We start from the raw sequence: 72,089 nt of genomic DNA, 5'->3' as shown, positions 1-72,089 counted from the left end.
CTAGAAGTGAATCTACTGTCGCGATCGGATATGATTGATATAGGAACACCATGACGAGAGACAATTTCTTTGATATACAGTTGTGACAATCTCTCCATCTTGTCGGTCTCCTTGATCGGTAAAAAATGAGTAGATTTAGTAAGACGATCTACTATGACCCATATAGTATCATTGCCACTAGAAGTCTTGGGTAATTTAGTAATATAGTCCATAGCGATACATTCCCACTTCCACTTCGGAATATCGGGTTGTGTCAACAGACCAGAAGGCTTTTGATGTTCAGCCTTGACTTTCAAACAAGTGAGACACTTACTAACATAAGTAGCAATGTCGGCTTTCATATTAGGCCACAAGTAGAATTCCTTCACATCATGGTACATCTTACTGGAACCCGTATGAATAGAATACCTAGTCTTATGCGCTTCATCCAAGACTAGTTCACGGAGATTACCGAAGCGAGGAATCCAAATTCTGTTGCCAAAGTACCGTGTACCATTAGCTTTCACTTGGAGTTGGTTCTCGAAACCGATAGGTCCTTCACCTTCGATAAAGTGTTGGTTTAATAGCTTCCAGTTGAGCTTCGCATATTCGTGATATAAGATTTTATTTGATTTTCAGGTTTAAGGAACGAACACGTTTAACATCGTCTTTTCAACTAAGGGCATCGGCAACTGAAATGTCCCGTTCTTATTGATTAAAAACGTTCCATATTAATTGATTTCGTTGCGAGGTTTTGACCTCTATATGAGACGTTTTTCAAAGACTGCATTCATTTTAAAACAAACCATAACCTTTATTTCATCAATAAAGGTTTAAAAAGCTTTACGTAGATTATCAAATAATGATAATCTAAAATATCCTGTTTACACACGACCATTACATAATGGTTTACAATACAAATATGTTACAACAAAATAAGTTTCTTGAATGCAGTTTTTACACAATATCATACAAGCATGGACTCCAAATCTCGTCCTTATTTAAGTATGCGACAGCGGAAGCTCTTAATAATCACCTGAGAATAAACATGCTTAAAACGTCAACAAAAATGTTGGTGAGTTATAGGTTTAGCCTATATATATCAAATCATAATAATAGACCACAAGATTTCATATTTCAATACACATCCCATACATAGAGATAAAAATCATTCATATGGTGAACACCTGGTAACCGACATTAACAAGATGCATATATATAAGAATATCCCCATCATTCCGGGACACCCTTCGGATATGATATAAATTTCGAAGTACTAAAGCATCCGGTACTTTGGATGGGGTTTGTTAGACCCAATAGATCTATCTTTAGGATTCGCGTCAATTAGGGTGTCTGTTCCCTAATTCTTAGATTACCAGACTTAATAAAAAGGGGCATATTCGATTTCAATAATTCAACCATAGAATGTAGTTTCACGTACTTGTGTCTATTTTGTAAATCATTTATAAAACCTGCATGTATTCTCATCCCAAAAATATTAGATTTTAAAAGTGGGACTATAACTCACTTTCACAGATTTTTACTTCGTCGGGAAGTAAGACTTGGCCACTGGTTGATTCACGAACCTATAACAATATATACATATATATCAAAGTATGTTTAAAATATATTTACAACACTTTTAATATATTTTGATGTTTTAAGTTTATTAAGTCAGCTGTCCTCGTTAGTAACCTACAACTAGTTGTCCACAGTTAGATGTAAAGAAATAAATCGATAAATATTATCTTGAATCAATCCACGACCCAGTGTATACGTATCTCAGTATTGATCACAACTCAAACTATATATATTTTGGAATCAACCTCAACCCTGTATAGCTAACTCCAACATTCACATATAGAGTGTCTATGGTTGTTCCGAAATATATATAGATGTGTCGACATGATAGGTCGAAACATTGTATACGTGTCTATGGTATCTCAAGATTACATAATATACAATACAAGTTGATTAAGTTATGGTTGGAATAGATTTGTTACCAATTTTCACGTAGCTAAAATGAGAAAAATTATCCAATCTTGTTTTACCCATAACTTCTTCATTTTAAATCCGTTTTGAGTGAATCAAATTGCTATGGTTTCATATTGAACTCTATTTTATGAATATAAACAGAAAAGTATAGGTTTATAGTCGGAAAAATAAGTTACAAGTCGTTTTTGTAAAGGTAGTCATTTCAGTCGAAAGAACGACGTCTAGATGACCATTTTAGAAAACATACTTCCACTTTGAGTTTAACCATAATTTTTGGATATAGTTTCATGTTCATAATAAAAATCATTTTCTCAGAATAACAACTTTTAAATCAAAGTTTATCATAGTTTTTAATTAACTAACCCAAAACAGCCCGCGGTGTTACTACGACGGCGTAAATCCGGTTTTACGGTGTTTTTCGTGTTTCCAGGTTTTAAATCATTAAGTTAGCATATCATATAGATATTGAACATGTGTTTAGTTAATTTTAAAAGTCAAGTTAGAAGGATTAACTTTTATTTGCGAACAAGTTTAGAATTAACTAAACTATGTTCTAGTGATTACGAGTTTAAACCTTCGAATAAGATAGTTTTATATATATGAATCGAATGATGTTATGAACATCATTACTACCTCAAGTTTAGTAGGTAAACCTACTGGAAGTGACAAGAAATGATCTAGCTTCAAAGGATCTTGGATGGCTTGAAAGTTCTTGAAGTAGGATCATGACACAAAAACAAGTTCAAGTAAGATTTTTACTCGAATTAAGATAGTTTATAGTTATAGAAATTGAATCAAAGTTTGAATATGAATATTACCTTGAATAAGAAAGATAACCTACTGTATATAACAAAGGTTTCTTGATCTTAGATGATTACTTGGAATGGATTAGAAAGCTTGGAAGTAAATTAGTAAACTTGAAGGGATTTTTGAAGTGTTCTTGAAGTGTTCTTCCTATGATGATTATAGCTTGATTCTTGAAGTGATTTTTGATGAAGATGATGATTAACTACTGGAAAAATACGTTCATAATAGTGTGGGTGTGTTGAGAGAGAATTAGAAAGAGAATTGGAAGTGAAATGGAGTGAATGATGAGTGGTAATTGGTGAGTGGTGAGTGGGGTTAAAAGGAGTTCTAGTTAGTTGACTAGCTCATGGTAGAAGTTAAAATTGATTAGTCATACATGACATAATCAAGAGTGGAATCCCATGCTAGTTCTTATTGGTATATACTCATAGTAAGTACGTTTTGAAGCTGTGTATAATACGGGTAAGAATACGACTAGAATTCTTGATGAAAGAAAAGAATGGAAAAGTAACTGTAACCATTTTCGTTAAGTATGAGTGTTTTGATATATGTCTTGAAGTCTTCCAAAAGTATTTTAATACATCTAAATACACTACATGTATATACATTTTAACTGAGTCGTTAAGTCATCGTTAGTCGTTACATGTAAGTGTTGTTTTGAAACCTTTAAGTTAACGATCTCAATTAATGTTGTTAACCCATTGTTTATTATATCTAATGAGATGTTAAATTATTATATTATCATGATATTATGATATATTAATATATCTTAATATGATATATATACATTTAAATGTCGTTACAACGATAATCGTTACATATATGTCTCGTTTCGAAATCCTTAAGTTAGTAGTCTTGTTTATATGTATATAACTCATTATTAATATACTTATGGAGATACTTACTTATCATAATATCATGTTAACCATATGTATATCCATATATATATCGTCATATCGTTTTTACAAGTTTTAACGTTCGTGAATCGCCGGTCAACTTGGGTGGTCAATTGTCTATATGAAACATATTTCAATTAATCAAGTCTTAACAAGTTTGATTGCTTAACATGTTGGAAACATTTAATCATGTAAATATCAATCTCAATTAATATATATAAACATGGAAAAGTTCGGGTCACTACAGTACCTACCCGTTAAATAAATTTCGTCCCGAAATTTTAAGCTGTTGAAGGTGTTGACGAATCTTCTGGAAATAGATGCGGGTATTTCTTCTTCATCTGATCTTCACGCTCCCAGGTGAACTCGGGTCCTCTACCAGCATTCCATCGAACCTTAACAATTGGTATCTTGTTTTGCTTAAGTCTTTTATCCTCACGATCCATTATTTCGATGGGTTCTTCGATGAATTGGAGTTTTTCGTTGATTTGGATTTCATCTAACGGAATAGTGAGATCTTCTTTAGCAAAAAATTTCTTCAAATTCGATACGTGGAAAGTGTTATGTACAGCCGCGAGTTGTTGAGGTAACTCAAGTCGGTAAGCTACTGGTCCGACACGATCAATAATCTTGAATGGTCCAATATACCTTGGATTTAATTTCCCTCGTTTACCAAATCGAACAACGCCTTTCCAAGGTGCAACTTTAAGCATGACCATCTCTCCAATTTCAAATTCTATATCTTTTCTTTTAATGTCAGCGTAGCTCTTTTGTCGACTTTGGGCGGTTTTCAACCGTTGTTGAATTTGGATGATCTTCTCGGTAGTTTCTTGTATAATCTCCGGACCCGTAATCTGTCTATCCCCCACTTCACTCCAACAAATCGGAGACCTGCACTTTCTACCATAAAGTGCTTCAAACGGCGCCATCTCAATGCTTGAATGGTAGCTGTTGTTGTAGGAAAATTCTGCTAATGGTAGATGTCGATCCCAACTGTTTCCGAAATCAATAACACATGCTCGTAGCATGTCTTCAAGCGTTTGTATCGTCCTTTCGCTCTGCCCATCTGTTTGTGGATGATAGGCAGTACTCATGTCTAGACGAGTTCCTAATGCTTGCTGTAAAGTCTGCCAGAATCTTGAAATAAATCTGCCATCCCTATCAGAGATAATAGAGATTGGTATTCCATGTCTGGAGACGACTTCCTTCAGATACAGTCGTGCTAACTTCTCCATCTTGTCATCTTCTCTTATTGGCAGGAAGTGTGCTGATTTGGTGAGACGATCAACTATTACCCAAATAGTATCAAAACCACTTGCAGTCCTTGGCAATTTAGTGATGAAATCCATGGTAATGTTTTCCCATTTCCATTCTGGGATTTCGGGTTGTTGAAGTAGACCTGATGGTTTCTGATGCTCAGCTTTGACCTTAGAACACGTCAAACATTCTCCTACGTATTTAGCAACATCGGCTTTCATACCCGGCCACCAAAAATGTTTCTTGAGATCCTTGTACATCTTCCCCGTTCCAGGATGTATTGAGTATCTGGTTTTATGAGCTTCTCTAAGTACCATTTCTCTCATATCTCCAAATTTTGGTACCCAAATCCTTTCAGCCCTATACCGGGTTCCGTCTTCCTGAATATTAAGATGCTGTTCTGATCCTTTGGGTATTTCATCCTTTAAATTTCCTTCTTTTAAAACTCCTTGTTGCGCCTCCTTTATTTGAGTAGTAAGGTTATTATGAATCATTATATTCATAGATTTTACTCGAATGGGTTCTCTGTCCTTCCTGCTCAAGGCATCGGCTACCACATTTGCCTTCCCCGGATGGTAACGAATCTCAAAGTCGTAATCATTCAACAATTCAATCCACCTACGCTGCCTCATATTCAGTTGTTTCTGATTAAATATGTGTTGAAGACTTTTGTGGTCGGTATATATAATACGTTTAACCCCATATAAGTAGTGCCTCCAAGTCTTTAATGCAAAAACAACCGCGCCTAATTCCAAATCATGCGTCGTATAATTTTGCTCGTGAATCTTCAATTGTCTAGACGCATAAGCAATCACCTTCGTTCGTTGCATTAATACACAACCGAGACCTTGCTTTGATGCGTCACAATAAATCACAAAATCATCATTCCCTTCAGGCAATGACAATATAGGTGCCGTAGTTAGCTTTTTCTTCAATAACTGAAACGCTTTCTCTTGTTCATCCTTCCATTCAAATTTCTTCCCTTTATGCGTTAATGCAGTCAAGGGTTTTGCTATTCTGGAAAAGTCTTGGATGAACCTTCTGTAGTAACCAGCTAGTCCTAAAAATTGGCGTATGTGTTTCGGAGTTTTCGGGGTTTCCCACTTTTCAACAGTTTCTATCTTTGCCGGATCCACTTTAATACCTTCTTTGTTCACTATGTGACCGAGGAATTGAAATTCTTCCAACTAAAATGCACACTTTGAAAACTTAGCATACAATTCTTCCTTCCTCAATACTTCTAACACCTTTCTCAAATGTTCACCGTGTTCTTGGTCATTCTTTGAGTAAATAAGTATGTCATCAATGAAAACAATGACAAACTTGTCAAGGTATGGTCCACACACTCGGTTCATAAGGTCCATGAACACAGCTGGTGCATTAGTTAAACCAAACGGCATGACCATAAACTCGTAATGACCGTAACATGTTCTGAAAGCAGTCTTTGGAATATCATCTTCTTTCACCCGCATTTGATAATACCCGGAACGTAAGTCAATCTTTGAATAAACAGACGAGCCTTGTACTTGATCAAATAAGTCATCGATTCTCGGTAGTGGGTAGCGGTTCTTGATGGTAAGTTTGTTCAACTCTCGGTAGTCGATACACAACCTGAATGTACCATCTTTCTTCTTGACAAACAAAACAGGAGCTCCCCACGGTGATGTGCTTGGTCGAATGAAACCACGCTCTAAAAGTTCTTGTAATTGGCTTTGCAGTTCTTTCATCTCGCTGGGTGCGAGTCTGTAAGGAGCACGAGCTATTGGTGCAGCTCCTGGTACAAGATATATTTGAAATTCAACAGATCGATGTGGGGGTAATCCCGATAATTCTTTCGGAAATACATCGGGAAATTCTTTTGCAATGGGAACATCATTGATGCTCTTTTCTTCAGTTTGTACTTTCTCGACGTGTGCTAGAACAGCATAGCAACCTTTTCTTATTAGTTTTTGTGCCTTCAAATTACTAATAAGATGTAGCTTCGTGTTGCCCTTTTCTCCGTACACCATTAAGGGTTTTCCTTTTTCTCGTATAATGCGAATTGCATTTTTGTAACAGACGATCTCTGCTTTCACTTCTTTCAACCAGTTCATACCGATTATCACATCAAAACTCCCTAACTCTACTGGTATCAAATCAATCTTAAATGTTTCGCTAACCAGTTTAATTTCTCGATTCCGACATATATTATCTGCTGAAATTAATTTACCATTTGCTAATTCGAGTAAAAATTTACTATCCAAAGGCGTCAATGGACAACTTAATTTAGCACAAAAATCTCTACTCATATAGCTTCTATCCGCACCCGAATCAAATAAAACGTAAGCAGATTTATTGTCAATAAGAAACGTACCCGTAACAAGCTCCGGGTCTTCCTGTGCCTCTGCCGCATTAATATTGAAAACTCTTCCGCGACCTTGTCCATTCGTGTTCTCCTGGTTCGGGCAATTTCTAATAATGTGGCCCGGTTTTCCACATTTATAACAAACTACATTGGCATAACTTGCTCCGACACTACTTGCTCCGCCATTACTCGTTCCGACACCATTTGTTCCTTTCGTTCTATTAACCCCTGGTCCGTAGACCTCACACTTCGCCGCGCTATGACCATTTCTTTTACACTTGTTGCAAAATTTGGTGCAGAACCCCGAGTGATACTTTTCACACCTTTGGCATAGCTGCTTCTGATTGTTGTTGTTGTTGCGGTTATTATTGTTGTTGGGATGATTGTTGTAGTTGCTGTTGTTGTTGTTGTTGTTGTTGTTGGGCCGTTTGTTGTAGTTGCGATTGATGTTGCGATTGTTGGGATAATTGTTGCGATTATTGTTGTAATTGCTGTTGTTGTTGTATTGGTGATTCTTATCACCGTTTTCCTCCCACTTTCTTTTGACTTGCTTCACATTGGCCTCTTCAGCAGTCTGTTCTTTAATTCTTTCTTCAATCTGGTTCACTAGTTTGTGAGCCATTCTACATGCCTGTTGTATGGAGGCGGGCTCGTGTGAACTTATATCTTCTTGGATTCTTTCCGGTAATCCTTTCACAAACGCGTCGATCTTCTCTTCCTCATCTTCGAATGCTCCCGGACACAATAGGCACAATTCTGTGAATCGTCTTTCGTACGTGGTAATATCAAATCCTTGGGTTCGTAACCCTCTAAGTTATGTCTTGAGCTTATTGACCTCGGTTCTGGGACGGTACTTCTCGTTCATCAAGTGCTTCAATGCTGACCACGGTAGTGCGTACGCATCATCTTGTCCCACTTGCTCTAGATAGGTATTCCACCATGTTAACGCAGAACCTGTGAAGGTATGCGTAGCGTACTTCACTTTGTCCTCTTCAGTACACTTACTTATGGCAAACACCGATTCGACCTTCTCGGTCCACCGTTTCAATCCGATCGGTCCTTCGGTTCCATCAAATTCCAAAGGTTTGCAGGCAGTGAATTCTTTGTAGGTGCATCCTACACGAGTTCCTGTACTGCTAGATCCAAGGTTATTGTTGGTATGTAGCGCAGCCTGTACTGCGGCTATGTTTGAAGCTAGAAAAGTACGGAATTCCTCTTCATTCATATTCACGGTGTGTCGAGTAGTCGGTGCCATTTCCTTCAAAATAGTCAAATGGAACAAGTTAATCATACAGAATATCAAGAGTAGTTAATAGTATTTCGTAGCATAATATGAACTCATTTATAAAAGCTTTTCTTCATATTAGCGTTTTATAAGTTTAAATTCGGGTAGTACCTACCCGTTAAGTTCATACTTAGTAGCTAATATACAATTCAACTACTACAATTCTATATGAAAAACTGATTATAATAATATTTCGCGTTCAAACTTTTATACAATATTTTACAAACTTACAATACCGCTTATTTTACATAAAGCATGAAATATAGCACACAATAACTTTGATACAAGATAGTTGTGAAGATAATTCTAGCTAGTACACAAGTCGTTCAGCAAAGGCAATAAAGACACGTAATTCATACGTCCAGAAACAAGTCATGCATTCTGGTTTTACTAGGACTACTTCCCATCCTTGGTCTTGTGGAACATAACCGTTATGGCCGTTGATAAGACAGCGTGTTGTAACGTCGTCAAAGGGACGAGGGTTACTTAATGTCCAACAGTCTCGTAATAACCTAAAAACCTCATTTCTTACCCCAATTACCGACTCCGTCACTTGTGGGAACGTTTTGTTTAATTGTTGTAGGCCGATGTTCTTGTTCTCACTTTGATGAGAAGCGAACATTACTAATCCGTAAGCATAACATGCTTCTTTATGTTGCATGTTAGCCGCTTTTTCTAAATCACGAAGTCCAATATTCGGATATATTGAGTCAAAATAATTTCTTAACCCATTGCGTAAAATAGCATTTGGGTTCCCCGCAATATATGCGTCAAAGTAAACACATCGTAACTTATGGATTTCCCAATGTGATATCCCCCATCTTTCGAACGAAAGCCTTTTATAAACCAAGGCATTCTTGGAACATTCTTCGAATGTCTTACAAACTGATCTCGCCTTAAATAGTTGTGCCGAAGAATTCTGACCGACTTTAGACAAGATTTCATCAATCATGTCTCCGGGTAGGTCTCTTAAAATAATGGGTTGTCTATCCATTTTGTGTTTTTATACTGTAAAATAGACAAGAGTTAGATTCATAAAAAAAAAACTTATTAGTACAAGTAATTTTTACATATATCATAAAGCATAAGCACACTATATTACATATATTACACCACACGAATACAACTATCTTATTCCGACTCGCTTGTTTCTTCTTCTTCGGTTTTGGTTCGTTTTGCCAAGTTTCTAGGGATATATGATGTTCCCCTAATACGAGCCGTAATTTTCCACATTGGTTTAGAAAAACCTGGTGGTTTAGAGGTTCCCGGGTCATTGTTACAACTTAAGGACTTCGGGGGTTGACGATACATATAAAGTTCATCGGGGTTGGAATTAGATTTCTCTATTTTTATGCCCTTTCCCTTATTATTTTCTTTTGCCTTTTTAAATTCAGTTGGGGTAATTTCTATAACATCATCGGAATTCTCGTCGGAATCCGATTCATCGGAGAATTGGTAATCCTCCCAATATTTTGCTTCCTTGTCGGAAACCCATCTTTCCCCCACCGGTTCTATTTCTTCTTCCGGTTCCGATTCTTCTTCCGGTTCCGATTCTTCTTCCGGTTCCGACTCTTCTTCCGGTTCCTCTTCGGGAACTTGTGAATCAGTCCACGAATCATTCCAATTTACATTTGACTCTTCATTATTATTAGGTGAGTCAATGGGACTTGTTCTAGAGGTAGACATCTATCACATAATATCAAACACGTTAAGAGATTATTATATCACATAATATTCATATGTTAAAAATATATAGTTTCCAACAAAAATGTTAAGCAATCATTTTTAAAGAAAACACGGTCGAAGTCCAGACTCACTAATGCATCCTAACAAACTCGATAAGACACACTAATGCAAATTTTCTGGTTCTCTAAGACCAACGCTCGGATACCAACTGAAATGTCCCGTTCTTATTGATTAAAAACGTTCCATATTAATTGATTTCGTTGCGAGGTTTTGACCTCTATATGAGACGTTTTTCAAAGACCGCATTCATTTTAAAACAAACCATAACCTTTATTTCATCAATAAAGGTTTAAAAAGCTTTACGTAGATTATCAAATAATGATAATCTAAAATATCCTGTTTACACACGACCATTACATAATGGTTTACAATACAAATATGTTACAACAAAATAAGTTTCTTGAATGCAGTTTTTACACAATATCATACAAGCATGGACTCCAAATCTCGTCCTTATTTAAGTATGCGACAGCGGAAGCTCTTAATAATCACCTGAGAATAAACATGCTTAAAACGTCAACAAAAATGTTGGTGAGTTATAGGTTTAGCCTATATATATCAAATCATAATAATAGACCACAAGATTTCATATTTCAATACACATCCCATACATAGAGATAAAAATCATTCATATGGTGAACACCTGGTAACCGACATTAACAAGATGCATATATATAAGAATATCCCCATCATTCCGGGACACCCTTCGGATATGATATAAATTTCGAAGTACTAAAGCATCCGGTACTTTGGATGGGGTTTGTTAGACCCAATAGATCTATCTTTAGGATTCGCGTCAATTAGGGTGTCTGTTCCCTAATTCTTAGATTACCAGACTTAATAAAAAGGGGCATATTCAATTTCGATAATTCAACCATAGAATGTAGTTTCACGTACTTGTGTCTATTTTGTAAATCATTTATAAAACCTGCATGTATTCTCATCCCAAAAATATTAGATTTTAAAAGTGGGACTATAACTCACTTTCACAGATTTTTACTTCGTCGGGAAGTAAGACTTGGCCACTGGTTGATTCACGAACCTATAATAATATATACATATATATCAAAGTATGTTTAAAATATATTTACAACACTTTTAATATATTTTGATGTTTTAAGTTTATTAAGTCAGCTGTCCTCGTTAGTAACCTACAACTAGTTGTCCACAGTTAGATGTACAGAAATAAATCGATAAATATTATCTTGAATCAATCCACGACCCAGTTTATACGTATCTCAGTATTGATCACAACTCAAACTATATATATTTTGGAATCAACCTCAACCCTGTATAGCTAACTCCAACATTCACATATAGAGTGTCTATGGTTGTTCCGAAATATATATAGATGTGTCGACATGATAGGTCGAAACATTGTATACGTGTCTATGGTATCTCAAGATTACATAATATACAATACAAGTTGATTAAGTTATGGTTGGAATAGATTTGTTACCAATTTTCACGTAGCTAAAATGAGAAAAATTATTCAATCTTGTTTTACCCATAACTTCTTCATTTTAAATCCGTTTTGAGTGAATCAAATTGCTATGGTTTCATATTGAACTCTATTTTATGAATCTAAACAGAAAAGTATAGGTTTATTGTCGGAAAAATAAGTTACAAGTCGTTTTTGTAAAGGTAGTCATTTCAGTCGAAAGAACGACGTCTAGATGACCATTTTAGAAAACATACTTCCACTTTGAGTTTAACCATAATTTTTGGATATAGTTTCATGTTCATAATAAAAATCATTTTCTCAGAATAACAACTTTTAAATCAAAGTTTATCATAGTTTTTAATTAACTAACCCAAAACAGCCCGCGGTGTTACTACGACGGCGTAAATCCGGTTTTACGGTGTTTTTCTTGTTTCCAGGTTTTAAATCATTAAGTTAGCATATCATATTGATATAGAACATGTGTTTAGTTAATTTTAAAAGTCAAGTTAGAAGGATTAACTTTTATTTGCGAACAAGTTTAGAATTAACTAAACTATGTTCTAGTGATTACGAGTTTAAACCTTCGAATAAGATAGTTTTATATATATGAATCGAATGATGTTATGAACATCATTACTACCTCAAGTTTAGTAGGTAAACCTACTGGAAGTGACAAGAAATGATCTAGCTTCAAAGGATCTTGGATGGCTTGAAAGTTCTTGAAGTAGGATCATGACACAAAAACAAGTTCAAGTAAGATTTTTACTCGAATTAAGATAGTTTATAGTTATAGAAATTGAATCAAAGTTTGAATATGAATATTACCTTGAATAAGAAAGATAACCTACTGTATATAACAAAGGTTTCTTGATCTTAGATGATTACTTGGAATGGATTAGAAAGCTTGGAAGTAAATTAGTAAACTTGAAGGGATTTTTGAAGTGTTCTTGAAGTGTTCTTCCTATGATGATTATAGCTTGATTCTTGAAGTGATTTTTGATGAAGATGATGATTAACTACTGGAAAAATACATTCATAATAGTGTGGGTGTGTTGAGAGAGAATTAGAAAGAGAATTGGAAGTGAAATGGAGTGAATGATGAGTGGTAATTGGTGAGTGGTGAGTGGGGTTAAAAGGAGTTCTAGTTAGTTGACTAGCTCATGGTAGAAGTTAAAATTGATTAGTCATACATGACATAATCAAGAGTGGAATCCCATTCTAGTTCCTATTGGTATATACTCATAGTAAGTACGTTTTGAAGCTGTGTATAATACGGGTAAGAATACGACTAGAATTCTTGATGAAAGAAAAGAATGGAAAAGTAACTGTAACCATTTTCGTTAAGCATGAGTGTTTTGATATATGTCTTGAAGTCTTCCAAAAGTATTTTAATACATCTAAATACACTACATGTATATACATTTTAACTGAGTCGTTAAGTCATCGTTAGTCGTTACATGTAAGTGTTGTTTTGAAACCTTTAAGTTAACGATCTCAATTAATGTTGTTAACCCATTGTTTATTATATTTAATGAGATGTTAAATTATTATATTATCATGATATTATGATATATTAATATATCTTAATATGATATATATACATTTAAATATCGTTACAACGATAATCGTTACATATATGTCTCGTTTCGAAATCCTTAAGTTAGTAGTCTTGTTTATATGTATATAACTCATTATTAATATACTTATGGAGATACTTACTTATCATAATCTCATGTTTACCATATGTATATCCATATATATATCATCATATCATTTTTACAAGTTTTAACGTTCATGAATCGCCGGTCAACTTGGGTGGTCAATTGTCTATATGAAACATATTTCAATTAATCAAGTCTTAACAAGTTTGATTGCTTAACATGTTGGAAACATTTAATCATGTAAATATCAATCTCAATTAATATATATAAACATGGAAAAGTTCGGGTCACTACAGCAACTACGTTTGCCTTGCCAGGATGATATTCCATCTTACAGTCATAATCGTTCAATAACTCGAGCCATCGGCTTTGCCTCATATTCAGCTGTTTTTGATCAAAGATGTGTCGAAGACTTTTATGGTCAGTGTACACCGTAAACTGGGTACCATATAGATAATGTCTCCATATCTTTAATGCAAATACCACGGCACCTAACTCAAGGTCATGTGTGGTATAGTTCTCCTCGTGTTTCTTCAAATGTCTAGATGCGTAGACAATAACCTTTTCACGTTGCATTAAAACATGACCAAATCCTTGCTTTGAGGCATCGCAGTAAACAACAAAATCGTCAGTACCTTCAGGTAAAGATAGAATCGGGGCTGTGGTCAACTTCTCTTTCAGAATCTTGAAAGCAGATTCCTGTTCTTCGGACCACTCAAACTTCTTCCCTTTTTGAGTTAGCTTCGTAAGAGGTTTGGCAAGAAGGGAAAAATCTTTTATGAATCTCCGATAGTAACCAGAAAGTCCCAAAAATTGACGAATATGCTTCGCAGTTTTTGGTATCTACTAATATCAAGATGATCTTTTTTCTTCTTGCATTTGGGTTTTTGAACAGATAGCTTGAGAGTTTTCTTTAAATCACTTTCTATTCCATACGTCATGATATTGGAATTTTTCTATGAATTACCGTAATATAATCACGTTGGCCACCGTCATTATATTTCACTAATTCATATTTTCATTCCAAGGTCACTCCATAAGGTCAGGATATGATAAATGATGATTTCTAATATAGTGTATTAAGGATAGTAGTAATCTTAGCTGGATCGACAACATGTCAGTTTTAAGCCAAAACTTTCACTTGGAAAAGTTTGCGTAGAGTTGTTCTTCTTCTTAAGAATGAATTTGCAAATGTTGCTCATGTTCTTTCTCACCCTTGGAGCAGATCAAAACGTCATCCATGAAAATAGTTACGAACTTGTCGAGTCATGGTTGGCTAGTTTTAAGTTGCAGTCTTTATAGACTTGGTCAACTTTCATACCTTTGAAAGTTATGGAAGTTGTGAAAGTTATGAAATGGACGTGGTCAAACGAGAAAGTTATGAGACATCGTGGTAAGAGTTGGTGCAGTTGGACGAACCATGATTCTCCACTACATAAGGGTGTATAGAAGTTTGATAAATCTGATAGGTCATAAGTTTGAAGACTTATTAAGCGGGATAAAGATGAATATGATATGAACGAAACACTTTATATTATTAAGAACGAGGCATTAAACAAGCCTTTATTACACGATTCAGAAATAGAAATAGTTTAAGGCATAGCCTTTACATAGATAAGAAATTAGGAAATATTAAGATTGAAGTAGTCTTCATATCTCTTCTTCTCGTCCTCAACCTTCTTCATAAACTTCTCAACTTTTTCATTCTTCGCCTTTTGTTTCTCATGCAGGAATTCGAGATTATCATAAAGATTAGAAACACCATTGTTGATTACATGGTACTTGTGGTCCCTCATAGAAAGTTGATTATTCACGCGGTTTTCCTCCATCTTCAATCTAAAGTCAACATCTTCTCTTAGGAAGGAGAGAGATTGCTTCCCCCATCGGGCATTTCTTGTAAGGGTGCAAACCAAAGTCCACATCGGTCATGGGATAAAACAAATGTATGTATATAATCTCTTTATTTAGCTCGGCATTTTCCTCCATGAGCTTCTTGATCGCTAGGTCTTTTTCCTTCATTTGAGCATCGATCCTTTCAATATGGCGAATAAGGTCATCGGTAGTTTTTCACAGATTCATGAGCTTGTACTTGGCATCAACTCCATCGTAGGAAGGAGATCGGGATCTTTTCTTTGACGGCCCAGTTTCTTCAAGACATTTCCTCTTGTCTTTATTCCTCGGGGTTGGATAGTATTCAGGAGACCCATATAACTTTAGAGTAGTATTTGGGCTATAATTTGGTGAGGGAGGACCACCAAAGCCATAAGGTGGACTTTGGACTGGTCTTTCTGTGGAAGACCTTTCAGTATCTTTTTCGGTTAGCTTGAAAAGATTCATTTTGGTCGTTTGATGATAATTAGATATCCTAACATTAGGAAGGAGATTTTGATCAGTTTTAGGATAGGATTGTAAGGCATATGTTTTAAGATTACAAGGCAAATCCTAAGTGCTTTAAAGTCTAAGGCAGGAAAAGTTATAGTTTCCTAGATTGCTAAAGCACCCTAGCTAACAAGTAAGGCACACATAAAAATGCAATCCTGGTTCTCTATAACAGCCTGGTTATGCTCTGATACCAATCTGTAACATCCTCCCAATAGGGTCTGGAAGGAACGTCACTATTATCAAAACATACCAACATATTATAATAAACGAGAACAATACTAAATGATGAATTTAACTTTAATGAGTACGCAACGGAAAATGAAATGTCGTTACAATGACAGGAATAACAATATCGTAAATGTTCACATGCAGAAGTAATAAATGCGATATCTCTTGATCCTATGTCCAAGTAGCATCACATAAGCAGTAAGTATAAGAGCTTGAATCAAACAGCACCTGAGACAAAACATGCTAAAGTCTCAACCAAAAAGGTTGAGTGAAGTTCATAGGTTTAACAAAAAGTTTGTCGTTGTTTTAGACCACAAGATTTAGTTTGTAATGTTGATCTCCCGCAGGATCAAAAAGTTATGCCAATGCGTGATATTTAGACTAAACGTTCAAGTTTGCCCCATGACAAGTTGTGTCTGTCCTTGTTGGTTTAATTTCATTATTAAGTAATACAATGACTTGGTCAAATGTATCGGGGACGTTACTCCCGATAGGCCTACCCCCAATAATTAAGCATGCCGCAGCAATTAAAAATATCACTGTAGGGACTTAGTCGGACATAGCCTGGTATAGCATAGTTTAATAGTTTGGTACTTGTGTCTAAAGTGTAAAAAGTAAAAACAGCATGTTTCTCACCCTAAGTAAAAGTAAGTAAGTTTGCTAGCAATTAAAGAGGGGCTATGAATTCACATTAGTAAGTAGAGAGAGAGTTATTCCTCGGAATAAAGAGTTGAACGAGTGAGCAGGAAAGACAACATATTCACATTTAAGAGTAGTTAAGTGTTTTGCCCATGTTTAAGTTTAAGTATGTGTTTAAGTATAGTTTGTTTTACTAAGTTTCTATTCCTAGTAAGTTACTATTTTTATAAAGTTTCCATTTTTAGAAAGTTTCTTATTTTACTAAGTAACTATGACTAGAGAGTTTCTACTTTTATCAGTGTTTTCCATTTTAGGATAATTGTCATATTAGATAAGCTTCTAATCACCCATTTCCCTTCGAATGGCTAATTTAGATCTAGGGACTTGAGCCATAGGACCCTTTAAATCGAAAATCCAAACCCTCTGCCTAGAATCTCATAGAAACCATTCGTCAAGAAAGTTCGAAGATCTATACATCTCTAATACATATCCCAAAATATTTTTATGTTACAATATAAGTAGTAGGTTATAGGTGCTAGTAATAGTAATAGTGTATACATGTTATTTATTTTATTTTTAATTACATATAATTTATAACATTATTTACATATTTCGGTAAAAATAATAACCGAAGTAAAAAGTAAAAAGTAAAAAAATAAAAAGTAAGAAAAAAATACTTACTAGTAGTAATTCTTTAAAGAGAGAATGAGAGAAATTTTGGTGTGAGTTTGAATGAGAAATGAGGGGTATTTATATTTGAAAAAATTAGGTAAAAAGAAAAAAATAATTAAAAGAAAAAGAAATATTTAATTCTTAATGGGATTTTAAAATTAAGAAGTATTAAATGTTAGGTCATGGGATAATGCACAAAATAAAATAATAAAAGTAGTTTTTTCATTACAATTTTTAATTAAAAAGTAATTTATTTATTTATTTTTTATTTATTTTAAGGATTTTTTTATGTAAATAAACAAATTTATTTAATGTTTTTCCAAGAATATTTGTCAATAATATTTTATTTTATTTTATTTTATTTAATTAATAAATACAAATTTTGCATAAAAATAATAAATAATTCGGTATTTTGTATTTTTAATAATAATTATGATTTTAATTATTAAACTATAGCTTTAGTAAGTTTGTAAATATTATTACATTTATATATAATTGGATTTATTATATAGTTAAATATATAATACATTAACTAAATAATAAAAGTGATACAAAGTTTATATACTTAGTTAAATTATGTCAAATTATATAAATTAATAATATATTATTTATTTAAGCGTACATTGTTGACTAAAAATTACTATTCGGTCAATATTTAATTGTATATAATAACCCTTAATACATATAGTCAGACATATAACCCTAGGGTTAATTCAGAAATTTAGAAGTCGAAAAGTGAGGGTTGTTACACCCGTGTACATGTCTCAAACTCGATCACAACTTAAATTATATATATATATTATAGAATCAACCTCAACCTCAACCCTGTATAGCTAACTCGATCATTACTTTATATAGATTGTCTATGGTTATTCCAAATAATGTATATAGATGCGTCGATATGATATGTCAAAACCTTGTATACGTGTCCCCATATTTAAAGTGCGTAAAATAAATAACAGAAATTAAATGACGATAAATAAAATTGTGAGAATATAAATTGCGATAATTAAATTGCGATAAATAAAATGTAATCAGTTAGCTAGGAACAGTTAGCGTGGATTCTTAACAAAATTTCTCATAGTTAATTTGTTTGTTTCTAACAAATTTTATTTTGTCCAATGTTTTCTTCATTATGCCACTTGTTGAATTCTGGTAAATCAAAATCCAAATATGAAATTGGATGAAAATGGTTATTCTGCGGTGAATGGATACGTATATCGGTGGTTGTAAGTAGGATAGTGAATGATTGTTGAATCAGATTCGCAGAATGTACCGTGTAACTGATTAATGTGAAATTTAAATATTCCTCGGGTATTACCTACCCGTTAAAATATTTTTACCATTAACAGTTTGTACAAAAGAATTTTTAATTACAATCTTTATGAAAACATATATACATGCATATTTTCTTCAGATGTAATCATGGATTTATGAGTTAATATGATATTAATCTCATTTGCTTTTTGGTTTGAGCTAAAATAAATAATCTCTAAGACTTTAGAGATTACATAATCGTCGCCTAATAGTTCTCCAATGAAGTTATGAATCAATACTTCATCGTTGATTCTTATTAGTGCTCCTTGGTATCTATGGTAAGTACGATGTTGATGCTCGAGGTACAGATTGTGATGTCGAGGTGTGGGATGTGGATGTTGCTATTGGTGGTGGTGATGGTACTGTTGGTGTTGTTGCTGGTGGTACGGTTGCTGCCGGTGCTGTTGTTGGTGCTTGTAACCTTTGCACCATATTCTCCAAAAATACTACCCGGGCGTGAAGCTCGTTGACTTCTTCTATTACACTTGGGTGATTGTCAGTTCGAACGAGTGGATAAATCAGATCTAGATTTTAGTATAGTATATAATCGTGACGAGATACTCTGGAAATGAGACTAAAAATGGTGTTTCGGATAGGTTCGCCGGTAAGTGCTTCAGGTTCCTCGTTGAGAGGGCAATAAGGTGGGTGGAAAGGATCACCTTCTTCTTGTCTCCAGTGATTAAGTAGACTACGAACCCATCCCCAATTTATCCAGAATAGATGATGGCTGATTGGTTGGTCCATTCCGGTCACACTGCTTTCGGAGCTTGAGTGGGACTACATGTCGGAATCCGAGGAATTCGAACTGATTGAGGGATCCATCTCGTACGATCAGATGAAAGATTTTCGATATGAAATAGATTATAGGATGTAAATTAGTACCCTGCAATACATGATTTACATATGCATATATAATACTAAAATCCCATAAGTTACGGAGGAAATCTATGGAAGCTGTAAGGAAAAGTCTACAGTAATAGATACGCTAAGTTATGAATTTTATCTATACACTATCGATGCATTAAATGCAGTAAGACGTGTCTAGACTTTAAGGATGATAAGCAGTTGATTTTCGACTAGAAATGATAAGCAAAACTTTTGACATGCAGACACGGTCGAAGTCCAGACTCACTAATGCATCCTAACAATTATCAGTTAGACACACTAATACAAGACCTGGTTCGCTAAGACCACTGCTCTGATACCAACTATAATACAGTTGGGGACAACCACCGTCCCACCCAGTGCCTTCCCAGCTAACCGCCTGGTGACCACTGAGTGTACCTCAGATGCTGATTTAGGGCCTGCCTCTCGGCTACCGCCAACCCTCGTAAGGGATCGCAAGGAGTAAGAGCCAATGCTTCGTCACAGGTAACACTGTGAGAACCTCCTTTACGACTAACCCGCCACACATGGACGGCGTTATACCAGCTCTGATACCAACTTTCATGACCCGTCCTAATCCATCTGGACGAATACATTACACTTAGTTTCATCGTGAGGTACTTGACCTCTATATGAAACATTTATAAACATTGCATTCGTTTTTAAAAGACAAACTTTCATTACATCGAAAGTTGACGGCATGCATACGATTTCATAATATATCCAATTTATAAATGACTTAGTAATAATCTTGATGAACTCGACGACTCGAATGCAACGTCTTTTGAAATATGTCATGAATGACTCCAAGTAATATCTCTAATATGAGCAAATGCACAGCGGAAGATTTCTTTCGTACCTGAGAATAAATATGCTTTCAAGTGTCAACCAAAATGTTGGTGAGTTCATTAGTTTATCATAAACAATAATTTTCAATAATATAATAGACCACCAGATTTTCATTTCCATTTCTCATAAACATAATCTCATATCAGGCATTTCGCACGACATAGAGATAAAAATCATTCATATGGTAAACGCTTGATAACCGAACTAACAGGATGCATATAGAATATCCCCATCATTCCGGGACTCTCATCGGACATGATAATCGAAGTACTAAAGCATTCGTAACCCGAATGGGCCATGTCAAGGTCCATAGATCTATCTTTAGGATTCTCGTCAATTAGGGGCCATTTCTCTAATTCTTAGGCTACCAAGCTAAAAAGGGGCATATTCGATTTCGATAATCCAACCATAGAATGTAGTTTCGATTACTTGTGTCTATTTCGTAAAACATTTATAAAAGCAGCGCATGTATTCTCAGTCCCAAAAATATATATTGCAAAAGCATTTAAAAAGGGAGCAAATGAAACTCACTATACTGTATTTTGTAGTAAAAATACATATAACGGTATTGAACAACTCAACAATGCAGGGTTGACCTCGGATTCACGAACCTATATCATCCATATATGTATTAATACATATACTTGTGATCGAATAAATACATATATATAAATTTATTAATTATATCCTTTTTATATTAATAACATATATATGTTTCTTATATATTCATTTTGTATATGAAAAGATTGATTTTAGTTATGTTATATGTATTAAATATATTTTATATATATATATATATATATATATATATATATATATATATATATATATATATATATATATATATATATATATATATATATATATATTACTTGTTTGTTACTAATAGTAATTATAATGATACAAAAGTTATATTACCATTGATAAAAATAATAATAATAATAATTATACTTGATATTACTATACAAAGTAATAATGTTAATAATAATTATATTAATAATAAATATAGTAATATTAATAATAATACTTGTAAAAATATCAATTTTTCTGTTACCGATAGTTATGATAATAATAATAATTATTATAATCATGATAGTAATTATAATATATCTATATATTTTAGTTATAATGATAATAATAATGATACTTCATTTAAAAGTTCATAACCATGATTATTCTTATATCATAATTATTTTCATGTTCAATTTCGAGTTCAAATTATATCCTATGATATGATTATTGATCATCTTTTTATGAAAAGCATCTTCGTAACACATCTATTAACCTTACATTCATGTTCTAGTTCTTACACATTTTATAATCTTTTATGACATGACACATAGTTTTTAATTATATTCGTAACCATTTCCTAATATTTATAATAGTAGTAATAATAACCTTAACATTAATATTAATGATGATAGTAATTATAATAATAATACTTATGATAATAATTTTTAGTTATACCAATAATAATATCATCATTGTAATTATAATTACGATAATAATCATAAATGATAATTACTACTTTTATTAGAAAAATAATAATAATACTAATAACTATAATGCTAGTAACAATAATAATAATAATAATAATAATAATAATAATAATAATAATAATGAAATTGAACATTTAAAAGTGTATACCCTCTTTTAAAGCTTTTCCAAAAATATTTGTCCATGACGGGACTCGAACCCGCACCACTCGCCTACTCGCAACACCCTCTACCATTCATCCAATCCTGTTTTTTTCCTGAATTTCTATCTCCCTTTATAACTTAAACCATTTCTTTTTTCTGTTATCCTTCTCCTTCACCAAAAAAACTAGTCGACCAAAATTATCATTTTCATCAGACGAATTTCTAATCAAGATTCAATCCATGAAATTGGTTTATAAATAACCTGACTTCCATACATTTGCTAAATTCAACAATAAAAAAATAAATAAATAAACAGAAAGACATCATACGCTGTTCGTCGTGGTATAAAAATTTTTTGATTTTTGAAATACAAAACGTTTTACAAAATTGTTACAACATAAAATAATTTTCAACTGATCCATAATAACTTTTTAAAACATTAATTTCGATAGAAACTATCTGTAACATTTCAATTTGATTGATGAACACTGTTTTGACTTTTAGAAAAACAAAGTTTGACTTCGAAATTAGAACTCAATTTGAAGAATTAGAGTTTGAAACCTTAAAGAAAGATTCATTAATGGATTCCTAAACTATCTGCATTTATAGATTTTGACAAAAATTTCGAATTCACGTTTTGACTGAAAAAGTAAGCGTACAGAGGTGTTCAAGGGTTTCTTGGATTTTTGGGTTTGATTTTCTTTAGCAGACACTAATGATACAATATAATATGTATGTAAAAGTGATATTAATGTTCTTAGTCGACTATCTAGTACAGAAATATGATGAAATCGAATTTGTAGTGTTGTGTTGGTGGTCGACAAGATTATACAGGAAACAATGAAATTGCATAAAAAAATAAAAAGACACGATTGTGGTGGGTACAGAATTGGATTCAGTATTTGTTTAATATCTAACTATTTACTTTTAACTGGAATTATAAAATCAGATGTTGATTTTTATTGAATGATGCACGTTTTTATATTTTATTTATAAGATTAATAATTATTGATAAACTTAAATAATAATAACAATACAATTAATAATATTATAAATAATAAAAATACTAATAATAATGATAGAAATAATAATAATATTAATTATCAGAGTAATGCTAATAGTAAGTATGATATCAATTTTAAGGATACTTATTACTAATATAAATAACAAGAATAAAGATATTTAATTAAAATAAAGTTAATAATAATATTAATAATGATAATAATAAGATTAATGATAATAACTTGTATTATTTTATAATAATAATCACAAGGATAACTATAGTAATAATAATTGTTAATGATAAAGTAATAATAATCTTATTATAACAACTATATTTTTATTTATATAATATTAATTATGTAATATCATGTAATATAATATATAGCAACTTTTATTGATTCTTTATTATTTACTTTTACATATATTATGATATGTATAATAATTATACGTAGATCTCATATGTCTTTATATATATACTCTTTTTAAATTGTTCATAATTATTTTGTATCTTATTTTACATGTCTAATTCTATTGTTTAAATTATATTTTATAATTTCAAATTACTACATATATTTACATTTATATATATATATATATATATATATATATATATATATATATATATATATATATATATAGGGGCAGGTTCAAACGAGAACCTCTAAAAAGGTGAGAACTGCGAGAACTATTTAATTTAATAGTTTTTATGCGTTTAAATGCAACAAATTATATGCAAATGTTAATTAATGCACATATCATTAACAAACATATGTTCATTAGCTTAAATTACATGTTAAATTGTTAATTATATGAAACTGTTCACATGTTCGGAAACAAATATGCACATGTGAACGAGAAACTATATTTTTAATTATATAGGTAAAATATAAGTGTTTTTCAACTATTTTATGTTCATTCATACTCTTCATCAAAGTTTATGTGTGATTCAATCTAGTTACATGTGAAAATCTTTATAAATTAAGAGGTTCTCGCAGTTCTCGCCATTTTAATGGTTCTCGTTTGAACTTTTGGCTATATATATATATATATATATATATATATATATATATATATATATATATATATATATATATATATATATATATATATATATATATATATATATATATATATATATATACATATACATATACATATTTATATTACAAACAATTGATCGTGAATCGTCAGAAATGGTCGAAGGTCAAATGGTTTCATAAAATAGTTCAAAAATTTTGAAATTCAATTTAATAGCCTTTGCTTATCGTGTCGAAAACATATTAAGATTAAGTTTAAATTTGGTCGGAAATTTTCGGGTCGTCACAATAACACTTTCATTTTTTCAACTTTCATGCATCAAACTTATCTCTCTCAAGTTCTTTCTTGCTGTTTGAAATGTTCTTCATCATCTTCAACAAAATCTAGCTCAATCTAGTTCATAAATCCTAACCTAGATCAACTTTCAAAACAACTACTCAAGTAAACTTCAAGAACACTTTCAAGTTTGCAAGTCTACTTTCAAGCTTTCTAATCCATTCTAAGTAATCATCTAAGATCAAGAAACCTCTGTCATTTATAGTAGTTTATCATTCTAATTCAAGGTAATACTCATATTCCAACTTTGATTCAATTTCTATAACTATAACAATCTTAATTCGAGTAGGAATCTTACTTGAATTTGTTTTCGTGTCATGATTATACTTCAAGAACTTTCAAGCAATCCAAGATCCTTTGAAGCTAAATCATTTCTTGTCACTTCCAGTAGGTTTACCTACTAAACTTGAGGTAGTAATGATGTTCATAATATCATTCGATTCATATATATATATATAACTATCTAATTCGAAGATTTAAACTTGTAATAACTATAACATAGTTTAATTCTAAACACATGTTATATATCTATATGATATGCTAACTTAATGATTTAAAACCTTGAAACACAAAGAACACCGTAAAATCGGACATACGCCGTCATAGTAAAACCGGGGGCTGTTTTGGGTTAGATAATTAAAAACTATGATAAACTTTGATTTAAAAGTTGTCCTTTTGGGAAAATGATTTTTCTTATGAACATGAAACTATATCCAAAAATCATGGTTAAACTCAAAGTTGAAGTATGTTTTTCAAAATGGTCATCAAGACATCGTTCTTTCGACTGAAATAACTACCTCTTACAAAAATGACTTGTAACCTGTATTTCCGACTATAAACTTATACTTTTTATGTTTATTTTCATAAATTTTAGTTTATTATGAAACCATAGCAACTTGAATCACTCAAAACGGATTTAAAACGAAGAAGTTATGGGTAAAACAAAATTGGATATTTTTGCTTGTTGTAGCTACGTGAAATTTGTAACAAATCTATTCTAACCATAACTTAACTAACTTATATTGTATTATACATGTACTATAACATATTATGTAATCATGATAGACCATATACACATATACAATGTTTTGACATATCATATCGACGTCATCTATATATATTATTTGGAACAACCATAAACACTCTATATGCTGTAATGCTAGAGTTCGCTATACAGGGTTGAGGTTGATTCCAATATATATCTACTTTGAGTTGTGATCTAGTCTGAGACTTGTATACACTGGGTCGTGGATTGATTCGAGATAATATATATTGATTTATTTCTGTACTATTAGCTATGGACAATTAGTTGTAGATTACTAACGATGGACTGCTAACTTAACAAACTTAAATCATTAAAACGTAATAAAAATGTTGTGAATATATTTCGATCATACTTTGATATATATGTATATATTTGTTATAGGTTCGTGAATCGACCAGTGGCCATGTCTTATTTCTCGCAAAGTAAAAATCCGTGAAAGTGAGTTATAGTCCAATTTTTTAAAATCTAATATTTCTGGGATGAGAATTCCTGCAGTTTTATAAAATGTTTTACAAAATAGACATATGTAATCGAAACTACATTCTATGGTTGGATTATCTAAATCGAATATGCCCCTTTTAGATTGACGTGAATCCTAAAGATAGATCTATGGCCTAACAAACCCCATCCGAGGTACGGTTGCTTTAGTACTTCGATTTATTATTATACATACGAGAGGATTCTGTTTTGGGGATATTCTATATGCATCTTGTTAATGTTGGTTACCAGGTGTTCACCATATGAATGATTTTTATCTCTATGCAGTTTGCGAAATGCCTGATATGAGATGGATGTTTATGAAAAGTGAAATCTTGTGGTCTATTATTACAAATTGATATACATATAGGCTAAACCTATAACTCACCAACATTTTTGTTGACGTTTTAAGCATGTTTATTCTCAGGTGATTATTAAGAGCTTCCGCTGTTGCATGCTAAATTAAGGACAAGATTTGGAGTCAGCATGCTTGTATGATAATGTTTAAAGAAAAATTGCATTCGGAAAATAAATTGTTGTAATATATTATCGTAACCCATTATGTAATGGTCGTATGTAAACGTTGTACTTTAGATTACCATTATTTGGTAATCTACGCTATGTCTTTTAAACCTTTATCGATAAAGTAAAGGTTATGGTTTGTTTTAAAAATCGAATGCAGTCTTTGAAAAACGTCTCATATAGAGGTCAAAACCTCGTAACGAAACCAATTAATATGAAACATTTATAATCGATATGAACGGGACATTTCTGTGACGACCCGGAAATTTCCGATCAAATTTAAACTAAATCTTTAGATGTTTCCGACTTGATAAGCAAAGTCTATTTAATCAAATCTTAAATTTTTGAACCATTTTATGAAATCATTTGACCATCGACCAGTTCCGACGATTCAAGAACAATTGATTGTAACTTGATATGTGTATATATATGTAAATAATAATTGGAAGTATAATTTGAAATATTATATGTTATTGCTATTAAAATTTAATTATCTAAAAAAATAGGATATTATAATAATTATTATTTAAAATATATCTCTATATATAAATAAAGTATATTAAAAATAAATATTAAATGATTGTAATACTCGTTTGATGTTCCGATTGATATTAAGCAAGTTAAATTGAAACTTACGTAATTTTAAAATAAACGGTGATCCGAAAATGAGTTACATAAACTATAGGCTTATTAAAAATACAATTAGGAATTATTTGTTTAATTTTAAAATTTTTTATAGTTTACTTAGGGGTTGGGAGTAAATAATTAATGAAATTTTTATTTAATAATTAATGATTGAATTTTATACCATAATGACCAGAATAAATACATGGTTTCAATTTTAAAAATTTGGGATTTTTTGGAACACATTATATTCTAACTGTTTAGCAATGGACACGATAGTACTACACAATTTAAACTGTCGGCAGAGTGACTTTTCCTCACACGTTTTCTTATTCTCATTTAATATTAAAATCATTATTATATTATTACTTTAATTTATTATTATGTTAAATATGTATTATATATTCATACTTGTGCAGAGAAATCAAACCACCACATCCCATCATATTTTTTTTTGTTGATTTGTTGATCCCTCACTCTCACCAGCTCACACCACTTGCTAAACATGGCCCAACATATCATTTTTTTTATTATTATTATTTCTACAATGATTCCAATTTTTTTTTTAAAACCTCGTGAGTAACACCAACCTTATTGAATTGAAATTATGTTGATGAAGGATTACATAAACACAATGGCCAACAATTTCATGTCTCAGATCAACCATCATCTCAACCTTCTACTACGTACCTTGAGACACCCACGTCAACCACCACTTTCACCTTCCTTCCATCACTACCGAAGACCACCTTCTCCCTCGACTAACCATCACCGAAACCATCCAACACCAAAGAACCGCCACTACTCTCGGCCGGTATCACCTTCACAACCTAACCAAGAGCCAGCACCATGTTCAAACTACCATCACCACTACAACAACGACCATCACTACAAACCGTCACCTAACCCCATCGTGCACCCACCATCACAACCCATCGCTACCATAACCATACCACCTTCACCTCCTACTTCTCTCTCTCATTCCCTCTCTTTAATATTTCTGTTAGATCGAACCCTCCACCGCACATCGATTTCTTTTATTTTCTGTTTTAAATCGACAAACCACCACCATATTAATCATCGAAAAACCATTAAAAATTCCAACAGCCGCTGTTACATTTTTCCTGTTTTAAATCGACACCACCGCCATGATTTACCATATTGCTACTATTATGTCACGCTTTTCTGTTCCTATTAGTTAGCGAGAAAGATGAGGGTTTATTGATGTTAAGAAACGAAGATGATGAAAGATGATATGCGTGACATGATGATAACGTTATGATATGATGATGTTGATACACGTTGATGATGATGTACGATTATGATATTGATGTTGATAATGAAGTATAATAAAGATGATGATGAGGATTAAATGATACGGGGGACGTGAATGACGATGATGATGAAGTTTTTTTTTTTTTTTTAACTGCTCGTATATAATAAATCTATAAATACGTATATTATAACAAGATTTCACGAGTACTTCAGTGGTTTGGACGTATGGTTGTCAAACAAGAGGTGCTGTGTTCGATTCTCACATACATCAGTTTTTTTTATTTAAATAGCAGGCTTAATTAATTCATGCTTTGGGCCGTGAATTCTTGCTATTGGGCTGTCGAAATCTTCTATTATTGCTTTGGGCCGTGAGTTTCTAATTGGGTTACCAAATGAGTCTGTTGGGCCAAATGTGTTTGGGGCTTTTCGGATTGAAAACAGAAAATAGCTTATATATATCTGGGTCATGATAATAATAAGAAAAACAGATATGAATTGACGGTTAGGAGCATTTGTGTGGAATGAGAGGTCTCGAGTTCGAGCCCGGGCGGTGGCAATTATTTTTTTTATAAAGCTATTTGGAAGGTAGCAAATCTAATTTCTATTTATTATCATTGTTATTGTTATTATTACTAATACAAGATTTAGGAACATTTATTATTATTGTTATTATTAAGGTTATAATTATTATCATTATTATTACTATAGGTATTATTAATGTTATTATCATTATTAATATAATATATCATTGTAGTACTATTATTATTATTATGATTCTGATTAGAATTGTTATTATTGTTATTATAAAAATAATACACGTTATTATTATTTCCACTAATATTAGTAGTAATATCATTTTTATAATTATTAGTATTATTATTATTATTATCAACAAAAATATTATTGATACTATCATTATTAGTATTAGTATGATTATCATTAATAGTATTGTTATTATTAAAAAAACTATTATCATTATTATCATTCTTACAAAAATTATTATTTTGTTATCATTAAAACTGTTACTATTATTATTATTATCAAGTATTATCTATATCACTATTATTAAGATAATATTATTTATGAAAATAAAAGTTTAAATGACGTTGTTAAGATTATAAGTATTAGAATAAAGAGTATAGGGATAAAAATATATTTAAATTACATAACTTAATTATATTAATAATTATATATATATAAAATGAAAATATGTAAATAATTAATAAAACTTATAAATTATTAAATATAACAAGTACATCACTAATAATAATATATAAACTTATTCGATTACAATTATGTGTATTAATAAATATACAAATGATATAGGTTCGTGAATCCGAGGCCAACCCTGCATTTTTCAGTTTCGTCGTATGAATATTTTTACTACAAAATATTGGATCGTGAGTTTCATTTGCTCCCTTTTTAAATGCTTTTGCAATATATATTTTTGGGACTGAGAATACATGCGCTGCTTTTATAAATGCTTTACGAAATAGACACAAGTGATCGAAACTACATTCTATGGTTGGATTATTAAATAGAATATGCCCCTTTTTAGTCTAGTAATCTAAGAATTAGGGAACAGACACCCTAATTGACGCGAATCCTAAAGATAGATCTATCGAGCCCAACAAGCCCTATCCAAAGTACCGGATGCTTTAGTACTTCGAAATTAATATCATGTCCGAAGGAGAATCCCGGAATGATGGGGATATTCTTATATACATATTGTGAATGTCGATTACCAGGTGTTCAATCCATATGAATGATATTTTGTCTCTATGCATGGGACGTATATTTATGAAAAATGAAAATCTTGTGGTCTATTAAAATGATGGAAACGATTATTTATGTTAAACTAATGAACTCACCAACCTTTTGGTTGACAATTGAAAGCATGTTTATTCTCAGGTATGAAAGAAATCTTCCGATGTGCATTTGCTCATTTTAGAGATATTACTTGGAGTCATTCATGACATATTTCAAAAGACGTTGCATTCGAGTCGTCACGTTCATCAAGATTATTATTAAGTCAATTATAGTTAGATATATTATGAAATGGTATGCATGTCGTCAACTTTTGATGTAATGAAAGATTGTCTTTTCAAAAATGAATGCAATGTTCGTAAAATGTATCATATAGAGGTCAAGTACCTCGCGATGTAATCAACTGTTGTGAATCATTTATAATCGATATGGACTTCGTCCGGATGGATTAGGACGGGTCTTTACAGTTGGTATCAGAGCGGTGGTCTTAGCGAACTAGGTCTTGCATTAGTATGTCTAACTAGTAGTTGTTAGGATGCATTAATGAGTCTGGACTTCGACCGTGTCTGCATGTCAAAAGTTTTGCTTATCATTTCGTGTCGAAAATCATATGCTTATATCCTTAGGAAGTTACCTGCTTATCATTCTTAGTCTAGACATGTCTTACTGCCTCTATTGCATAGACAGTGTATAGATAAATTCATATCTTAGCGTATCTGTTATAGTTACCTTTGCCTGACAGCTTTCGTTGATTCCTCCGTAACTTATGGGATTTTAGTACTATATGCATATGTAAATTATGTATTGCAAGGTACTAATCTACATCATATAATCGATTTCTTATCGAAAATCCTTCATCTGATTGTACGAGATGAAACCCTCAACCAGTTCGAGTCCTTTAGATTTCGATAGCTATTCCGATAGTTATTCCGACAGCTATTCCGATATGGATTTTCACCTAAGCTCCGAAAGTAGCGTCACCAGAATGAATCAACCAATCATCCATCCTCAATTCATCTGATGGATTCGTAGTCGATTTAATTAATGGAAATGCAAAGAAGGCGATCCTTTCCACCAACCGAATTCATCTCTGGACGGAGAACCTGAAGCACTACCAGCGAACCACTTCGATACACTATATTCACTCTCATTTCCAGGATATCTCGCCATGATTATATGATATCCAAAATTCTCAACCTTATTCATCCGCTCGTTCCGACCGACAATCATCCTGGAATAATAGAAGAAGTTAGCGAACTTCGCGCTCGAGTAATCAATCTGGAGAATATGGTGCAAAATGTACCAGCTTCAGCAATATCACCGGCACCAACAGTACCACCAGTAACAACACCAGTACCATCAACAATCCATGCCTCAACATCTCATCCTATATCTCGAGCATAATCATCGTTCTATATGACGTTCTATATCATTTATCTTCGTTCTATATGACGATTATGTAATCTCTAATGTTTTAGAGATTATATATTCTTGTTCTAACGGTAAATTAAATGAGTTTAACATCATATTCACTCATTAAATCCATGATTACATCTGAAGAAAATATATATGTATATATTTTTATAAAGATTATAATTAAAAATTCTTTTGTACAAACTGTTAATGGTGAAAATATTTTAACGGGTAGGTAATACCCGAGGAATATTTAGATTTCACATTAATAAGTTACATTGTACAATCTTCGAATCTGATTCAACAGTCATTCACTATCCTACTTACATCCATAGATATACGAATCCGTTCACCGCAGAATAACCATTTTCATCCAATTTCATATTTGGATTTTGATGTATCAGAATTCAACAAGTGGCGTAATGAAGAAAACATTTGACAAAATAAAATTTGTTAGAAACAAACAAATTAACAATGAGAAATTTTGTTAAGAATCCATGCTAACTGTTCCTAGATAATTGTTCCTAGCTAACTGTTTACATTTTATTTATCACAATTTAATTATCGCAATTTACTTTCTCGCAATTTTATTTATCGTTATTTAATTTCTGTTATTTATTTTACGCACTTTAAATATCGGGACACGTATACAAGGTTTTGACATATCATATCGACGCATCTATATATATTATTTGGAATCACCATAGACACTCTATATGCAGTAATGATCGAGTTCTCTATACAGGGTTGAGGTTGATTCTATAATAATATATATACTTTGAGTTGTGATCGAGTCTGAGACGAATACGGGTCACGATACGTATTAATTAATTCGAATATTATATATTAAACTATATATGAAGTATTGAATTGCTAACTGTGGACTATCAACTGTGGACTATCAACATTGGACAATTAAAATGAATTAAATATTGACTATAACATATGAAACTAAACAATTCTTCAAGTTTGCCACTTGATTTCATCTTAAACTTCATTTGTATCTTGACGATTACCATCTGCGTTCAAATCTTTCATGATTCTTGAAAACACCTCAATCGATAGGATGAATCAATCGGACTTCATCTACGGAAGGAAAGATTTATGCATATAGTTATGCGCTTGAAAAACTCTCGGTAACTGAGTAAAAGTTTAACACGTAGCCGTGTCAGATCCTTTGGCATTTATTAGCAAAAATAACTTTGCGATTCCTTTTCAAAGTAGCCAATTTTTTCACAGCTCCAGCAAGTGAACTTTGACTTTTTATTCAAACTAGCCTTACTATAATCCTGATATGTACGATTACCCTTTTGATACCGGAGAATTCTTTTATATTCCACCATATTACCAGCAGACGTACCAGTAACCTCGTTGCTTCTTGGCTTAAATCTCTCTGACAAATCATTATATTTATTCATTGAAACCCTATCATATACTCATCCGCATCTTGTAATGAGAACTGCCATACCAATTACCGAGAATCAGCAATCAGTACTTTGAAAACTCACAGCATACCTACATCAACAATTATATGTATAACATTTATCTCTTAGAATTATGATCTTTCATTCTGAAATTCTGAAAAACACTCAGTCTATAAATCAATACTCTGAATGTTAAAAAAGCTGAATGAAGCAGCAGAAACCGTAGACAACCATAAACGACCTTAATCATCGAAAGTTTGATGATAAAGAATAGTATGTTGGAAAAGCTCAGAAAAGTTGGAACTGGAAAACGGATTGAGCTAACCACGAAGGAGACCAAGGATAAATACAAGGACCATACCATATATTCAAAGAATCCAGGTAATTCTGGATACAATGAAACCTTCAACGTATATCTTGCTCCGAACTCATGTTAGAATCTTGCGGAAAATCTTTCTTCATCAACCATCGATATTAGAAATTCCAAGATATCATCGTATCTTTCATTATAAATACCCTCCATATTTCTGAAGATATTTTTACAATTATTCTTATCTGAAATCATTAATCCCTTCGTGTTATCAGTGTTACATCATATAGAAACTGTTAGTTTCTATATTCTGTAAACTTTCGAGATTAAAATATGAATGTTATTGAAGTAATGTTGGGAACCGATGCATGAGTTAGTATAATATAATGACACTTGATCAACGTGATTATATTACAGTAAGTCATGCTGAGTTTCTAAATGGAACATGATGATTCACAGATTATAACTTCAACATGTGTCATGTTACATAACTCTTTCATTCTGCTTAACTTCTGAACATATCAAGAAAATATATTCTTGATAGTTCTATTCTCAGTGATTCTGGTAATTTGACAAATCCAATCGTGCTACTACCTTTCCTTTCTACTTTGGATATTATGATAATTCGAAACTCCATACTTATGAATTCTGTACCATTACTCATTTTACTAGAGGTCGAGAAGAGAATAAAAAGACAAAGAGCTCCGAAACATAAGGGAAAATATAAAACTCGACAACAACACTGAAATCACAAACCGTGTACATTAATACGAATAGCAATATAAAGACACGGGAGTATGATAACCACAATTACCCCAAAAGCGAAGTAGAAGTAAACAGATTCCTCTGGTGGTAATTGAAAAAGAAAAGTGATTGATACGATAATCAAGAAAATATCAACGATTAGAACTCGATTAAGCATTTTCACAATTCTTGGAATTATAAACTAAGAAAGAAAGTATTGAAGTAATGAAAGTAATGAAACGGAAGAGGTCAATTTATAATGAAATTATCAGACAGAGTAATAGAGGCAGATCATCGCATTTAATTAAAAATCTTAATTTCCTTAAATTTTGAAGAAACAGATCTTATAGATTTCCAAGATTTTCTTTTAAATCCCTTGAATTCTGGAATTCAAACGTGACTACGTCAAAGGCTAAGGCAAATCTTTATTTTCTCATTTCACTCTTTTGTGATAGCTTCACTTGTACTCTTCAAATAAGCGAATTATTTATTCCTTATTACTCGATGGTAATAAAACTCTATTTATCAACTCATATTCGTCATAAAAACATTTTTATTGTTAACCATGACAACCTCACTCAAATTTCGGGACGAAATTTCTTTAACGGGTAGGTACTGTGACGACCCGAAAATTTCCGATCAAATTTAAACTAAATCTTTAGATGTTTCCGACTTGATAAGCAAAGTCTATTTAATCAAATCTTAAATTTTTGAACCATTTTATGAAATTATTTGACCATCGACCAGTTCCGACGATTCAAGAACAATTGATTGTAACTTGATATGTGTATATATATGTAAATAATAATTGGAAGTATAATTTGAAATATTATATGTTATTGCTATTAAAATTTAATTATCTAAAAAAATAGGATATTATAATAATTATTATTTAAAATATATCTCTATATATAAATAAAGTATATTAAAAATAAATATTAAATGATTGTAATACTCGTTCGATGTTCCGATTGATATTAAGCAAGTTAAATTGAAACTTACGTAATTTTAAAATAAACGGTGATCCGAAAATGATTTACATAAACTATAGGCTTATTAAAAATACAATTAGGAATTATTTGTTTAATTTTAAAATTTTTTATATTTTACTTAGGGGTTGGGAGTAAATAATTAATGAAATTTTTATTTAATAATTAATGATTAAATTTTATACCATAATGACCAGAATAAATAAATGGTTTCAATTTTAAAAATTTGGGATTTTTAGGAACACATTATATTCTAACTGTTTAGCAATGGACACGATAGTACTACGCAATTTAAACTGTTGGCAGAGTGACTTTTCCTCACACGTTTTCTTATTCTCATTTAATATTAAAATCATTATTATATTATTACTTTAATTTATTATTATGTTAAATCTGTATTATATATTCATACTTGTGCAGAGAAATCAAACCACCACATCCCATCATATTTTTTTTTGTTGATTTGTTGATCCCTCACTTTCACCAGCTCACACCACTTGCTAAACATGACCCAACATATCATTTTTTTTATTATTATTATTTCTACAATGATTCCAATTTTTTTTTTAAAACCTCGTGAGTAACACCAACCTTATTGAATTGAAATTATGTTGATGAAGGATTACATAAACACAATGGCCAACAATTTCATGTCTCAGATCAACCATCATCTCAACCTTCTACTACGTACCTTGAGACACCCACGTCAACCACCACTTTCACCTTCCTTCCATCACTACTGAAGACCACCTTCTCCATCGACTAACCATCACCGAAACCATCCAACACCAAAGAACCGCCACTACTCTCGGCCGGTATCACCTTCACAGCCTAACCAAGAGCCACCACCATGTTCAAACTACCATCACCACTACAACAACGACCATCACTACAAACCGTCACCTAACCCCATCGTGCACCCACCATCACAACCCATCGCTACCATAACCATACCACCTTCACCTCCTACTTCTCTCTCTCATTCCCTCTCTTTAATATTTCTATTAGATCGAACCCTCCACCGCACATCGATTTCTTTTATTTTCTGTTTTAAATCGACAAACCACCACCATATTAATCATCGAAAAACCATTAAAAATTCCAATAGCCGCTGTTACATTTTTCCTGTTTTAAATCGACACCACCGCCATGATTTACCGTATTGCTACTATTATGTCACGCTTTTCTGTTCCTATTAGTTAGCGAGAAAGATGAGGGTTTATTGATGTTAAGAAACGAAGATGATGAAAGATGATATGTGTGACATGATGATAACGTTATGATATGATGATGTTGATACACGTTGATGATGATGTACGATTATGAAATTGATGTTGATAATGAAGTATAATAAAGATGATGATGAGGATTAAATGATACGGGGGACGTGAATGACGATGATGATGAAGTTTTTTTTTTTTAACTGCTCGTATATAATAAATCTATAAATACGTATATTATAACAAGATTTCACGAGTACTTCAGTGGTTTGGACGTATGGTTGTCAAACAAGAGGTGCTGTGTTCGATTCTCACATACATCAGTTTTTTTTATTTAAATAGCAGGCTTAATTAATTCATGCTTTGGGCCGTGAATTTTTGCTATTGGGCTGTCGAAATCTTCTATTATTACTTTGGGCCGTGAGTTTCTAATTGGGTTACCAAATTAGTCTGTTGGGCCAAATGTGTTTGGGGCTTTTCGGATTGAAAACAGAAAATAGCTTATATATATCTGGGTCATGATAATAATAAGAAAAACGGATATGGATTGACGGTTAGGAGCGTTTGTGTGGAATGAGAGGTCTCGAGTTCGAGCCCGGGCGGTGGCGATTATTTTTTTTATAAAGCTATTTGGAAGGTAGCAAATCTAATTTCTATTTCTTATCATTGTTATTGTTATTATTACTAATACAAGATTTAGGAACATTTATTATTATTGTTATTATTAAGGTTATAATTATTATCATTATTATTACTATAGGTATTATTAATGTTATTATCATTATTAATATAATATATCATTGTAGTACTATTATTATTATTATGATTCTGATTAGAATTGTTATTATTGTTATTATAAAAATAATACACGTTATTATTATTTCCACTAATATTAGTAGTAATATCATTTTTATAATTATTAGTATTATTATCAACAAAAATATTATTGATACTATCATTATTAGTATTAGTATGATTATCATTAATAGTATTGTTATTATTAAAAAAACTATTATCATTATTATCATTCTTACAAAAATTATTATTTTGTTATCATTAAAACTGTTACTATTCTTATTATTATCAAGTATTATCTATATCACTATTATTAAGATAATATTATTTATGAAAATAAAAGTTTAAATGACGTTGTTAAGATTATAAGTATTAGAATAAAGAGTATAGGGATAAAAATATATTTAAATTACATAACTTAACTATATTAATAATTATATATATATAAAATGAAAATATGTAAATAATTAATAAAACTTATAAATTATTAAATATAACAAGTACATCACTAATAATAATATATAAACTTATTCGATTACAATTATGTGTATTAATAAATATACAAATGATATAGGTTCGTGAATCCGAGGCCAACCCTGTATTGTTCAGTTTCGTCGTATGAATATTTTTACTACAAAATATTGGATCGTGAGTTTCATTTGCTCCCTTTTTAAATGCTTTTGCAATATATATTTTTGGGACTGAGAATACATGCGCTGCTTTTATAAATGCTTTACGAAATAGACACAAGTGATCGAAACTACATTCTATGGTTGGATTATTAAATCGAATATGCCCCTTTTTAGTCTGGTAATCTAAGAATTAGGGAACAGACACCCTAATTGACGCGAATCCTAAAGATAGATCTATCGGGCCCAACAAGCCCCATCCAAAGTACCGGATGCTTTAGTACTTCGAAATTAATATCATGTCCGAAGGAGGATCCCGAAATGATGGGGATATTCTTATATACATATTGTGAATGTCGATTACCAGGTGTTCAATCCATATGAATGATATTTTGTCTCTATGCATGGGACGTATATTTATGAAAAATGAAAATCTTGTGGTCTATTAAAATGATGGAAACGATTATTTATGTTAAACTAATGAACTCACCAACCTTTTGGTTGACAATTGAAAGCATGTTTATTCTCAGGTATGAAAGAAATCTTCCGCTGTGCATTTGCTCATTTTAGAGATATTACATGGAGTCATTCATGACATATTTCAAAAGACATTGCATTCGAGTCGTCACGTTCATCAAGATTATTATTAAGTCAATTATAGTTAGATATATTATGAAATGGTATGCATGTCGTCAACTTTTGATGTAATGAAAGATTGTCTTTTCAAAAACGAATGCAATGTTCGTAAAATGTATCATATAGAGGTCAAGTACCTCGCGATGTAATCAACTGTTGTGAATCGTTTATAATCGATATGGACTTCGTCCGGATGGATTAGGACGGGTCTTTACAATTTCATTATCCAAATACCCATCCCTAACGTTTTGTAGAAAAGTCGCAGTGATTTAAAACGCACCTGACTGTATTTATGGAATATCTCAGCATTTATTTAAAGTATAAGGAACTTTAACAATTTTTATAAAATCATAGAAAAATCGTATGAATGCGAATTTTGGATATAAATTCAGTAGTTTTCCGAGGTAGATAATGCTATAATCTCAGATTTTTAGTTTAGTATTGAAGCGACCCGTCCTAATCCACCAGGACGAATACATTACATTTGATCTCATTGCGAGGTTCTGACCTCTATATGATACATTTTACAAACATTGCATTCGTTTTTAAACAACAAACTTTCATAACTTCGAAAGTTGACAGCATGCATACCATTTCATAATATATCCAAACTCTAAATGACTTAATAATAATCTTGATGAACTCGACGACTCGAATGCAACGTCTTTTGAAATATGTCATGAATCACTCCAAGTAATATCTCTAAAATGAGCAAATGCACAGCGAAAGATTTCTTTCATACCTGAGAATAAACATGCTTTCAAGTGTCAACCAAAAGGTTGGTGAGTTCATTAGTTTATCATAAGCATTCATTTCCATCATTTTAATAGACCACAAGATTTTCATTTTTCATAAATAACCTTACACTCGCAAGTGTATAAAAATCATTCGTATGATGAACACCTGGTAACCGACATTAACATAATGCATATAGAATATCCCCCGCATACTCGCAAGTATGCCATAAATATTGGCAATCGCAATCACCATTTAAATCGAAGTACTAAAGCATTCTAAATTCCAGAATGTGGTTTGTTAGACCCATAGATCTATCTTTAGGATTCGCATCAATTAGGGGCCATTTCCCTAATTCTTAGGTTATCAGACTTGAAGGGGAGATATTCGGTATAGTAATCCAACCATACAATGTAGTTTAACCACCATCTCTATGAAACAGTATGTTGAGATACAAGAATCATTTTTGGAGATTCTTTTCACTCGGAGTAAACCGTTCCTTAGGACCAAGAGTTCACTCTCGTTCAAAGATCACACCCTTCGTGCGATTCTCTTTCGCAAATGTAATGTAAGATGCTTTGAGAATCTATGAATCTTGTTATCCTCTTGGAAGGGGACTGCTTAAAACATCTACGATACTGATGTGGTTACTCTACATATTCCTTCCTTCGTTGGTTGCAACTATCTGTTATCCTAGTTAATGTTAACCTTAACTTCAACATGTAACTGAAAGGATGAAGTTACATTATGGAACTGTGCTTTCATTTCATCCAAGGATAAGTTCACCTGCAGTATGGTAAACTGGGTGATATCCTTCATTTTTCCTTCAGACCTTCCTGAAGACACTATAAATGATTACGGATTGCACTGCATATAAGTCCGACTAGTCACTTCCAGCTAAAATTTCAACTCAAATATTCAAATGAAACGTTCTTAAATATCGAGTTCTTTATGCCTATGGCCTCCTTCCAAAATCAAGGGATTAGTACAATCCGTGGCTAACAATATCCAGACATCAAATCGCATGGTTGTGATCACCATGTTTTCCATTCTACCTGTCAGCTTTGTATTGCGACATAAGCGCTCAATGTTTTAGATGAGTTTAGAAAGATTCATGATTCATTTCACGCATCCAACTTACTGAAGATGCATGTAAGGCTAAAAACACCATTTTTCCTTTTGTGGATATATATTCAGATGACATACTCATGTTAAATAGAAACGAAATCAATCTGTCGATCTCTTAGGACAAGAGACTTAATTAATGGCATATACCCATTCTTACTTTCATACGCCAAAGTACCTTTCAAGGTAATAACTCACTTCGGAACCCACGAATCTCACGGAATTTTGATATGCTCTTTCTTATTCAAATACGGTACCATTGTTAGTCACTCCTCAAACTTTTGGGATGAAATTTTCTTTAATAGGTGGGTAATATAACGACCCAGCTTTTTCGACTTGCTTTTGTGCTTTGTGCTTTCACGAAACTGCATATTTGTGCGTACTGAGCTAGCTTATGCTCTAGGATCTTTAATCATGATAAATTACTTTCGTTAATATCTTACAACGTGCTATTAAGTGTGTAATCACTTAACTTGATCCCCGAATGTTTTTACGACCGTTGGTGTCACTTATCGTCTTAAACGAGATACGTACTTGGTACACGTTAAACTTTTGTCGTAATTGGAATATTATGACTGCGTAAACTTGATTGTTAATTATTATAACAATTACTTGGATTAAGGGCTTATTTAATTAAGCTTAGTGTTTACTAATGCTTACTAGTTACCTTAATGGACTTAACACCTTAATGGACTTTCCATGTCCCGACTTGTCTTTGTGACACACGCTTTTCACGTATAATATTTCGAATATTATTTACATTCATGATTAATTATTATTAATCATTTTTAATTAACTAGTGCAAGTAGTTAATTACTTGGGCTTTATTTATTTAATTGTTGCATACTTACATGGACTCATGTTAATGGACTTGGAAGCCCACCCTACACTACTTAATGGACTAGTGAGCCTACTTTTATTACTAGTGATTTATTAAGGAAAAGCAAGGTTAATTAACTTAAGTTGGAGACAAAAATGTTCAAGCATGCTAGCACCTCTTTCCCATTCATTTAACTTATACACATTCTTAGCAAACAACACTCTCCAACACTTGAAAGTGAGCACTTGACTTTCCTCTTTGGAGTCCTCCAAACCGTCGGTTTTGAATGGGAGGGAGGGAGTTCATTTTTCAATCTTTTTTTTTTTTTGCTACTTATTCACTAGTCTTAACTTCATTTTACACACACACATTTCTCTACTTTCTTATTCTAAGTGTTCTCTCTAGTGGTGAGTTCTTACAAGATATTTTCCTCTTCTTTTTCTTGTTCCAAAACCGCCATCATCATCATCACTTTACTTTTTCTTTTTGTTGTTATTTACTTACTAGTTGTTAAGAATCAAACTTCTAGTTTATTCTTCATATTATCTTGTTTATACAAGAACATACAAGAACCAAGGAAGATCAAGTTTATAGTTTGATTCCTCCATAAAACTTGTTAAAAAGAAAAGTTCATTAACTCGAAAACCTTATTTTGTTGGTTGTGTTCATGTTTTGTTAACTTAAGGTTTACTTTCTTAAAGATCCAAGCCTTGGCTTGAATCTTCTTAAGTTAGAAACAAACATGAACTTGTTACTTGTAGATATAATTTATTTCATTCTTTTGTGTGTATATATATTTCGTGATGTATTATTCTTGGTCAAGTATTACTAGTTAATCTTGATCTCTTTACTCTTGAAACTAAAGTTAAACTTTGTAAGTTCAAGAACATGGAAGTATAACTTTCTAGTTATAACTTCATACACTTATGTTGGATCTAAGTTTCTATAGCTTATGGTCTTCCAATTTTATTGTAAACAAGAGCTTACAAGCTTATATACATTTTACAAGACAAAAATCTAAGTTTCATAACTTATGGTTTTATTAAAGTAAAGATTCAAGTTTTATAACTTGGGATCTAACTTAAGAACACTAGATCTAGACTTTCTAGTCTAGGATCTTTAAGATCTAGCTAAGATATAATTTCTACAACTTAAGATCTTATTTATTTATTTTACTTTCAATTTTATAGCTTAATATTACTATTAGAACTCATGTATGTGTCGGATCTAAGATCTTGATGTAACTTTGGTTCATCAACCTACTTACAACCCTTAAATGAGTTGTGCTACTTATCTTAGACATACACTAGTGTTACGATGGTCAAACCTTGGTTAAGATGATGCAAACACATCAACGAGTTGTACACTTGAAGCTACAAGCATCAAGGATGAGAACCATGATGAGCATCAAGCACCAAGAACCTACCGGAACACCTTTCTCACTATGTTTAGGAACTGATCATTAACCTGGGCTACTGGAAAAGTTAATTTCCTGATTGTTGGGTTTGAGTAGATTACTTTTTGTTTAAGACTCGTCCTAATCCGATTTACGGTTTAGGAATTATAGCCTACCGAAAGTCCCTACATCCTTTTAACGTTGTGCTGAAATTTCTGACCTACTCGCACTTAAACCATCGCCATGGTCAAATGAAGAAGAGTTTGGATCTGAATTTTGGCCATCAACTAGTGGACTCACATACGGAGCTATAGCCACTGATTACGCATCTTTTCGATTTATGTAGAGGTCGTAGCAGCTGATCAAAGTCAGCCCCTGCTTCGGTCTCTATTCTTGAATGAAACTTACTTTACCCTTTTTGACTGATGATGAATAATGATGATACTTAAGACCTAATTTACATACTTTTAAACCTTTGGGAACAATTTACTGACTTAGTAACTTTTGACTTAGGTTGAGGACTTTTCGGACCAACTACTTGCTTACTTATCTCGAATCAACTTAACTACTTTTCACTGTGAGTTATAGCATCCCTTTTTACTTTAACTATTTTGGGACTGAGAATACATGCGCATTTTACGTTTTACATACTAGGCACGAGTACTTAAACTTTATATATGTGTGGGTTATACAACGGCATAAACTTTCCCCTTAGCTCGGTAACATTTAGTCATTGGTCTTTGAACCGGTGAAAGCGAATCTTAGATATGGATCCATAGGGTTTGACATCCCCACTCGAGCTAGTCGCGCTAGCATTTAACAGGTGTTTAATACTTCGTAAACTTACACACTCACCAAGTGTACTTTTAGGGGTGTTATTTACGTTAAGTTAGTTACCAAGTGCCCACGGTTGAACATATACTTTATCATACTGATTTGAATTACTGATTTAAACTGCTGGTTGAAGCACTGAAATCTCGTGGCCTACATTACATTACTGAATACAAACAAACTATAGCTCACCAACATTCGTGTTGACTTTTTAAGCATGTGCTTAGACGTTGTTGCTTCCGCTGTTAGACTTGTTGTCTTGGTGTTACAGACTTGCTGTGTTAGACTTCCACTGCATTACTTAGAGATGTCTCAATCATGGAACTTTTATTTTGCATTCGTAACTTACGTTATTTTCAAACAATGGCTTTGTAACGACCTATGGATCACGTACTTATGTTTATGCTTCTATTCATAGGAAGCACTTTATCCTTTGTAAAACAATATATTTTCATGAATGCAAAACTGGTTTTCAAACAGCATATAGTGTTTGACCTTGTAATGATCCTGTTGTTGATGATCCGTAGACGAAGGTTTTGTACGGGGCGTCACATTTGGTATCAGAGCATTGGTTGTAGGGAATTAGATTGCATTAGTGAGTCTAGACCGGACCGAGTAGGATTCACTAATAGGACTAATCTACAACTTGCTAGTTTACTTGTTTCTGCGAAACCTACTGCATGCTACTGTGTAATATTACTACATGTTACTGCTTACTACTATGGCATGCCACTACCTACTTCTACTGCTGTATGAACTTGTTGCATGCTACCGTTACCTTTTACTGCTACGTAAACTTGATGTATGCTTCTGCTTATTCTCGCTACTGCATGCAACTATCTACTTTTAGCATGTTACCTCGGTATGATACTGTCACTATTGCCATGCTACGTACTGCTGTAGATGATCTAGGCTACTGTAGTTACTATGCCTGACTGCGTGCTTGCTACATGTCCAATATTCGCTGTACCGACTTGGAGAATTTATCTTTCCTAGTTCAGACATTTTTCTGAACCCTTTCCCACTCGTCTAACCCTAAGGACTAGTATTGTAATCCACTTGTTACTACCATTCCACTGTTCCAGAGATCAAAACATTACTTCACGCAATTTACGAAGAGTACCCCTCGAATTACACGCTCACTAAGGTTGATCCTCAGAGGAGGAGATATTGGAGGACTTGTCGGAGTCACCGCACCCCGAGCTCACCCTAATTAGCCATGTACATCATATGAACATTAGAAGGATGTTCAGTTTCCTCAAGTTGACTTATATCCCGTACGCATTCATGACCGTCACTTATCTCTTTCATTCTTCACCACTACTCGACGACCTAAACGACACATTGTACTTAGGCCTTGGAAAAGTCGGGAAGGCATCTCCTTTCACAAGCTCATAGTGCCTTCCGCTGATGCTCAGCCATACCCAAAGTCTTGGGAGTCGCCTCAAGACATATCGTATTACTACTTGTTACACGTATGGCTCGACACGAGACTCAGATTGAATTTCTAGCAAGGAACCTAACGACATTACCTGAACCCGAACATTTTGAAGAAATTTTGGACATTTAGGCATTGATGCATGACCTACGGAACCTACGTGCCCGCACCAAGAAATCATGAGATTAATTATGTGGATTATGTTTTGAGATAGCATAGATAATGCACCGTTAGGTGGAATTGAGTAGAACTGGAAGTGATCACGTTACGTTGACCATATGGAATGATAATGGAATGAACGTGTTTAGTACAATATAATGACGCCAGGCCAGCGTGATTATATTGAGGTAAATCATGCAGAAGTTCCAATGTTACTACATGAGGAATATGAGGTGATCCAGGGAAAATTTTGGCAGGGATCACTTGAGTACACGCATTATGGTCTGTTAGAGGTAAGAAAAGAATAACCACTTAGCCCAGGTACTATACAAGAAGGGCCTTGATTTCAGAATTGATAACCCGAAAACCTATTATAGATATAGACACCTGGACACTTAAGGAAAAAGTTCTCAAATAGGAAAACTTTGGACTTACTTGCGGTAGAGCAATCGTTATTTCATCTATGGAGACTTGCATAAATCCTGATTTCAGTTAGGGTACATTTCGTCACAATGTTTTATTGTCCCGAAGTTGTTTAATACTAGAACGATAGAAACCTTATATCTAAGAACCTTAGTGTTATGACTAATAAGCCATTAACAACCATAAGGGTTAAGTATTCTATAGGACAAGTAAATGGTAAGCTGGTAGAGATAGAGGAATGATTTAAGGTAGTACCATAAACTTAACAGGTGGGTCATTTGGAAATGACCTCATGTCAATAAAACTTGGAAGTTCTAAAGTAATAGTTGGAAAGGATTAGTTACCTACGCACAAGCAGATGTTATTTGAGAAGATTGATAGAATTTTTCACGGTAGTATAATATGATTGGATTGGAATGAACCTTAAGAATTACCTAACACCCATCAAGTTAGGAAGCTTTGATGACATAGTTGGAACGAACTGGCTTTCAAGGATGAAAGCAAAAATTATTTATAGTGAGAAGATTATTCGTATACCTCGCGAGGATGGTGAGCCAAAAGCCATCCGGGTCACTTCAACAACCCTATATCCCACAATGGAAATGGGAAGGAATAACAATGGATTTCATCACGAAGCTACCGAAAATGGTAGGCAGTTAGAACATTATCTGGGTTAATATTGACCATCTCACCAAATCTGCTCACTTTCTAGCCATGAGAGAAACCGATACAATGGACAAACTTGCACAACGATACATGAAAGAAATTGTATCCCGTCACTTCAGCGATTCAGATTATATATTAAAGACTACCCAAGAATCTTATTTGGTACTTATTCTTACGCGACTCAGAATCCTAACTTATTCCGAGAGATTTCTCAATCGATAATAATCACACCATCACCCTTCTTACTTCGATATTAGTCATAACAGTTCAAAATTTCCAAAAGTAATGGGTAGTTAATTCCCATCATCATACTCTCCCATTCGTACCTCACTTATAAGCAACAGCTTCACACTTAAGCATTTTTAGTTGAAGGACTTATGCCCTACTAATAGTCATCAACCATACTTAAATTCGACAGTTTTCATTACCTCGTGACATTGTTACTCAATTATCACCCGAAATTTTCAAAAATCTTTTACTTGATCCTCATCAATCTTTTTCCAACTTGTAACCTCCAAAATATGGAAATTTTTGTTTGCCAAAATTCTTCACACACTATTTTACTGTACGATCCTCTCAAAGTTTTATAAAAATAAATTTATTTTTATTGTCATTTGTACAAATTTTAGAAATCATATATGTTATATATGATAAATTAAATAATTACTTATTTTTGACTAGTGTATATGAGATTTTACTTTCACTCTTACAAGCCAATTCTTTTATTCAAAGGATATTTTACTTAGAATAGTACATGTTGTACATAACTGTAGTTTACAAAGATTTTCGTTTCTTTCCTTACATCATCACCTTAAACAATTTCTCTAAAAAATTTCGTTGCTTGTTATATAAAATTTTTCGTTCCTTATTCGTATCCAAGTCATCATGAAGACTTGACAACTGTCAAAAACCGAGAGATTCGTGTGTGAGTGTGTATGTGTTGAAGGCACTTACTGCCACGTCATGCAGAGCCTTTGGGCATCCACTAACACTTAAACCATTCAGAATCATTGCGTTACCCCAAGGATACTATTTGTCACACCCGTTGGAACAATGCTCTTTCTTACATAACTCTAAGTCCTGACTTATTCCAAGGGATTCTCATTTAGTGATATCAACACCATCAGTACTCCGACTTTAATATTAGTCATAACCTGTTTGGCATTTTGCAAAGTCAAGAAGCGATTAACTTCTCGTCCTCATGCTCTATCCTACATACCACACTTTTTAGCAATGGCTTCGCACGTGAATATTTTTGGCCCAAGGACTTATGTCCTGATGATTATCAAAACTACATTTAATTCATTAGTTTTCATTACCTAATGACTTGTAACCCGATGATTCAAAGATTTTCCACTCAATCTTTTTCAAATCGCGACCTCTGAAATGCGAAAAGCTATGTTTATCAAATTTTTTTTTACACGTTGATTTTTACACGTTGATTATACATGCGGTCCTCACGATATTTATGGACGAATGAAAGTAATAAAATTTTTCTGTCACTTATGCGATTTTCAAAATCATATATGTATGTATATAATTAAGTTAATAAATTTACCCTTACTTATTTTGGTTAGTACATACTAAACTATATCTTCAAATTATTTAAAAATCGCTCCTTTATCGAGTTATTTAACTTAAGTCAAATAGTTTGTGTTAAATGGTACACGTTCTACCTACTTCTAAATTTACTAGGAACTTCGTTCCGTTCATGTTTTTGCATCAAATGTTTAAAGGTTTTTTAAAACATTCATGGTTGATTTTATTAAAGGTTTTCGTACTAGACTACACCATGTATGGATCACATTTCTTCTCGCCCTCCGTTAGAGATGAAGCTTGCTATTTAGATCTTTGTTAAAAACTCTTGAGCCACTTTGGATGGCAGTTTTTATAAAATTTGTTAGAAAATCTTTGCACCCATAAAATGTTCCTTGTAAGGTTAAACATGGAAAAAACACGGGCTGATAAATCCATCTTCTGAGGTACACCTAGTGGTCATCCCATCGTAGGAAAGGCACTAGACGGGTTTCTACTCTCAATGTTTCATGGCTAATCGCAACACCCTCGTAACCACCATCTCTATGAAACAGTATGTTGAGATACAAGAATCATTTTTGGAGATTCTTTTCACTCGGAGTAAACCGTTCCTTAGGGCTAAGAGTTCACTCTCGTTCAAAGATCACACCCTTCGTGCGATTCTCTTTCGGAAATGTAATGTAAGATGCTTTGAGAATCTATGAATCTTGTTATCCTCTTGGAATGGGACTGCTTAAAACATCTACGATACTGATGTGGTTACTCTACATATTCCTTCCTTCGTTGGTTGCAACTATTTTTTGTCCTAGTTAATGTTAACCCTAACTTCAACATGTAACTGAAAGGATGAAGTTACATTACGGAACTGTGCTTTCATTTCATCCAAGGATAAGTTCACCTGCAGTATGGTAAACTGGGTGATATCCTTCATTTTTCGTTCAGACCGTCCTGAAGACACTATAAATGATTACGGCTTGCACTGCATATAAGTCCGACTAGTCACTTCCATCTAAAATTTCAACTCAATTATTCAAATGAAATGTTCTTAAATATCGGGTTCTTTATGCCTATGGCCTCCTTCCGAAATCAAGGGATTAGTACAATCTGTGGTTAACACTATCCAGACATCAAATTGCATGGTTGTGATCACCATGTTTTCCATTCTACCTGTCAGCTTTGTATTGCGATATAAGCGCTCAATGTTTTAGATGAGTTTAGAAACATTCATGATTCATTTCACGCATCCAGCTTACTGAAGATGCCTGTAAGGCGAAAAACACCATTTTTCCTTTTGTGGATATATATTCAGATGACATACTCATGTTAGACAGAAACGAAATCAATCTGTCATTCTCTTAGGACAAGAGACTTAATTAATGGCATATACCCATTCTTACTTTCATACACCAAAGTACCTTTCAAGGTAAATAACGCACTTCTGAACCCACGGGTCTCACAAAACTTTGATATGCTCCTTCTTATTCAAATACGGTACCATTGTTGGTCACTCCTTAAACTTTCGAAAAAAAAATTTTCTTTAACAGGTGGGTAATGTAACGACCCGGCTTTTTCGACTTGCTTTTGTGCTTTGTGCTTTCACGAAACTGCGTATTTGTGCCTACTGAGCTAGCTTATGCTCTGGGATCTTTAATCATGATAAATTACTTTCATTAATATCTTACAACGTGCTATTAAGTGTGTAATCACTTGATCCCCGAATGCTTTTACGGCCGTTGGTGTCACTTATCGTCTTAAACGAGATACGTACTTGGTACACGTTAAACTTTTGTCGTAATTGGAATATTATGACTGCGTAAACTTGATTGTTAATTATTATAACAATTACTTGGCTTAAGGGCTTATTTAATTAAGCTCAGTGTTTACTAATGCTTACTGGTTACCTTAATGGACTTAACACCTTAATGGACTTTCCATGTCCCGACTTGTCTTTGTGACACACGCTTTTCACGAATAATATTTTGAATATTATTTATGTTCATAATTAATTATTATTAATCATTTCTAATTAACTAGTGCAAGTAGTTAATTAATTGGGCTTTATTTATTTAATTATTGCATACTTACATGAACTCATGTTAATGGACTTGGAAGCCCACCCTACACCACTTAATGGACTAGTAAGCCCACTTTTATTACTAGTGATTTATTAAGGAAAAGCAAGGTTAATTAACTTAAGTTGGAGACAAAAATGTTCAAGCATGCTAGCACCTATTTCCCATGCATTTAACTTATACACATTCTTAGCAAACAACACTCTCCAACACTTGAAAGTGAGCACTTGACTTTCCTCTTTGGAGACCACCAAACCGTCGATTTTGAATGGGAGGGAGGGAGTTCATTTTTCAATTTTTTTTTTTTTTTGCTACTTATTCACTAGTCTTTACTTCATTTTACACACACACATTTCTCTACTTTCTTACTCTAAGTTTTCTCTCTAGTGGTGAGTTCTTACAAGACATTTTCCTCTTCTTTTCTTGTTCCAAAACCGCCATCATCATCATCACTTTACTTTTTCTTTTTGTTGTTATTTACTTACTAATTGTTAAGAATCAAACTTCTAGTTTATTCTTCATATTATCTTGTTTATATAAGAACATACAAGAACCAAGGAGGATCAAGTTTATAGTTTGATTCCTCCATAAAACTTGTTAAAAAGAAAATTTCATTAACTCAAAAACCTTGTTTTGTTGGTTGTGTTCATGTTTTGTTAAGTTAAGGTTTACTTTCTTAAAGATCCAAGCCTTGGCTTGAATCTTCTGAAGTTAGAAACAAACATGAACTTGTTACTTGTAGATTTAATTTATTTCATTCTTTTGTATGTATATATATTTCATGATGTATTATCTTGGTCAAGTATTACTAGTTAATCTTGATCTCATTACTCTTGAAACTAAAGTTAAACTTTGTAAGTTCAAGAATATGGAAGTATAACTTTCTAGTAATAACTTCATACACTTATGTTGGATATAAGTTTCTATAGCTTATGGTCTTCCAATTTTGTTATAAACAAGAGCTTACAAGCTTATATACATTTTACAAGACAAAAATCTAAGTTTCATAACTTATGGTTTTATTAAAGTAAAGATCCAAGTTTTATAACTTGGGATCTAACTTAAGAACACTAGATCTAGACTTTCTAGTCTAGGATCTTTAAGATCTATCTAAGATATAAGTTCTACAACTTAAGATCTTGTTTATTTATTTTACTTTCGAGTTTATAGCTTAATATTACTATTAGAACTCATGTATGTGTCGGATCTAAGATCTTGATGTAACTTTGGTTCATCAACCTACTTACAACCCTTAAATGAGTTGTGCTACTTATCTTAGACATACACTAGTGTTATGATGGTCAAACCTTGGTTAAGATGATGCAAACACATTAAAGATTTGTACACTTGAAGCTACAAGCATCAAGGATGAGAACCGTGATGAGCATCAAGCACCAAGAACCCACCGGAACACCTTTCTCACAGTTTTTGCTAACTGATCAATAACCTGGGCTACTGGAAAAGTTAATTTCCAGATATTTGGGTTCGAGTAGATGACTTTTCGTTTAAGACTCGTCTTAATCCAATTTACGGTTTAGGAATTATAGCCTTCCGAAAGTCACTACACCCTTTTAACGCTGTGCTGAAATTTCTGACCTACTCGCACTTAAACCGTCGCCACGGTCAAACAAAGACGAGCTTGGATCTGAATTTTGGTCAGCAACTAGTGGACTCACATACGGAGTCATAGCCACTGATTACGCGTCTTTTCAATTTACGTAGAGGTCGTAGCAGCTGATCAAAATCAGCCCTTGCTTCAGTCTCTATTCTTGAATGAAACTTACTTTACCCTTTTTGACTGATGATGAATAATGATGATACTTAAGACCTAATTTACATACTTTTAAACCTTTGGGAACGATTTAATGACTTAGTAAATTTTGACTTAGATTGAGGACTTTTCGGACCAACTACTTGCTTACTTATCTCGAATCAACTTAACTACTTTTCACTGTGAGTTATAGCATCCCTTTTTACTTTAACTATTTTGGGACTGAGAATACATGCGCATTTTACGTTTTACATACTAGGCACGAGTACTTAAACTTTATATATGTGTGAGTTATACAACGGCATAAACTTTCCCCTTAGCTCGGTAACGTTTAGTCATTGATCTTTGAACCGGTGAACGCGAATCTTAGATATGGATCCATAGGGTTTAACATCCCCACTCGGGCTAGTTGCGCTAGCATTTAATGGGTGTTTAATACTTCGTAAACTTACGCACTCGCCAAGTGTACTTTTAGGGGGTGTTATTTACGTTAAGTTAGTTACCAAGTGCCCACGGTTGAACATATACTTTATCATACTGATTTGAATTACTGATTTAAACTACTGGTTGAAGCACTGAAATCTCATGGCCTACACTACATTACTGAATACAAACAAACTATAGCTCACCAACATCCGTGTTGACTTTTTAAGCATGTGTTTCTCAGGTGATTAGACGTTGTTGCTTTCGCTGTTAGACTTGCTGTCTTGGTGTTACAGACTTGCTGTGTTAGACTTCCGTTGCATTACTTAGAGATGGCTCAATCATGGAACTTTTATTTTGCATTCGTAACTTACGTTATTTTCAAACAATGGCTTTGTAACGACCTTTGGATCACGTACTGATGTTTATGCTTCTATTCATAGGAAGCACGTTATCTTTTGTAAAACGCTATATTTTCATGAATGCAAAACTAGTTTTCAAACAGCATATAGTGTTTAACCTTGTAATGATCTTGTTGTTGATGATCCGTACACGATGGTTTTGTATGGGGCGTCACACCGTTTCCCAGTAATAAACCTTCTATTTTTCAGAGCTTTGCCAATATACTATTCTTTATCATCAAACTTCTGACTGTTAAAGTTGTTTACAGTTTTTGTTGCTTCATTCAGCTTTTTCAACATTCATAGTATTGATTCGTAGACTGGGTGCTTTTCATAATTTCAGAATGGAAGATCATAATTCTGAGAGATAAATGTTATATGTATACATATAATTTTTGATGTAGAAACGTTGCGAGATTTCAAAATACTGATTGCTGATTCCCGGTAATCGGTATGGCAGTTCTCGTTACAAGATGCGGATGAGTATATGATAAGGTTTTAATGAACAAATATTTTTTTTGGAGAAACTTAAATCAATAAGTAATGAAGTTGTTGGTAAGTTTGTTGCTAATGTGGTGGGATATAAAAGGATCTCCGGTAATGATGACGAAGGGAAACTTATATAACAAGGTTTTAAAAAGGCTAATCCGAATGAAAAGTCGAAGTTGACTTGCTGAAGCTGCGACAAAATTGGCTACTTTGAAAAGGGATTGCAAAGTTATTTTCGGTAATAACAACGCCAAAGGAACTAGTACAGATACGTGTTACACGTTTACTCAGGTTTCGAGTGTTTTCAGGTGCATAACTATATGCATCAATCTTTTCTTCCGTAGACGAAGTGCGGTTGGTTTATCCTCTCGATTGAGGTGTTTTCAAGAATCATGAAAGGTTTGAACGCAGATGATAATGCTAAAAACGAACATATATTTCATAGCATTATTCCCCAAGAAAGACAAGCTTTTAGTTGCAATTGTTCTATTTACAAGTGATATTCGTTTAAATAATAAAAGGTGAAGACAAAAGACAGATTCGACGAATTGAAGACGCAAACGACCAAAAAGCTCAAAAGTACAAAATACAATCAAAGAGGTTCCAATTATTGATAAGAAACGTCTCGAAATTACAAGAGTACAAGATTCAAAACGCAAAGTACAAGATATTAAATTGTACGCAAGGACGTTCGAAAATCCGGAACCGGGACCAGAGTCAACTCTCAACGCTCGACGCAACGGACTAAAAATTACAAGTTAACTATGTATATAAATATAATATAATATATAATTAATTATATAAATTATATATATATTATATTTATATAATAAACCGTCGGTAAACAAAGAGCCAAAATGGAGTGAGCTGTAATTACAAACTCCGCGACTCGCGGAGTTTGAAGAGCAAAAAGGGCGCGAGTCGCGGAGCTCCCCTGGACTCAATTCCCTATAAAAGCAAACGCAGTTTGATCGTAAAAATCATAATATATATCAATCTCTCTATCTATATACGTAATATTTATATTTATAATTTATATTTTAATTTTAATTTTAATTTTAATCCTAATAATAAGGGTATGTTAGCGAATGTTGTAAGGGTGTAAGTCGAAATTCTGTCCGTGTAACGCTACGCTATTTTTAATCATTGTAAGTTATGTTCAACCTTTTTACACTAATGTCTCGTAGCTAAATTATTATTATGCTTATTTAATCCGAAGTAATCATGATGTTGGGCTAATTACTAAAATTGGGTAATTGGGCTTTGTACCATAATTGGGGTTTGGATAAAAGAACGACACTTGTGGAAATTAGACTATGGGCTATTAATGGGTTTTATATTAACTAAACAATACCTTGTTAATTTAATATACAAACTTATAATTCGACGTATTTATATATAACCACATACGCTTGACTGGGTACGGTGGGCGGGATATCTATAAATACCAATAATTATTCATTTTACTGGACACGGAACTTGATTAATAGTTAATAGACTTGTTGAAACAGGGGTGAATTACATTCAAGGGTAATTGGTGTAATTGTTAACAAAGTAGTAAAACATTGGTTTACACGCAGTCGATAACCTGGTGTATTCATTAAACAAAGTATTAAAACCTTGTTACAATTCGAATCCCCAATTAGTTGGAATATTTAACTTCGGGTATAAGAATAATTTGACGAGGACACTCGCACTTTATATTTATGACTGATGGACTGTTATGGACAAAAACCAGACGGACATATTAAATAATCCAGGACAAAGGACAATTAACCCATGGGCATAAAACTAAAATCAACACGTCAAACATCATGATTATGGAAGTTTAAATAAGCATAATTCTTTTATTTCATATTTAATTTCCTTTATTTTATATTTAATTGCTCTTCTAATTATAGCACATTTATTTATTGTTATTGTATTTAATTGCACTTTTAATTATCGTACTTTTTAATTATCGCAAGTTTATTTTATCGCACTTTTATTATTCGTAATTTCATTATCGTTATTTACTTTACGCTTTAAATTAAGTCTTTTATTTAATATTTTACATTTGGTTTTAACTGCGACTAAAATTTTAAAATCGACAAACCGGTCATTAAACGGTAAAAACCCCCCTTTATAATAATAATATTACTTATATATATATTTGTATTTTTATAAATTTAAACTAATATAGCGTTAAGCTTTGTGAAAAAGATTCCCTGTGGAACGAACCGGACTTACTAAAAACTACACTACTCTACGATTAGGTACACTACCTATAAGTGTTGTAGCAAGGTTTAAGTATATCCATTTAATAAATAAATAAATATCTTGTGTAAAATTGTATCGTATTTAATAGTATTTCCTGCTAAAATTTAATAGTATTTTATACCCCTTAGCTTTGACATCAAGTTATTTTTGGCGCCGCTGCCGGGGAATCTTAAACGCCGAAAGCGCAACGCTAAATATAAAAAAAAAAACGTCGAATTAAAAAAAAAAGTACCTGAGTTGAAAATTGGAACCCCGCGACTCGCGGAGTTTGCTGCCTCGAATACCGCAACTCGCAGAGCCGCCCTGACAGGCCAGACCAGAACCCTAATCTCGCATTTAATACGGAGTAATTAATTAATTATTATTATTTAAGCCCTAATTAGGGTATTATTAGTATAATATTTAGTTTTAATTTTCTTATTTTATTTAGTTTTAATTAGTTTTATATATATAAAATTAATAGTTTTATAAAATAAATAATATAAAAATAATATTTTTATAAAAATTGTACTTTTTACAACTTTTAGTATATTTTTATATTTTGTCCCTTTTTAATTGTTTTAGCGTAATATTTGTATTTTTCGCTCGTATTTAATACATAGTTTTTGCCATAGTTATTTTTTTTTACTTCTAGATTTTTAGGCTTTGCCGTAAAATCCCTTAAGTGCCTTTTCTTTAGACTAAGATTTAGGTACTTTAGAATTTTGCGACGCCTTTTTAAGTTTTAGTTTCTTTTTAAGATATTGCCATTTGGGATATAGTTTTTCTTGTAAGCTTTAATATTTTTAGACACCTTTTACCTATGTATCAATTATCATTCCAATTAGTAATCTCAATTTGCGATTATAATTTTAAGTTAGTGATAGTAATAAGGTTGGGTTAGTCTAGTGTTTTTAAGTTTTATAAGTCACTCTTTTTATTTCTTATTTTTCGACGCCTTTTATTTTTTCGATCTTTTCTTTTTCGACCTTTTCCGACGCGCTCTTTTTCTTTCTTATTTCTCGTCATTCTAGTTTTTAGGACTTAGAATTTTTTCAACTTCTTATCTAAATTTCTTAAAATTACGAAAATTTATTTTAAGTGGTTAAATTGATAGACATCAAAATTTTCTGGTTCGTAGTAATAGTTGGATTTGTACGTGGACCGGGTTATTGGAGCCAAACAGTCCTCAATTATATTGAGACCAAACGAATCCTGCCCCTCTGCTGCATCTTTTGGCTATTCGAAACGTGGGCAAAATCAGAAAAGTCTATTAATTGGATAACTTATATAATTTTTCTTTCCTTTTAAAAACTAATAGGATATTCAGTGAATGCACCGAGCAAGACGTTCACCACCTTTTGTACGTTCACCACCTGTAACTAGATCAAGACATTTAGCAAATATTACCGCCGTTGATTTTTCTTTAGAATCGTCACCCAGTCAACCAAGTACTCCAGTTCAAATTTCCGATAATCCATTTTTTGAACCCGACCTCACAATTGAGAATCCGGAGAATATTCAGGGACGATTCATAGATCCTGAACCATTAAATTTTCCTCCGGAACCACCAATCATTCAAACAGAGATTGTTGAGGAACGAACCATTAAATCAGAATCCTCTAGTGATTCCGATTCAACAAATTCAATTATGGAGAATCTGGAACCTTTAAGTATGGAAGACCGAATGAGAGCTAAACGCACTGGCCAAGGTCACGCAATTACTCATCCTGACATTAATGCGCCAGATTATGAAATCAAAGGACAAATTCTACACATGGTGACTAATCAATGCCAATTTAGTGGTGCATCGAAGGAAGATCCAAATGAACATCTACGTACCTTTAATAGGATCTGCACACTATTTAAAATCCGAGAAGTAGAGGATGAACAGATATATCTCATGTTATTTCCCTGGACTTTAAAGGGATAAGCCAAAGATTGGTTGGAATCGTTACCTGAAGGGGCGATTGATACATGGGACATTTTAGTTGAAAAATTTCTTAAACAATTCTTTCCTGCATCTAAAGCCATAAGACTTCAAGGAGAAATTGTTACGTTTACACAGAAACCGAATGAAACTCTATATGAGGCGTGGACAAGATTTGGAAAGTTGTTGAGAGGATGTCCGCAACATGGTTTAGACACCTGTCAAATAGTACAAATATTCTACCAAGGATGCGACATCACTACAAGGAAAGACATAGATATAGCAGCTGGTGGTTCTATTATGAAGAAAACAGAAACTGATGCTTACAAAATTATTGATAACACTGCTTCCCACTCACATGAGTGGCACCAAGAAAAAGATATCGTTAGATCATCTAAAGCAGCTAGATCCGATTCTAGCCATGACTTAGATTCCATTTCCGCAAAGATAGATGATGTCGAGAGACGAATGGAAAAGATGACTAAAGATATTCACTCAATACGAATTAGTTGTGAGCAGTGTGGAGGACCACATTTGACAAAAGATTGTCTCAGTATTAAATTAACAATGGAACAAAGAGAGAATATTTCATACATAAACCAAAGGCCTGGAAATAATTATCAGAATAATTATCAACCGCCAAGACCGATTTACAATCAAAACCAGAATTATAATTGAAATAGTCCATACAACAACCAACAAGGTCCTAGCAATCAACAAGTATCCAATAATACTTACAACCAGCAAAGACCTAATTTTCAAAACAAACCACCACAACAAACCGATGATAAAAAGCCGAATTTTGAAGATATGATGAAGAAGCTAGTTGAAACTCAAACGCAGTTTTTCACATCTCAAAAACAGACCAATGAACAAAATGCTCAAGCATTTAGAAATCAACAAGCTTCTATTCAAAATCTGGAACAAGAAGTAAGTAACCTAGCAAGGTTAATAGGTGAAAGAAAACCGGGAGGTTTACCTAGTGATACAAATGCAAACCCCCAGAATGAAACAGCTAAATCCATTACCACAAGAAGTGGTACAACACTTAAACCACCTGAAATACCTGTAACTTCTGATGAAGCTATTCCTATTCCACAAGAACCACAACCTGATCAAGATAAGGAAAAAGAACCGGTAGTTGAGAAGGTTAATAAAGATAACATAGTTAAGGCTAAACCTTATGTTAAACCATACCAACCACCACTTTCTTACCCGAGTAAAATGAAGAAAGAGAAACTTGAAGCCGAGCAATCCAAATTCTTGGATATGTTTAAACAGATAAATGTAAATCTTCCTTTCATTGATGTGATTTCAGGAATGCCTAGATATGCTAAATTCTTGAAAGATCTAATCTCAAATAGAAAGAAAATGGAAGAACCCTCGGCTGTTACTATGAATGCTAATTGTTCAGCAGTGCTGTTGAATAAGATACCATAAAAACTATCTGATCCAGGAAGTTTCACAATTCCATGTTTTCTGGGTAGTCTTAGTTCAATAGAAGCATTAGCAGACTTAGGTGCTAGTATAAATTTAATGCCGTATTCACTATACGCTAAACTAGACCTTGGAGAATTGAAACCAACCAGAATAAGTATACAACTAGCCGATCGATCAATAAAATATCGTAGAGGGATAATGGAGAACATGCTAGTTAAAGTTGGTACTTTAGTATTTCCAGTAGATTTTGTTGTTCTGGACATGGAAGAAGATTCTCAAGTTCCTCTCATATTAGGAAGACCATTCTTAAACACGGCTAAAGCAATGATAGACGTGTTCGGTAAGAAATTGACCCTAAATATAGAGGATGAGAGTGTTACCTTTTCAGTTGATAGAGCAATGCAACAACCGCAATCTGCAGATGATACATGTTATTATATTCAAACTATAGATTCACATGCAGAATTGTTAGAAGAATTTCCAGAATTACAAGGAACAGGAGAATGTTCTTTAGGAGAAGGAACTGAACCAATTGATGAAGTTGAAATGTTAGCTACACTAATAACTAATGGATATGAACCAACAACAGAAGAAATTCAAATGCTAAAAGAAGAAGACAGATATCGATATAAATCATCAATAGAAGAACCTCCGAAATTAGAGTTAAAGCTACTTCCAAACCATTTGGAATACGCTTATTTACATGGTGAATCTGAATTACCTATAATAATATCGTCTTCTCTTACTAAAAATGAGAAATCACAACTCATTTCTGTGTTGAAAGCTCATAAATCAGCCATTACATGAAAGATTCATGATATTAAAGGAATAAGTCCTTCGTATTGCACACATAAAATCCTTATGGAAGAAGGTCATAAAACGTATGTGCAACGCCAACGAAGACTAAATCCTAATATGCAAGATGTAGTTAAGAAAGAAATTATTAAACTGCTAGACGCAGGTCTAATTTATCCAATTTCTGATAGTCCATGGGTAAGCCCAGTTCAATGCGTGCCTAAGAAGGGTGGCATGACTGTCATTACAAATGAGAAAAATGAGCTTATTCCTACTAGGACTGTAACAGGATGGCGTGTGTGTATTGATTATAGAAAATTAAATTACGCCACCAGAAAAGATCACTTTCACTTACCTTTCATTGATCAAATGTTGGAAAGATTAGCCGGAAATAGTTACTATTGTTTTCTAGATGGATTTTCCGGATATTTTCAAATTCCAATAGCACCCGAAGATCAAGAGAAAACCATATTCACGTGCCCTTATGGTACTTTTGCTTACAAACGCATGCCATTTGGACTTTGCAACACCCCTGCAACCTTTCAAAGGTGCATGATGGCGATTTTTCACGACATGATAGAAGAATGCCTGGAAGTTTTCATGGATGACTTTTCAGTCTTCGGTGATACATTTGAATCATGTCTAGTTAATCTGGAACGAATGCTTATTAGATGCGAACAATCAAATCTAGTTCTTAATTGGGAGAAATGCCATTTCATGGTCAAAGAAGGCATCGTTCTTGGACATAAAATTTCAAAAGAAGGAATTGAAGTGGATAGAGCTAAAGTAGATGTAATTGCTAAACTTCCACATCCCACCAATGTTAGAGGAGTTAGGAGTTTTCTAGGGCATGCCGGTTTTTACCGACGTTTCATAAAAGATTTTTCTAAAATTGCCACTCCTATGAATAAACTCCTAGAAAAGGATGCTCCATTCATCTTTTCAGATGAATGTATCAAATCTTTTAATATTCTTAAAGAGAAACTCACTAATGCGCCGATCATGATAACACCAAATTGGAATCTACCATTTGAACTAATGTGCGATGCAAGTGATTTTGCAATGGGAGCCGTTTTAGGACAAAGGATTGAAAAACGATTTCAACCTATATATTATGCTAGTAAGACGTTACAATGAGCACAAACGAACTATACAACTACTGAAAAAGAACTCCTTGCTATTGTCTTTGCTTTTGACAAATTTTGATCATATCTCGTTCTAGCGAAAACGGTGGTCTATACCGACCATTCTGCTCTTAGATACCTATTTTCGAAACAAGATGCTAAACCAAGATTAATCCGCTGGATCTTACTCTTACAAGAGTTCGATATTGAAATCCGAGATAAAAGAGGAGCAGAAAATCTCCCGCTGATCATCTTTCTCGTCTTGAAAATCCCGAATTAGAAGTTCTAAATGAATCGGCCATACAAGACAACTTTCCTGATGAATATCTATTGAAGATAGATTATAATGAAATTCCATGGTTTGCAGACTATGCAAACTACTTAGTTTGTGGATTCCTTAAAAAAGGATTATCGTACCAAAAACGAAAGAAATTCTTTAGTAATATAAAACACTATTTTTGGGAAGACCCACATCTGTTTAAAAGTTGTCCAGATGGAATAATACGCCGATGTGTATTCGGAGATGAAGCTAGTAAAATTTTAAACCATTGTCACACAGGACCAACAGGAGGGCATTATGGGCCTCAACTAACAGCAAGAAAAGTTTATGATGCTGGATTCTATTGGCCTACAATTTACAAAGACGCACACCTTCTTTGCAAATCCTGTGATGCTTGTCAAAGAGCCGGAAAAATAAGTCAACGTGAAGTATTTGACATTTGGGGTATTGACTTTATGGGTCCATTTCCAAAATCTCATAATAATCTATATATTCTCGCAGCCATTGATTATGTATCTAAATGGGCAGAAGCACAAGCTCTCCCAACTAATGATGCACGAGTTGTAGTCAACTTTTTAAAACGTCTTTTTGCAAGGTTTGGAACACCGAAAGCTTTAATAAGTGATCGGGGAACTCATTTCTGTAATAATCAACTTGAGAAAGTTCTTAAAAGATATGGAGTAACTCATAAAATCTCTACTGCTTATCATCCACAAACTAGTGGACAAGTTGAAAATACAAACCGAGCTTTAAAACGTATTCTAGAGAAAACCGTAGGATCAAATTCGAAGGAATGGTCCATTAAATTGGAAGATGCACTCTGGGCTTTTAGAACAGCCTACAAAACTCCAATTGGAACCACACCTTTTAGACTTGTTTATGGAAAAGCATGTCATCTTCCAGTAGAAATTGAACACAAAGCATTTTGGGTTTTGAAGACATGTAATCTTGATATACATGAAGCTGGACGTCTACGATTAAGTCAACTAAACGAATTAGAAGAATTAAGACATGAAGCATACGAAAATTCGTTAATCTATAAAGAAAGAATGAAGAAATGGCATGATAAAAGAATCAGAAGTTCAAAAGAATTTAAAGAAGGAGAAATAGTTCTTCTTTTCAATTCACGATTCAAGCTATTTCCTGGAAAATTGAAATCAAGATGGTCTGGACCATTCATAGTCAAAAGATTTTTCCAATACGGAACGATAGAATTAATAAATTCAAATGGAATTGAATTTAAAGTTAATGGTCACAGAGTTAAACATTACATACATGGTCCGATGGAAGTTGACAATGAAGTTAATCAAAATTTCGATACCACAGCTAACTAAGTGTGGGGAGAATCAAGTCTTTAAAGGATAATATGTATTTCTGTTAGAGATAGATTGTCTGTTTTCGTGTAGTTCTCGAAAATGGAACCCGAATGGTCTTTCCCTAGCAGACCCTGAAGAACTAGTCTTCTCCCCCCATTCTGAATTTTTATTTTTTTAGGTTTTTACGAAATGAAGACTGCCTGTGAACTAAACCATGGTCTAATGCTACACGCTTTGATCACTAAACGTAATAATGACACACTACCGAGTGAAATAGTATCAGTAATCAGAGAAAGATTGGACGGAGTAAGAAAAGAATCCAGATGCGAAGATAATAAGTTACAATTTGGTAAAGAAAAATCAAAATTCGCAGCAAAAAGAAGAGCACGACACCTAGAAAGACGTCACAAATGCAGAAAATGGTCACATGGAGGTAAATGTTCAAATAATCAATCCTATTCAAATACCGAATTTGTTACTTTATGCAGAGACGGACCGTTCATATGTTTAGAAGAAAAAACACTGAATGCTCGAGGTTACGCCTATGTAGCCATGGAAAACCAATTAAACCGACTATCTTATGAATAGGATAGATCATATAACTAAGAATACTATCTCACAGGTAAGTCTGTACAGTTTTTATTTTTATTTTTATTTTTAACCTTTTGATAATAAACGCTAATTTGTTCGCTATAAAGTATTAAATTGGTATTGAATAAAATTAGGTTTGGCGACCGAAATTATTGATATCATTCAAAAATTTATTACATCACTGCGAAATTTAACGTTTATTCTTAAGGTACAAATATCTTTAATCAATCAACCCAAAATATTTCAAAAATTCGTCATGAGTTAAATTAGGTCTTGGAACCGAAATTACTTTACCGAAAAGAGGGGCGCATATTTTTGATAATATTTGATTGATAAAAGTGGGATAAAAAGCCAAAAAGATTTTTAATTTTATTTTTACCATGTTTTTAAAATTAATATATAAATCTTAAATTAATATTGTAAACTTTGTAAAAACAATATATTTAAAATTGTAAATATTTGAAAAATATAATATAAGTTTGGTGTGATTTTATAATATGAATTTTTAAATTAAGTTTGGTATGAATTTTTAATTTTTAAAATATGAATTTTATTTTTATGCATTTTAAATTGTAAGTTTGGTGTGAATTTTTAATATTAATTTTGAATTTTATATTTAAGTTGTGTGAATTTAAAAACAAAAATTTACTTTATTTCGTTAAGTTAAAAATATGATTTTTAAAATTCATCGTAAGTTGAAGACTAGGTCTTTAAACCGAAATTGCTTTACCCGAGGGAGGGACGAGAACTTTTATTATCATTATTTTTAATCTTACTGAATTAAAATATGCCAAAAACATTAAAAAAAAAAAAAAAAAAAAAAAACTCCGCGACTCGCGGAATTTGAAGGGTCAAAAATCGCGACTCGCGGAGGGACCGAATTACAGAAAAAAAATAAAGGAGCTGGAACAGCTTAGTCCACACAATACCCACAAAACATACTGCGAAAAAACCCGAAAATATCACACAAAAATCGAATTTTTTCACCGTTAATCATCAAATCTTTTACTAAAATCATGTTGAGAAGGATGCTATCAAGGAATTACTCAAGAAAAACGGTAAATTTATACACCTAAACACCATTTAATCCGAAAATTAGTGTTCTTGAGCAATTTTATACCCAATTTGATTTTGATGCTTTTTAGTGTAATTATGCTTAAATTGTTTATGTATTATGCTTGTATAACCTAGATTGATGATATTTAACATGATTAGAAGCCTTAAACTTCAAATTTTGAGTAATCTCGGGTTTGTGTTCTTGAGCAAATTTGGGGCTTTTTGATATAAACAGGTTATGACCAATTTTTGTCATGAATTGTTGCTAAATTAAGTAGTGTAACATGTTTAAGTAGTTAAATGATCCAAACTTTGAGCCTAAACATGATTTTGAGAATTAAAGTGGACTTTTTCAAGTCTAAAATTCATGAACTTGATTTTTGAGAGATAATACCATTTGAAACTTGTTTAATTGCTAGTAATGATTATTTAGACATGTTATTTGAGTTGAATGCTTATGAACTTGGAGAACATTTTCTTATATGCTTATTTGAAAAAGTGTAGATTTGATGAAAATATGAAAATGAGCTTAAGTTTGATATAAATTGATCATGTCATTGTAATTATTTTGATTGTTGATTTTGCTGACACTAATACATATTTGGATGCACAAAAATTGTGTTTGATGTGTTTTGCAGACTGAAAGGGGTGAATCTTCATCCCATGCTCGCAATGCTCCTACTGAGAATACGAAACAACAGGAGGTGGATAACTACTACAAACAAGATATAACTCATCCAGTCATGACATTCTCTGATATGCACTTGGAAGATTTGCACCCGAACCTGAGATTTGACAGACTTTGGATAGATTATCCAAAAATACCAAAGGGGTTTGCATACTCTTCATTCTAAAGCTGTTGAGGTACCTAGGGTCATAGAATGGGGACCATTAGAAGCTGTAGAATTGGTCGGGCCAATAAGGGAATTACTTGCACAGAGGTATGGTAATTCTACTTTTAACGATTGGGTACGGTTATTCAACATGCGTAGACCTGTATATAAAGTATGGTGTGAAGAATTGTTATGTAGTATAGAATTAAATGATCGGGTAGCTAGTTTAACCGATCAATCTTTTATTAGATTTTTGTTAGGAGGTTCGATGCGCCACATGTCTTTACTAGACATGGCTCAGGCTTTACGTATATATACGCCTGAGGAGTTAGCATCTGCCGATTGTAGAGGGTTGATATTGAACGGTAGGAAGATAGACGAAAATTTTGATACGCATGGTGTATGGAGTCAAATGACTAGCCATCACCGATTTAAATGGGGAAATTACTCTTATTTGGATATAGATAGAGCAGAGTTAAGAGTAATTCATAGGTTTTTAGCTAATTCGATTACACAAAGAGGTAAGAATAAGGAAAAGGTAAATGAACAGCATTTGTTTTACCATATGTGTATTCGAGACCCACAAAGCGCTGTAACTATACCTTATTGTGTGGGTTATTATCTATCAGCTATGGTTAGGGGGATGAAACCGCATAGCATAATAGGAGGTGGTATATTTATTACTTTGATTGCTGAATATCTCGGTGTGGATATAAGTCGGGGGGGGGGGGGGGATTACTAATCGAAGAACCAGAACCCCACGATACAATAGGTTTAAATTTATACCATGGTGCGAAAGTTTTGAAGAGGCGAAATAACGCCGCAGCACGATATAATGGTAGACATCCACAGGTTGAGAGAAACCAACAGCAAGGTAATGTAGGAGGGGGGAATGAAATGGCAGAAATGCAAAGGTTTATAGCTTCATAAGAGTATGAAAATGCTAGACATAGAGCATTTGAAGATTGGCAAGTTCATCAAAACCAAATCATAGCTTATTGCCAACATATAGGTAGAATCTATATTCCTACTCCATCGCCCATATTTCCTCCCTGGTCTATAGAGATTCAACCACCGTATCCTACGTATAACCCAGCCGAAGCATTTTATAGCACCTATGGTTATGCATGGAACCCCTTCTGGTATCAGTATCATCCCTAGTCTACTTAGTTTTTTATTTATTTTATTATTTGTAATGTTAATACATTTAATACTTAGTTTGGATTTGTAATAGTTTTATAATTTTCTAAATTTTATTATTAGATTGTAATAATTTTTGAATGTGGGGTAATATACCAAACTTCAAAAATATGTATATATGTTTGCAGTTTATCTTATGTACACAACAGGGTAAAACAACGCATTTTCAAAGACTGGGATTAAGTTCAGCAAAAGCAACTAATTTTGATGACAAGATGCAAAATATATGTGAAATAACAACAAGACGGAATGAACAAATGATATGCACCATTTATCATTCAGCAAGTAAACACAAATATGTTTGGAAACTTTGGTAAAATTTAATCATTTTCACACAAATCACCCTCAATAATTTAAATTGTTACTGATCTCTTGCAAATGAGGGCATTGCAAGATCTTAAGTGTGGGAAGGGGTTAAATTCTTTCGGATTTTAAAATTTTTATCTTAAACACTTGGTTACCATTAAAAATACTAGTAAAGCGGTAGTTGTATTAGAACTTAGTGCTCTCTGATAATAAAGAACAGCCCTAGTCTTATATACTGACTACCCAATTCTAGTAAAATTTTTCAAAATTTTCAACTAAATGAACTCAAAATCATGTTTATACATATTTATGAACGATAAAACTAGGTTTTAACACCAAAATTATTGTAACCTCGGAAAGGACATAAATTGAGAAACAAACCAAAATGCAAAAATTCATTTAAAATGGAATAGAGGATAATAAAAAGGAAAATAAAAAGCCAAGTGTGGGAAAATTTACCAAGATATTTTAAACATATGTCACATATTTCTGTACAAATAACTGAAAATACTTTTGCTTTGGACTAAACTAAAAAGTTTTACCTGATTTACTGTAAGAAAGATGGATCTACACGATGAATCAATTTCATCATTAAAAGGAAGTAAAGTCTTCCGAAAAAGAAACGCGCTTCTTGATTTAGGTCAGGAAGTTGTCGTCCAGACCAGCTGTAGGTTGACGAAAAATCTAGAAAAGTCATCACTAAAATCAGCAGGAAATCCACGGACCTCAGCATTAAACAGGGTCGCCAAGTGGTCAGATTTATCCTAACCATGAGAAGGATTTATCTCGTACAATGGGGGGGCACCGTGCAAATTAGCTGGATAAGACTAATGAATCAGATCCCTAGATAGGATAATCTCCTTAAAGATTAAAAATCAGCTTTTAAGCCTGATATTACTCAATCCTAGAGATTGACCTTAAAGATTGAGAATTCAAACTCATGGAATTCAATGATATCTAAACTCGAGCCTGAACGAGAAAATATTTTGATCAAAATTACAAACCGATTTGTTTTCTGAAAACCCATTTTCAATGCGTTCATTACCATTGAACGTAAAATCCTAGGAATTCACCTGGAATTCATTAGGTCACCTGAACTAAATCGAGTGTCAACCGTTAGAACGGTGGTTGCATAGCATGGTCAAAGACAGGACCTTGTGCCAGACCGACAAAATTAAAAGGGTGAGCTTTACTATTGCTCCTACAAAGGATAGTAATTGCGTCCGACACGTTTATAGACCATAATCAAAAGCATGTCAGGGGACATTGCCTTAACAGTTGCTTGTTCAACGCTTTCGTTTACAACCGGACAATAGTTTACCGAAAGGTAATATACGGGACAAGTAAACTGGACGTGTTGCTTTCCAAATACAAGGTTAGCAAGTGGGTGACACAAAACCATAAGTTTTGAGCTAATATTTTCAAATCTGAAACCCACCAAACCCACAAAAATAATTTGCAAACACCAGTGAAGGGTTATTCCGGAAAACTTATCTAGGGTAAAAACTAGATTTAATTTTCAAAAGATCAAATGTTTTCATAAAGATCCAATTTCCTTAATGGATCTAAATTTTTATAGTCATGTGGGACTGTAAACCATATCGTTACTACCATTGTTTATACCGCCGTATAGAAATCACTGATGTACAAAGTGTGAAGAATAAAGAAGTGATTCTAGTATTTCAACACTATATTGCTTGAGGACAAGCAACGCTCAAGTGTGAGAATATTTGATAATGCTAAAAACGAACATATATTTCATAGCATTATTCCCCAAGAAAGACAAGCTTTTAGTTGCAATTGTTCTATTTACAAGTGATATTCGTTTAAATAATAAAAGGTGAAGACAAAAGACAGATTCGATGAACTGAAGACGCAAACGACCAAAAAGCTCAAAAGTACAAAATACAATCAAAGAGGTTCTAATTATTGATAAGAAACGTCTCGAAATTACAAGAGTACAAGATTCAAAATGCAAAGTACAAGATATTAAATTGTACGCAAGGACGTTCGAAAATCCGGAACCGGGACCAGAGTCAACTCTCAACGCTCGATGCAACGGACTAAAAATTACAAGTTAACTATGTATATAAATATAATATAATATATAATTAATTACAAAATTATATATATATTATATTTGTATAATAAACCGTCGGTAAACAAAGAGCCAAAATGGAGTGAGCTGTAATTACAAACTCCGCGACTCGCGGAGTTTGAAGAGCAAAAAGGGCGCGAGTCGCGGAGCTCCCCTGGACTCAATTCCCTGTAAAAGCAAACGCAGTTTGATCTCAAAAATCATAATATATATCAATCTCTCTATCTATATACGTAATATTTATATTTATAATTTATATATTAATTTTAATCCTAATAATAAGGGTATGTTAGCGAATGTTGTAAGGGTGTAAGTCGAAATTCTGTCCGTATAACGCTACGCTATTTTTAATCATTGTAAGTTATGTTCAACCTTTTTACATTAATGTCTCGTAGCTAAATTATTATTATGCTTATTTAATCCGAAGTAATCATGATGTTGGGCTAATTACTAAAATTGGGTAATTGGGCTTTGTACCATAATTGGGGTTTGGATAAAAGAACGACACTTGTGGAAATTAGACTATGGGCTATTAATGGGTTTTATATTAACTAAACAATACCTTGTTAATTTAATATACAAACTTATAATTCGACTTATTTATATATAACCACATACGCTTGACTGGGTACGGTGGGCGGGATATCTATAAATACCAATAATTATTCATTTTACCGGACACGGAACTGGATTAATAGTTAATAGACTTGTTGAAACAGGGGTGAATTACATTCAAGGGTAATTGGTGTAATTGTTAACAAAGTAGTAAAACCTTGGTTTACACGCAGTCGATAACCTGGTGTATTCATTAAACAAAGTATTAAAACCTTGTTACAATTCGAATCCCCAATTAGTTGGAATATTTAACTTCGGGTATAAGAATAATTTGACGAGGACACTCGCATTTTATATTTATGACTGATGGACTGTTATGGACAAAAACCAGACGGACATATTAAATAATCCAGGACAAAGGACACTTAACCCATGGGCATAAAACTAAAATCAACACGTCAAACATCATGATTATGGAAGTTTAAATAAGCATAATTCTTTTATTTCATATTTAATTTCCTTTATTTTATATTTAATTGCACTTCTAATTATAGCACTTTTATTTATTGTTATTGTATTTAATTGCACTTTTAATTATCGTACTTTTTAATTATCGCAAGTTTATTTTATCGCACTTTTATTATTCGTAATTTCATTATCGTTATTTACTTTACGCTTTAAATTAAGTCTTTTATTTAATATTTTACATTTGGTTTTAACTGCGACTAAAATTTTAAAATCAACAAACCGGTCATTAAACGGTAAAAACCCCCCTTTATAATAATAATATTGCTTATATATATATTTTTATTTTTATAAATTTAAACTAATATAGCGTTAAGCTTTGTGAAAAAGATTCCCTGTGGAATGAACCGGACTTACTAAAAACTACACTACTCTACGATTAGGTACACTGCCTATAAGTGTTGTAGCAAGGTTTAAGTATATCCATTCAATAAATAAATAAATATCTTGTGTAAAATTGTATCGTATTTAATAGTATTTCCTGCTAAAATTTAATAGTATTTTATACCCCTTAGCTTTGACATCAGCAGATCGTAATTGTCCAATGTTGGCAGTCCATATGTTGGCAGATAGTATTTTATACCCCTTAGATGGACTCAAGTGGCAAACTTGAAGAAATGTTTAGTTTCATATGCTATAATCAATATTTTATTTCATTTTAATTGTCCAATGTTGGCAGTCCACAGTTAGCAGTCCACAATTAGTAATTCAATAATTCATATATAGTTTAATATATAATATTCAAATTAATTAATACATATCGTGACCCATTGTATACATGTCTCAGACTCGATCACAACTCAAAGTATATATATTATTATAGAATCAACATCAACCCTGTATAGCTAACTCGATCATTACTGCATATAGAGTGTCTATGGTTATTCCAAATAATATATATAGATGCGTTGATATGATATGTCAAAACATTGTATACGTGTCCCGATATTTAAAATGGGTAAATAACAGTATTTAAATGATGATAAATAAAATTGCAAGAATATAAATTGCGATAAATAAACTGCGATAAATAAATTGCGATAATAAAATGTAATAAGGAATTAACAGTTAGCTAGGAACAATTAGCTAGGATTTTGTTAGCGTGGATTCTCAACAAAATTTTCTCATGGTTAATTTGTTTGTTTCTAACAAATTTTTTTTTGTCCAATGTTTCTTCATTATGCTACTTGTGGGATTCTGATACGTCAAAATCCAAATATGAAATTGAATGAAAATGGTTATTCTGTGGTAAGCGGATTTCGTATATCTATGGATGTAAGTAGGATAGTAAATGACTATTGAATCAGATTCGAAAAATGTACAGTGTAACTTATTAATGTGAAATCTAACTATTCCTCGGGTATTACCTACCCGTTAAAATATTTTCATCATTAACAGTTTGTACAAAAGAATTTTTAGTTACAATCTTCATGAAAACATATATACATATATATTTTTTTCAGATGTAATCATGGATTTAAATGAGTTAATATGATATTAAACTCAACTTGCTTTTCAGTTTGAGCTAGAATAAAATCTCTTAAGACTTTTAGAAACCACATATTCTTCGCAGAATATTTCTTCAATGAAGTTATGGATCAATACTTCATCGTTCATTGTTGTTGGTATTCCTTGGTATCTATGGTGCGTATGACGTTGATGCTCGTGGGACAGATTGGGAGGTGGAGGTTTGGATTGTTGAGGGTACTGGTGTTGTTATTGATGGTACTGTTGGTGCCGGTGATATTGCTGAAGCTGGTAAATTTTGCACCATATTCTCCAAATTGATTACTCGAGCGCAAAGTTCGTTGACTTCTTCTATTATTCCGGGATGATTGTCGGTTGGAACGAGCGGATGAATAAGGTTTAGAATTTTAGATAGAATATAATTGTGGCTAGATATTCGGGAAATGAAAGTGAAAATGGTGTTTCGGATTGTTCGCCGGTGAATGCTTCAGGTTCTTCGCCCAGAGGACAATATGGTGGATGAAAGGGATTGCTTCTTCTTGTCTCCAATGATTAAGTAGACTACGAACCCATCCCCAATTCATCCAGAATTGAAGATGACTAGTTGGTTGATCTATTTCGTTTACACTGCTTTCAGAGCTTATGTGATGCCCCGTACTAAATCATCATGTACGGACCATCAACAACAGGATCATTACAAGGTTAAGTACTATATGCGATTTCAAAAGAAGTTTGCATTCATATAAATAGTGATGTCATAACCAACATCGAATGTTTTACAACCCAAAAGCATGCTTCACTAAGTAGAAGCAAATAATAATTGTAATAAAGTTTGTATGCAAAAGTAAACGTTCATGCGGGACATCTCTAAAGCAGCGGGTTGTCTACAGCAAGACTAGTACAACAGCGGAAGCAACCTTAAGCACCTGAGAAAAACATGCTTAAAAACGTCAACACAAAGGTTGGTGAGCTATAGTTTAAGTATAACAGTAATGTAAGTAGGCCACGAGATTTCAGTGCTACAACGAGCGTTTCAAAATAGTAATCCAAATCAGTATGTTTAAGTATATGCTAAACCGTGGGCACTCGGTAACTAACTTAACGTTTAAATAATATATCACCCCCTGAAAGTACACTTGGCAAGTGCGTATGTTTACGAAGTATTAAACACTCGTTAAATGCTAGCGCGACTAGCCCGAGTGGGGATGTCAAACCCTATGGATCCATATCTAAGATTCGCGTTCACCGGTTCAAAAACCAATGACTAAACGTTACCGAGCTAAAGGGAATATTTCTGCCGTTATATAACCCACACATATATAAGTTTAAGTACTCGTGCCTAGTATGTAAAACATAAAATCCGCATGTATTCTCAGTTCCCAAAATAAGTTAAAGTAAAAAGGGAATGCTATAACTCACAGTGATAAAAGCGGTAAAGTCGGTAATGAAAGTACGCAAGTAGTAAGTCGGTCCGAAAGGTCGTCAACAAGCAATACTAGAAAGAAAAGAAAGAAAGAACAAGAGTGTGTGAAAACCAAAATGAGCAAGTGATTTGAATGAGAGGTAAATGGCTAGTATTTATAAGCAAGGAATTTGACAAGGATTGATGACATGGACAAGGGCTAGTATTTATAAGCAAGGAATTTGACAAGGATTGATGACATGGACAAGGGCTAGTATTTATAAGCAAGGAATTTGACAAGGATTGATGACATGGACAAGGGCTAGTATTTATAAGCAAGGAATTTGACAAGGATTGATGACATGGACAAGGGCTA

This window comes from Rutidosis leptorrhynchoides, chromosome 3 (assembly GCF_046630445.1).
Source record: "Rutidosis leptorrhynchoides isolate AG116_Rl617_1_P2 chromosome 3, CSIRO_AGI_Rlap_v1, whole genome shotgun sequence".
Lineage (NCBI taxonomy): Eukaryota > Viridiplantae > Streptophyta > Magnoliopsida > Asterales > Asteraceae > Rutidosis > Rutidosis leptorrhynchoides.
Note: the sequence above shows the minus strand (reverse complement) of the source record.